General features: G+C 44.8%; 2 long non-coding RNA genes across 5 annotated transcripts; one reads left to right on the forward strand and one right to left on the reverse strand.

Moving 5' to 3' along the window:
- Positions 1-5,813: 5,813 nt before the first annotated feature.
- On the forward strand, positions 5,814-28,760 carry LOC122221637. 2 transcript variants are annotated; one of them, XR_006203343.1, is made up of 4 exons: positions 5,814-5,894; positions 23,558-23,702; positions 27,990-28,067; positions 28,676-28,760. It is a non-coding gene; the product is annotated as an uncharacterized LOC122221637 (long non-coding RNA). The 2 variants fall into 2 exon arrangements; XR_006203344.1 differs by lacking the exon at positions 5,814-5,894 and adding an exon at positions 6,682-6,750.
- Positions 18,844-38,366, reverse strand: LOC122221636. 3 transcript variants are annotated; one of them, XR_006203341.1, is made up of 5 exons: positions 38,211-38,366; positions 37,805-37,941; positions 34,600-34,697; positions 26,671-26,763; positions 18,844-18,882 (listed from the first exon to the last, which is right to left on the reverse strand). It is a non-coding gene; the product is annotated as an uncharacterized LOC122221636 (long non-coding RNA). The 3 variants fall into 3 exon arrangements; XR_006203340.1 differs by lacking the exon at positions 18,844-18,882 and adding an exon at positions 24,823-25,002; XR_006203342.1 differs by lacking the exons at positions 18,844-18,882; positions 37,805-37,941 and adding an exon at positions 24,823-25,002.
- Positions 38,367-72,089: the final 33,723 nt, after the last annotated feature.

Raw genomic sequence — 72,089 nt, forward strand, 5'->3', positions numbered from 1 at the left:
GCAAATGCATCTCTCCCAGCATTTCTCTGTTGACTCCTGGGCATGCATGTACAGCTTCAGCCTTCTCTTCCAAGGTACCTTTTCCCATCTGGGCAACAACCCCTTGTCGGTTTTCTCGCTTTCTCTGGCCCACAGGAAATACTCGCATTTGACCTCAGTCAGTGGGGGTGGAATGACTTTCCAAAGGCATCCTTCTGTTCACTGAGTCACCTGCAGACAGCTTCAGCCACAGGCTCTTGCTCTGTAAATTCCCCAATTTGAGATAGATATCAGACCACTGTGGCTTTCAAGCACCAGGGGACGCATGCCAAGAGCTTTGAGAATTCCCATTAACATTCTTCTCAATAGGTTTGGGTCAGAAAGAAAGAATCCCCTGGTCCTCTGCTGCCAAGGGTAAAAACCATTGCACAGCTCTCTCCAAATTCTAATCACCCCTCTCCTCCTTTCCAACTTTTTATGTCCTGTCTTTCTACCCCTTTTCACACCCTCCAGCGGGTAAGTATTTGAGGTTCCAAAACCAGTTTGCAACTATCTCTTCTGTAAATCCTCTAGCAGCAGACTTTGTGATATGGGAACAGTTGGCCTTCGCTGTCTTAGAACAGCGATGGAGGTGCGAGTCCCATTTTAATATCCTTTCGACAGAAAGAGTTCATAAGCGACAAGCACCTGCTTAGTATAAATACTTTAAGGAAAATAGGCTGGGAACCTCACCGATGGCCATAATTACTCCCAGGGTTCAAGGCTGAAGGAAGACAGATATCCTTGCCTTGGTGTGAGGCCATTTCCTCACCAGCGGAAACGGGCTGCCAGGGGCACTGAAGATGTGATAAATCTGTACAGGAACATTTTCCACCAGCTGCCTGCTAACTTCCCTTAGGGGCCAAGTTCATTATCCTCTTAAAAGCTTGCTTTCTCATGCAGAGGAGCTTGGCAGGCCAGAGAATCTGTGGGTCCTTAGTCTTGGTCTGTGGCTTCCACAAGAACTTATTTCCACGGAACACTGCTCAAGCCCAGGGGCAGCTCCCACTCCCGCACGTGGTCAGCACGTGGCTGTTGTTACTCCTTCTGGGGCCCAGCTGCCTTTCCAGAGGGACCTGAATGTCAGCCGTCCTAGGTTCAAATTTTGGCTCTCCCACTCCCCAGCACTGAGACTTCCAGTGAGTTATGTAATTTCAGCAGACCTCAGTTTTATGCCCTGTAAAATGGAAGTCTTAGCTCCTTGCTTTGAGGCTCTGGTGTGTATGTGATAGGATATTGTGCACAAAGCATAGACCAAGGTGCATGAAACAGAGCAGAGTCTCAGGCACTTTGTTCCTTTTCTTCTAGAGCATGCTATAATCTGTGATTTTTTTTTTTAATGTTTATTTTTGAAGGAGAGAGAGAGAGACAGAGGTTGAGTTGGGGAGGGGCAGAGAAATAGGAAGACACAGAATCTGAAGCAGGCTCCAGGCTCTGAGCTGTCAGCACAGAGCCCGACACAGGGCTCAAACTCACAAACCATGAGATCATGACCTGAGCTGAAGTCAGACGCTTAAACGACTGAGCCACCCAGGTGCACCTATAATCCGTGATTTCTTTTTTTTTTTTTTAATGTTTATTTATTTTTGAGAGAGAGACAGAGTGTGAGCAGGTAAGGAGCAGAGAGAGAAAGACACAGAATCCAAAGCAGGCTCTAGGCTCTGAGCTGGCAGCACAGCGCCTGATATGGGGCTCGAACTCACAAACTGTTAGATCATGACCTGAGCCAAAGTCGAATGCTTAACCGACCGAGCTACCCAGGTGCCCCTATAATCTGTGATTTCTTATATTGCTCTTCATTCCATGGGTCTTAACACCACGTCAGCACCAATACGACACAAAATAAAAACACTGTCCTACACTAGAATAATAGTCTAATAATTTTTACCATCTGCTTTCACAGGGACACAAAATGTAGGTACTGACAGGACATATAGAGGACCAGCCCAACAACCTCTTTATTTCACAAATGAGGACACTCAGGGGACAAGGTAGATGCATGGTTTAGTCCACAGAGCCACTTAATTGAAGATCTGACCCAGAAGCAAGGTCTCCTGCCTAACTTGGGGCTCTGTATCTGATTACCCTATTTCTAGGAGTGGCTGGAAGAGCATGATAAACTACGGATCGAAGAAAGGGGAAGTGTAGGAGGAACTACAACCAGAGTAACAAGCGAGGGTAGGGAAGCCACAGGAAAGACAGAGCCAGAGATGGCAACTTCAAACCACTTATCGTTATTGGGCATGTACTCTCTACCTGCTCAAAGCTACCTGCATTATGGACATTACCATACTTATGCTTACCAGTTCTTTTTTTTTTTAAGTTTTATTTATTTATTTAGAGAGAGAGAGTGCACGAGCAGGAAAGGGCAGAGAGAGAGAGAGGGAGAGAGAATCACAAGCAGGCCTCACAGCAGCACAGAGCCTGTTGCGGGGCTCAATGTCATGAACAGTGAGATTATGATCTGAGCCGAAGCCAGGAGTCAGATGCTTAGAAGACTGAGCCACCCAGATGCCCCCTATGCTTAACAATTCTATAAGATGATTCTTACTATTCTCATTCCAACATGGGAAATCCAAGATTCTTGGAGTTGAGTAAACTTGACCTACATCCTATAGTGAGAAAATAGTGGAGCCAGGTCTGTCTGGCTCCCAGTTTGTAGACATCAGGAGAGTTCAATCTGTCAGCGACATAGTCAAAGCATCCAGAAACGATCTGTCCAGGCAAGTTCATATGCCTGCATGTCCAAGATGAAGCCACAAGGATGGCTCCACAAGATGATGGAGATTTGCTCTGCAGAATGTATTCACTCATTCATTCATTCATTCTCTCTCTTTTTATTTTTCCCCTTCATTGAATAAGCACTAACCCCTGTCCCAGATAATGCTGAGAAACTCCTCCCAGGATTTTTGTGCTGCTGCCCATGTGAACATCCCATCCTCACTCCATTCCATGAAAACCATGGGAATGTCCAAAACATCCAGGTAATAGTTCCAAACCCAAATCCATTATGGACTGAAAAAAAAAAAAAAAAAAAAAAAAAAGGTGCATTGAAATCCTAACCCCCAGTAACTCAAGATATCACCTTAATTGGTGACAAGTTCTTTGCAGATTAGCCAAGCTAAGCTGAGGTCCTTAGAGTGGGTCCTAACCCATTATGAGTGAAGTCCTTATAGAAAGAGGAAATTGGGACACAGACACACACAGAGGGAAGTAATGTGAAGAAGCACAGGGAGAATGCCATGTCAGACAGAGGGTGGGTATGAATCAATTATAAGCCAAGGAACACCAAAGATGGCCAGAAAAACACCAGAAGTAGGAAGAAGCAAGGAAGGGTTTCCTGTAGGTTTCAGAGGGAGCACGGCCCTGCTGATATCTTGATTTCAGACCTCCAGCTTCCAGATCTGTGAAACAATAGTTTTCTATTATGTAAGCCACCAGTGTGAGGCACTTCCTTATGGCAGTCCCCAGCAGGATAATATGGAGGTGCTCCACACACCCTACCCTCAGCCCCTCAAATCCCTCTCTGTCAAGCCTAGAAGCATCTATGCCTATTGCTCAGAGGGCTCCCAGATGCCTTCTGGCAATCAAGCAAGCCCAGCCCTCTATGACTCATCCATGCCTCCATTCTTCTAAATTTCCCAAGTACCATTTCTTTTTTTTTTTTTTAATGTTTATTTATTTTTTGAGAGAGACAGACAGTGCTTGAGCAGGGGAGGGGCAGAGAGAGAGGGAGACACAGAATCAGAAGCATGCTCCAGGTTCTGAGCTGTCAGCACAGAGCCCGACCTGGGGCTGGAACTCACAGACCGTGAGATCATAACCTGAGCTGAATTCGAACGCTTAACCCACAAAGCCACCCAGATGCCCCATTCCAAGTACCATTTCTATGCCAGATACTACCTTGGTTGATGGGGTCACAAACATGGGGGCATAAAATACACACCTCTTATACCAGGGAGCTCATATTTGAGAGGGAGAAGTATGCTCAGAAATTCAGGCAGGTAGCTCAGAGTGCCCTCCACAAAGACGTCGTCAGAGAGGGGATCAGGGAGAGGGCCAGACAGGGCCTGCCTTCTAGGGCTGGGATATGAGGCACCATATCCAAGTCAAACAGAGGCCCAGCCAGCTGAACCGTAGTTCCAGAACCCAAATGAGAGCCAGTGCTTTGGGAAGACAGGACTGGGAAAACTCCTCCTACCTAAGGATTGGTGTGGAAGCCAGGGCAGGAATGGCCCTCTAGTAGGATGACAGACAGCATCACTACTCTAGTGAGAAGCAGACAGGATGTGAGTAGCTTCTCTACCCGCCACACGCCAGGCTGCTCAGAAATCTCACTTGCAGGGGGGATCTTCTCTCCCCAGCGAGCCTGTCCCCATGGTTAAACAAAGGTGCATATTTGCAAGAAACTTGGCAGAGCTATCTCAAATTTGTCAACAATCTTAACAATTTGCATGATGTTACCAATAAAGAGTTGCGACATTGAAAGGAACATTTCTAAGCTCTCAATAATGAAAAGCCAATTTGATCCATCTTGCTGCAGGGAAGACTGAATCATCGTCCTATATGATTTTATGGCCTCTCTCTAAAAATATTACAAAATCATTGTCATGCGAAAAGGAAATTAAAGAATGCACAGCCACAACAGGTAGAGAAGAAAAACATAATGGAGGTGTGCAGGTAGGTAATTAATTAAAAAATAAATAAATACCATGTTCCCTTTCTAGATTGTGTGATATCTAAGCTATTCAGTAGCTTGTTTTGTTTTGTTTTTTTAATTAACACACTGTTTCCAATTTTAGGTCCACAGAAAAATTGAACAGAAAATACACAAAGTTCCCATAAACCCCCTCACGCACATACTCCAGTTGACTTGGCAGCTTTTTTTTACGTTTATTTATTTTGAGAGAGAGAGAGAGAGTGAGTGGGAGAGGGGAAGAGAGAAAGGGAGAGACAGTATCCTGAGCAGCGCACTGTCAGCATGGAGCCCACCACGGGGCACAAACCATGAGATCATGACCTGAGCCAGGATTAAGAGTCAGATGCTTAACCAGACTGAGCCACCCAGGCGCCCAATTTAACAGCGTTTTTTAAAAAAATTTTTTTAATGTTTATTTATTTTTGAGAGAGAGGAGAGAGGGAGAAGGAGAGGGAGAGGGAGAGGGAGAGGGAGAGGGAGAGGGAGAGGGAGAGGGAGAGAGAGAGAGAGAGAAAGCATGAGCAGGGGAGGGGTCTCAGAGAGAGAGGGAGACACAGAATCCAAAGCAGCCTCCAGGCCCAAGCTGTCAGCACAGAGCCCTATGCGGGTCTTGAACTCACAAACTGTGAGATCACGACCTGAGCTGAAGTCGGATGCTTAACCGACTAAGCCACCCAGGCACCCACTCTTTAAAAAAATTTTTTAACGAAAAAATTCATTTTGCACCTAACTTTATGTTTGTAATTTTGTACCCCTCTTCTCAAGAGCACCTCCCACGTCTCACAAGCTTCAAGCCCCACAAAGCCCAGACCAACCTCCCTGGCCGGCCACCCCTTTGGCTGGTTCCATTCTCACTGCACAGGCAGCACACATCACAACCAAGCACCAGCCTACACTGAGAGGGGAACAGCGAGGCAGGAGGCCTGGAACTGGTGCCCCGCTGCCCATGTCCTTCAGACAGCGCTCTGCCACAGGCCTTCAGGCTTCCTCCCCAAGGCCCGGCTGACTCATCTCCACAAGAGAGGTCGTGACTTCACCTGCTCATCTGGCAAAGGGATCATAATGGCAACAGGCCTGTGATCCCCTAGCCACATGCCTGAAATTCACTCACATTCATGAAGCTCTGAAAACGGAAGTTTTTTCAAAACTGGTCAACAGTGGAACCTGATTCAAATGGGTAAGAGACTCTTGGTTATCACTCCTGATACAATTTGGTGTGAAGTTTTATGTATTTTGCTGTTTGATTTCAAGTGCTGCCCCTGACCACACGAAGGCTGTTCTGTCATAAACAGGACGTGTGCCGTGGTTGCTTTTCTTAAGTCTGCAGAACTCAGAATTTCCAGAATACCTCTGGCCCCAGGAGCTTTGATGAGGGTTTATAAACCTGAGCCTATCCCATGGGGTTGCTGTAAGGATGAAAAGTGGTAATGCGTACAAAGAGCCTTGGAGAAGCACAAACCACCAGCCAGATGTAGGCGATGGTGGTGGTTGTAACCGTGACCATCGGCATCATCATCACCCTGAAAGTGGATAAGTAAGAAGAAGGGAAAAGCCTCATTGCATTTCTGAATAACATGTCCACTTGGCCTGAAATCCAAACACACTTCCTGGGCGGGATAAATACTCACACCAACTCCATGCCTATTTGGAGGACCCTAACCCCAAGGCCTCAGAGCTCCTTGATATGCCCCAGTTTTGCTGGAGCCCACTGACCTACAAGTGTAGCGGGAATCTGAGGTCCATTGCTAGGCCATCCCAAAGCTCCCTGGGCCCCCATTCCCCTTCTCTAGAGGATGGGAAATAATAATAATCACAGTCTGTATTATGGGCTGAAATGTGTCCCCCAATCCTCCAAAATTCATATATTGAAATCCAGATCGAGAGGCCAAGATGGCAGAACACATGGAAGTTTTTTGTGTGTCTCGCGTCCCTGAAATGCAGCCAGACCAACACTAAACCATCCTGCACACCTAGAAAACTGATCTGAGGGTTAACACAACAGTCTGCACAACCCGAACCACACAACTCAGCAGGTATGCGGTGCAAAAAGATGAACTTGGGGAGAGAGAAGCCTCGGAAGGCAGGGAGCTGTTTTTGCTTGTGGAGAGAGGACGGAGACGGCGTGGGGCGGGGGGTATAATAGGGGAAAAGCAACCTCCCCCAAAAGCAGCTGGAGAGAACGTGGAAAAGTGGAAACAGCCGCAGAGACTTAACTAAAAAAGGAGAAGGGAGAAAGGAGAGGGGTGGATTCCATTAAGACTGTATAAACGGGGAGCTCAGAGTCTGCAACTCCGCAGCTTGTTACCTGGCGGAGCTCTGGTGGGAAGGGCAGATCCTCAGGAGCAGAGTGGGGTCCGGGAGGTTCTGGGGCCACACGGGGAGAAGCGGTTCCCCTGCTGGAAGGACATTCAGTAGAGGCTGTGCAGCCACCCGGTCCCAGCAGACCCCAGAGAACAACCACATTGGCTGGTGCTGGAACAAGGTCGCTGGGGTGAAGTCCGGTGCCAGGTGTGTGTTGTGATTTCCGCAGTCCCTGAAACGCTGCTGCTACACAAACGCGGGAACTTTTTCTGGGGCGGCTGGCACCCAGCCGCGGTCTCTGGGCATCCACGGCAGCAGGGTCCCACAAACATTCCTGGGGGCGGCCGGCGCCCGGCTGGTGCTCGGGGAGACCCTCCCGCAGAGGGGCGGAGCGGGTCAAAGCCGCGGTCGCTCAGAAGTGAGGGGTCGCGAAACACAGCCACATCGGAGGTAAAACTCAGGAAGGAGGTGCCGCCTGGCAACCTGACGGCTTGGTCACGGAGAGTGTAAAAGCGGGCAGTGCAGGGAAGCCGGGGACAAAGGACATTGCGCGACTGCTGATCCGAGAGAACAGAGTTCCAATAACAGAGACTGGGTAGATGGGTGACGCCATTGCCGTTGCTACCGCGCACGCACATACGTACCTACAAGCACCACAACAATCTACCCCGTAAGCTAAGCAGCGCCATCTAGTGGAGAATGGAGCTGTTACACTAAGCCCCGCCCAACTGGGCCAACCTCACTCTTCAGGAACGCAAGTCTCTCCCCCTCCTTAGTTTATGGACTATAAAGTGCTTCATAGTTTGACTTCTAAGGGAAAACGATGCAATTTCAATCGTATTTCAGTCTGTTCACTGGTCCATCTATTCCATTTTTTTCTTCTTTTTTCATTTGTTTTCTTTTTCTTGAAAACAAAGAGAAAAAAATTATTTTTATTTTCACTTTTTATTAAAAATATTTTTCTTTAATTTTTTTTCTACTATATCTTTCACATTTTGTAAATTTTCCAAATTCTATTTTACTTCCATCATTTCATTTTATTCTATTTCATTGTATCCATTTTTTCAAATTTTCAAATGTTTCTTTTTTACCTCTTTTCTCTAATCTATCAAGCTCCTTTCAACAACCAGACCAAAATACACCTAGGATCTAGCATCATTTATTTGACTTTTTGTGTGTGTTGTTTTAATTTTTTAATTTTAATTTTTTTTTACCTCTTTAATTCCTTTTCTTCCTTCAAAATGACAAAATGAAGTAATTCACCCCAAAAGAAAGAACAAGAAGAAATGACAGCCAGGGACTTAATCAACACAGATACAAGCAAGATGTCTGAAACAGAATTTAGAATTGTAATAATAAGAATACTAACTGGGGTTGAAAATAGATTAGAATCCCTTTCTGCAGAGATAAAAGGAGTAAAAGCTAGTCAGGATGAAATAAAAACTGCTATAACTGAGCTGCAATCTTGAATGAATGCCACGGTGGAAAGAATGAATGAGGCAGAGAAGTGAATCAGCGATATAGAGGACAAACTTATGGAGAATAATGAAGCAGAAAAAGAGGGAGACTAAGGCAAAAGAGCACAATTTAAGAATTAGAAAAATCAGTGACTCATTAAAAAGTAACAACATCAGAATCATAGGGGTCCCATAAGATGAAGAGAGAAAAAAGTGGTAGAAGGGTTGTGTGAGCAAATCAGAGTGGAAAATGTTCCTAACATGGGGAAAGACACACACATCAAAATCTGGGAAGCACAGAGGACTCCCATTTGATTCAACAAAAACTGACCATCAACAAGGCATATCATCAAATTCACAAAATACTCAGACAAGGAAAGAATCATGAAAGTAGCAAGGGAAAAAATGTCCCTAACCTACAAGAGAAGACAGATCAGGTTCACAGCAGTCCTATCCCCAGAAACTTGGCAGGCCAGAAAAGAGTGGCAGGATATATTCAATGTGCTAAATTGGAAAAATATGCAGCTAAGAATTCTTTATCCAGCAAGGCTGTCATTCAAAATAGAAGGAGAGATAAAGAGTTTCCCAGAAAAACAAAAATTAAAGGAATTCATGACCACTAAAAAGCACTGCAAGAAATTTTGAGGGGGACTCTCTGAAGGGGAGAAAAGATGAAAAAAAAAAAAAAAGATCAAAAGCAACAAAGACTAGAAAGGACCAGAGAATACCACCAGAAACTTCAACTCTACAAGCAACATAATGGCAATAAATTCCTTTCAGTACTCACTCTAAATGTCAATGGACTAAATGCTCCAATCAAAACACATAGGGTAACAGAATGGATAAGAAAACAAGATCCATCTATATGCTGTTTACAAGAGACCCACTTTAGACCTAAACACACCTTCAGATTGAAAGTAAGGGGATGGCGAACCATCTATCATGCTAATGGTCGACAAAAGAAAGCCAGAGTAGCCATACTTATATCAGACAATCTAGACTTCAAAATAAAGACTGTAACAAGAGATGAAGAAGTGCATTATATCATAATTAAAGGGTCTATCCAACAAGAAAACCTAACAGTTGTAAACATTTATGCTCTAAATGTGAAAGCACCCAAATATATAAATCAATCAATCACAAACATAAAGAAACTCATCGATAGTAATACCATAATACTAAGAGACTTCAACACCCCACTCACAGCAATGGACAGATCATCCAAACAGAAAATCAACAAGCAAACAATGGCTGTGAATGATGCACTGGACCTAACAGACTTAACTGATATATCCAGAACATTTCATCCTAAAGCAGTGGAATACACATTCTTCTCCAGTGCACATGGAACATTCTCCAGAATAGACCATATACTGGGACACAAATCAGCCCTCAACAAATACAAAAAGATCAAGATCATAGCATGCATATTTTCAGACCACAACACTATGAAACTCAAAATCAACCACAAGAAAATTTGGAAAGATAACAAATACTTGAAGACTAAAGTACATCCTACTAAGGAATAAATGGGCTAATCAAGAAGTTAAAGAGGAAATTAAAAAGTACATGTAAGACAATGAAAGTGATAACACCACAGCCCAAAACCTCTGGGATGCAGCAAAGGTGGTCATAGGAGGGAAACACATAGCAATCCAGGCCTTCCTAAATAAGGAAGAAAGGTTTCAGATACACAACCTAACCTTACACAATAAAGAGCTGGAAAAAGAACAGCAAATAAAACCCAAACCAGCAGAAGACAGGGAATAATAAAGATTAGAGCAGAAATCAATGCTATCGAAACCAAAAACAACATTAGAACAGATCAATGAAACCAGAAGCAGGTTCTTTGAAAGAATTAACAAAATTGATAAACCCCTAGTTTGATCAAAAAGAAAAAGGAAAGGACCCAAATAAATAAAATCAAGAATAAAAGAGAAGAGATCACAACCAACACAGTAGAAATACAAACAATAATACGCGAATATTATGAGAAGTTATACTCCCCAAAAATGGGCAATCTGGAAGAAATGGACAAATTCCTAGAAACATATAAACTACCAAAACTGAAACAGGAAGCAATAGAAAATTTGAACAGACCCATAACCAGTAAAGAAATCAAATTAGTAATCAAAACTCTCCCAAAGAACAAGAGTCCAGAGCCAGATGGCTTTCCAGGGGAATGCTACCAAATATTTAAAGAAGAGTTAACACCTATTCTCCTGAAGGTGTTCCAAAAAATAGAAATGGAAGGAAAACTTCCAAACTCTTTTCATGAAGCCAGCATTACCTTGATTCCAAAACCAGACAAAGACCCCACTAAAAAGGAGAACTCTAGACCAATTTCCCTGATGGACATGGATGCAAAAATCCTCAACAAGATGTTAGCCAACCGGATCCAACTATACATTAAAAAAATTATTCACCACGACCAAGTGGGATTTATACCTGGAATGCAGGGCTGGTTCAATATCAGCAAAACAATGAACATGATTCATCACATCAATAAAAGAAAGGACAAGAACCTTATGATCCTCTCAATGAATGCAGAGAAAGCATTTGACAAAATACAGCGTCCTTTCTTGATAAAAACCCTCAAGAAAGTAGGGATAGAAGAAGCATACCTTGAGATTATAAAAGCCATATATGAAAGACCCAGTGCTAATATCATCCTAAATGGGGAAAAACTGAGAGCTTTCCCCCTAAGGTCAGGAACAAGACAGGGCTTCCACTCTCGCCACTGTTATTCAACATAGTATTGGAAGTCTTAGCCTCGGCAATCAGACAACACAAAGAAATAAAAGGTATCCAAATTGGCCAGGAGGAGGTCAAACTTTCACTCTTCGCAGATGACATGATACTCTATATGGAAAACCCAAAAGATTCCACCAAGAAACTGCTAGAACTGATCCATGAATTCAGCAAAGTTGCAGGATATAAAGTCAATGCAGAGAAATTGGTTGCATTCCTCTACACCAACAATGAAACAACAGAAAGAGAAACCAAGGAATTGATCCCATTTACAATTGCACCAAGAACCATAAAATACCTAGGAATAAATCTAACCAAAGAGGTGAAAAATCTATACACTGAAAACTATAGAAAACTTATGAAAGAAGACACACAAAAAAATGGAAAAAGATTCCATGCTCCTGGATAGGAAGAACAAATATTGTTAAAATGTCAATACTACCCAAAGCAATCTACATATTCAATGCAATCCCTATCAACAACAGCAGCGTTCTTCACAAAGCGAGAACAAACAATCCTAAAATTTGTATGGAACCAAAAAAGACCCCAAATTGCCAAAGCAATCTTGAAAACAAACAAACAAAAGAAAAAGCAGGAGGCATCACAATCCCGGACTTCAAACTGTATTACAAAGCTGTAATCATTAAGACAGTATGGTACTGGGACAAGAACAGACACTCATATCAATGGAACAGAATAAAGAACCCAGAAATGGACCCACAAACGTATGGCCAACTAATCTTTGACAAAGCAGGAAAGAATATCCAGTGGAATAAAGACAGTCTCTTCAGCAAGTGGTGCTGGGAAAACTGGACAGCAACATGTAGAAAAATGAACCTGGACCACTTTATTACACCATACACAAAAATAAAATGGATGAAAGACCTAAATGTAAGGAATCCTCAAGGAGAAAGCAGGCAAAAACCTCTTTGACCTTTGCCGCAGCAACTTCTTACTCAACATGTCTCCAGAGGCAAGGGAAACAAAAGCAAAAATGAACTATTGGGACCTCATCAAGATAAAAAAATTTCTGCACAGCGAAGGAAACAATCAGCAAAACTAAAAGGCAGCCGATAGAATGGGAGAAGATATTTGCAAATGACATATCAGATAAAGGGTTAGTATCCAAAATCTATAAAGAACTTATCAAACTCAACACCCAAGAAACAAATAACCTAGTGAATAAATGGGCAAAAGACATGAATAGACACTTCTGCAAAGAAGACATCCAGGTGGCCAACTGACACATGAAAAAATGCTCAACATGACTCATCATCAGGGAAATACAAATCAAAACCACAACAAGATACCACCTCACACCTGTCAGGATGGCTAACATTAACAACTCAGGCAACAACAGATGTTGGGGAGGATGTGGAGAAAAAGGATATCTTTTGCACTGCTGGTGGGAATGCAAACTGGTGCAGCCACTCTGGAAAACAGTATGGAGGTTCCTCAAAAAATTAAAAATAGAACTACCCTATGACCCAGCAATTGACTACTAGGCATTTATCCAAAGGATACAGGTGTGTTGTTTCGAAGGGACACATGCACCCCCATGTTTATAGCAGCACTATCAACAATAGCCAAAGTATGGAAAAAGCCCAAATGTCCATCGATGGATGAACTGATAAAGAAGATGTGGTGTATATATATAAACAATGGAGTATTACCTGGCACTCAAAAAGAAAGAAATCTTGCCATTTGCAACTACGTGGATGGAACTAGAGGGTATTATGCCAAGTGAAATTAGTCAGAGAAAGACAAATATCATATGACTTCACTCATATGAGGACTTTAAGATACAAAACAGATGAACATAAGGGAAGAGAAGCAAAAATAATATAAAAACAGGGAGGTAGACAAAACCTAAGAGACTGATAAATATGGAAAACAAACAGAGGGTTACTGGAGGGGTTGTGGGAGGGGGGATGGGCTAAATAGGTAAGGGGCATTAAGGAATCTACTCCTGAAATCATTGTTGCACTATTAGCTAACTTGGATGTAAATTAAATAAATTAATTGAAAACAAAAAATAAATCCAAACCTTCATTATCTCAGAATATCGAGTTATTTGGACATAGGAACTTGACAGAGGTGATCGTGTGGAAATAAGGTCATGAGGGTACAATCCAACCCAGTATGACTGGTGTCCTTATAACAAAGGGAAATCTGGACACAGAGACATGCATAGAGGAAGACGACAGCAAGAAACAACGGGAGAACATGGCCATCGATAGGCCAAGAAGAGAGCCCCAGAACAGATCCTTCCCCCACAGTGTTGTAAGGATCCAATCCTGATGACACCTTGGCTTTGGACTTTCAACCCTCAGATACAGACATATCTATTGTCTAAGCCACCTCATCCATGGTACCTTGTTAGGGCAGCTCTGGAAAACTAATGCAGTCTGTACGAAAGTGAGGTCTAATTCTCATAAGTGTTCCTCCAGCATTGCTCTTGCTCCCGTGGTAATGCAGGTCATACGTGCATCATCATGTATACAATCAACTCAGCAAATCCAGAGTCAGATTGATCCTGCTGTTGACAGTGAATTTCGTAGTTCCACATGCTCTCCTGAGAAGTCAACTTTGCGTATGTGCTTCAACTTGTAGCAGAACAAAGGCAGCATTAGGATATCTCTGCTCTGTCTGGTATCCAATTTTGGAGCTACTCTACTAACAAGTCAGTGGGCTTGAATTTCACCTCCTGTCTCTGCCCATCTGTCAAGTCAACCCATTTCCAATGAGTTGCAGGAGTATTTACCGAGCTGCTCTAACCACAGACCATAATAGCTATCACTTATCAAGACCTGCTCTGGGCCAGGCATGGGGCTGTTCACTTAGAGACATCATGGAACTTCAAGTTCACCACAGGACCAGGAATTAGCTCATTTTATTTCCATTTTATAGATGCGGAAGCTCATCTGTACCACTGAGACAGGCACTGGGAACCATGCAAAATCATAGTCTCTGTTCATGGGGATTTAGCAGTCTTGTTGCTGACACAGTTTAAATGTACAAAGCAAGTAGAGAATCACATGACTGGATGCATAGAACAAGCTGTTAAACTGAATATAAATGAATGTCAACCCTAGAACATTAGGAGCTCCTCAAAGTACAGACCACATTATATGTGACTTTGAATCCTCATGGTTGGCACAGTTCTTAGTATTCAGAAGAGGTTTAGGGGAGGGAGGGAAGGAGGGAGGGAGGGAGGGAGGAAGGAAGGAAGGAAGGAAGGAATAGAAGGGAAGGAAAGAAAGCAGGAAGAGAGGAAGGAAGGAGAACAAGAGGAAGAAAGAGAAGAAGGGAAGGAGGGGAAGGAAAGAAAAAAGGGAGGGAGGGAAGGAAGGAAGAGGAAGGAAGGAAGAAAGAAGGAAGGAGGGAGGGAATTGGTTCCCCCAAAACAAGGGCTACTGTTTTCTTTTGGTCTCAAAGAAAAATGATAGGACCCAGAATCATCAGGGCATAGACAGGAGTAGCAAATAGAAATGGGGGAAAGGCACAGGACAGGTGTCAGAAAGAGCAGATCAAGTCTAAACCACTCATGAAGATAGAGTGAAGGACACACAGTCTATTTTAAGGAGCAGGTGGGGAATGCACTCCTGACCTAGAGTCAAAGGTTCTTCTGTCAAAGCCCTCTGCTGGAGTGGACTGATAAAACACATTCTGAAAGCACATTCCCTATCAGAATCTTCAGGGCTGGCAGGACAAAAAGGCAAATGCACCTAGATGTGTCTCCCTGAGCACATTCTATGTGGCATATTCTACATGACACACACCCAGGTCCTAACATCCCTGCTTAGCAGGGAAATGAAAGACACATACACACACACACACACACACACACACACACACACACACGCACACTTTTTTAGAGTAGATCTGATTCATTGGATCTTGATGGGTTGGAATGTCTTTGAGTGGTAGGGAGGTAGGATTGCTCATAACCAGTAAAGGGTCTTAAAAGTCCAGGAAATCCTCAAGCTGGATCTTCTGTCTTTGACTTCGCACAAGCTGACTGCCATGAACTGGAAGAAGTTCACCACCGAAATGATCCAAAAAGAACTCATTCTCTCAGATGTCCCCACTGGTTCTCAGTGCAATTCCAGAGGCCCAGGGACACAACTGACTAGTTCAGCGATAATGCACAGAATAACTTACTAAATCCTCTCAGAAAAGGAAATCAATTTTTTTTAAAGATCAGACCTTTGCCCTGCCAAGAACCACATTGGTGTCTGGAGCTTCCTCCTCCTGGGCCCCAAGGCTCAGCCTACTTGTCAGGGGCTGAACCACGTATCTGAACTTCTGAAAGTCACCCCTACCTTCCTCTGTGACAGAGACATTAGATAAAATTATCTAGATTGATTTATAGAAAAAGCCTAAAAAGTCATCACCTGCCCTTGGCTAGAGAAGAAAGCCTGCCGGCAAAGGGGCATATACTAATTTGCAGCCCTAGACAGGTTCTGCTCTGCCTTTCTGGTCTGCCTGCCTGAGCTCCACTTCCTAGTCTGGGAGTCCAGCCTCTCCAGTTGGAACACACAAAGCTTTTTTATTTCCCCCATTAAGCAAAGATCAAAGAACAGAGACTAAAAATGGCAAGAAATTCCCAGGCAACACATCGATATCAGAGCTCCATGAAGAGGACTTTGGCAGGGCCTGTACTCTTGTTCCAGGGTTCAGACCTGCCATTGGCCCAGTGGATTTGATTCCTGGACCAAGTAATAGGTTCTGCTGATCCAAACGTCCCCACGCTCATCCTCAGGAATTGTCACCCACCAGGACATTTAGTCTCTATTCCTAATTTCAAAAGTGGCTCCATGCTGCCTATCCCAGCTCGGACAGATGACCGTACTGTCAGTAAGTGTGCATTCCACCTATTCTGGACGAGCCAAGACAGAGGTCCTTCCCCTCACCCTGCAGGGTGCATAGTGATAGATTCCCAAAGAGCACATTGCTCGAGGTACACATTGTTGGGGTTTGAGTCTAAATAGGTAAGGGTTGGGCTGACCCAGTTATGTCCTTTACCTGAGACCAAATTTGCTAAGGAAGACGTTTTCCGCATGTCAGGGAACATGCCCCAAGTGGCCAGGTGCCCACCTGGTTGAGGCAAGCAGTCTGCCAGGCACAGGCTTGCTGGGATAAGGAGTATGTGACAATTAGCTGCTTCCAACTGGGATGCCAAAGGATTCAGCTGTTCCCCCATGTGATGCTGGAATGTCCCTTGTGAAACAAAACAACAGAACCACACCACCACACAGCCAACAAATAAATGCCAAGTGAATAAATGACCCATCAGCTTAAGTAAGACAGCACTCCATGTTTCCCTGCTAATTGTTCAAGGTCAAGACATGCTGCCCCATTTCATTGAAAATTTAGCAGAATGCATCAGCAAAGTGAGCCCTACCTAAGACATGAAGTTCCTGTCTTGCATGGTCACTAAGGTCTAGTTGACCCTATGTTCTCTCTGCATGCTGCAGACCAGCCCTCCCTTCTGCAGGTCAAGCCCCACTCCCTGCCCTAATACCGGAAACAAACCCGCTTTACATAGAACAGGTGTGCCGGCTCTGTACCCAGTTGGTTAGGCTGAACTACATTTCCCAGAATTCCCTTCATCTGTGTGTTTCTTGTTAGCATCGGCCCCAAGAAAGATTCTCCAGGAGTTGGGATTCTGTAACACTTGTGTTTCGTAGCTATTTTGCAGTACTTATGTTGTTGCTGATCTGCTGACTTGGCCTCTTTAGCTGGTCTTATAGTTGCTCTCTTCTTCCCCCTGGATTTCTCTTCCTTTTCTCTGACCCTTGGGCCAGGTATGTGTATGTTCAGTTCCATGAAGAAACACTCTGGCCCCTGTAGGATACCCTCATCATCAAGGTCAGAGACAACAAGAACAGATGCAGGGTTCAGTTGGTCTTTCTGGGATTCCAGCTTATGCATATGGAGGTCCAGTGGGCTTGTGATTTCTTTCCTTTCTGACCACCTACCTGCGGGCTTCAAGCTCTAGCATTAGACTAATTAGCAGCATGTGGGGGCTGCTTAGCCTATGCCTGCAAATACACAAGTCAGTTCCTTGTAGAAAATAAATTATATATTTATTCTGATTCTTTGGGTGAATCCCGTTCAATGCAACAAGTAAGGGATTTTAGAGACACAATCCTTAAAGAAGGGATCTGGAGTGGACCACACCAGATATAAAAGCACCCAGCACAGATTATGGTATATAGTAAGAGCTCAGTAAACATCAGCCAAGTTTGAATGGACAGAGTTTTTGTGAAGATGAAGGACATAATGCTTGTTAAAATGCGTCAAGCTCTATGAAATACAACCCAAATGTCCATTTTCATTATTTCTACACCTAGTGATATTATTTATACCATCAGTAATATGGACAAAGAATGTCAATGAATCTGAGGAGACAAGACCTAATTATTTCAGATCAGGAACATATCGTTTGGGATGCTTGCTTCGGTACTAAATAACACCTTATATCAACCCCACCTGAGTGCTCTCCTCTGCCTGTGCGGCTCAGTCAGAGCCCTTCCCCCAAAACCTTCCAGGACAATCTCAGCATGGGCAGGTGATGCACGGGTTACCTCTTTCCTACTTCCCCCATCCAGTGGGACTTGAAAGGAAGTTATGTTTCCAGGACTAGGATCTAATGACCAGATCCTACTATTGGTCTCCTACCAACATGAGCCAAATAATCTTGTTTTCCAAACACACTTGATACCTATTGTCCTAGAAGAGTCATAGAACCAGTCGTACACATTCTTGCTTCTCTCCAACATGGGTAATAAATCCACCATCTCTGTTTCAGTTCCTTCTGTTTTATTCTCTGCCTTCTATCCTACTGCCTCCAAATACTAATTGGCTGAGGTGCAGGGACCATCCTCCCCAACTCACAAGACCCGGTGTTTTGCTACCTTCTTAAGCTGAATCTCCTGGAATGACTGGTATTTCCCACCAGGCTCCAAAGGATTCCACTGCTGACTTTGCGGCCACAGGGTAAAATGACCTGGCATAGACCACTTCTAGAATTAGGAATGGGAGTGCTCTGCCCCTTTAAAGTTGTAGCTTGTCCATTTGGGTGCCCTCTCCCACCCAATCCAGCCCAAGAGGCCACGTTAGTCCTCCCTTGCAACCTCCCCCTCCCTTCAGCCCTGACTAGCAAATGGAGCCCTAATGCCTTAGAGGCCAAGTTTCCCTTAATATCTTAATTCTAAAGATACCTGAGGTAGCCCCAGGGAAGTATCTATGCTTTAGGAGAAACATTCAGTAATTGTATCCTGATTCAAACAAACCAACCACAAAGGACACCTTTAAAACAATCAGAGAAATTTTAACATGAGCAGAGTAGTAGATGATATTAAGGAAACCACGGTTAACTGCTTTGGGTGTGATAATCACAAGGCGGTTTTTAAAAAGTCCTTAACAGAGATTTATACTGAACTATTTACAGGTGAAATGATATGGGATTTGTCTTAAAAATAATGCAAAATAAATAAATAGGAGAAAGGTAAAACAAGATGAGGAAAATGATAATAATTGGTGAATTGGGATTGGAGGGGGAGGTCCATAAATCTGTTCTCTCTACATTTTGTATTGAGCAAAACTTACCGTGATAAAGTTTCGTTTGTTCGTTCATTTGTTTTTAACCTGTGAAAAACATACAGAGACTTTTTACCTACAGGTAAATTCAACCCTATCAAAGCTAGTGAGGATCCCAACTCTAGTCAGCAAATGGGAGCTCAACACAGACTAAGAAAATCTAGGTATTCTCCACCTGGAGAAAGATGGCACCAGGAGAGAATGAACACAAAGTCGTGGCATTCTCTTTTAAAGCTTACTCTTCCTGAGAGCTGCAATTCATTGACCAACTTTTAGTGGCTACGTCCAATACTCTCAGACTCTAAGTGGAAGTAAGGGCTAGAAATAAGAATGCATAAAGCTGTTTGGAATTTTTTCATATAAATTTACTTTTATTATGCCTCAAAATATATGTGTAATATCGTAAATGTATTTAAAGTGAAAGAGTAGTTACTGTTGGAGGAAGCAATAAAACATGCGATCAAGTTCAAATCGCACTCAAACGTTAATAAACATATAGGCAACAAAAACTACTATCCACATTAGATTCGACTATTAATATGAAATAGAACCGCCATCTGCACTGTCAAACACAAAATATTTCACTCTTTCAGATTATATTGTTACCCAATAAAAATACTGGTACATTTTGAGCCCTAATGGAGTTTTCAAGGGGTCTAAGCCAAAGTTAAGATTTCCAAGGGGAAAATAATTCTGAAAATGTTCACGTTGCCTCTTTTAATAAATAGCTAACTTCAACTTCCTTACACAGTATTGGAAACTCGCCATACACAGTGGGTTGTATATATGTGTGTAAATCCTCATCTCTCTTCCTGTGAGATAGCAATCCCATTAAGGTACCATCAGACCCTCCTGCCCAATGGTCAACGAGTCATTTAATCAACAAACAGGTATTGAATTGCTTCAATGCTCCAGCCACTTCCAGAAGTGAGGGCTTTAAGGAAATGGGTTTATTCATGGATACCATAATGGAAGCTAACATTTGAAGAGCGTTTTTGCAGTTTACAAAGTACAAACAGAACTCTCTTGCTATTCAAGTAGGTCTGTGTCCTGATTTGAAAAGGAAGGACAATATTACTATCCAGCTAAAGAACAGTGTTGGGTTTTTTCAGGTTTTTTTTTTTTTTTTTTTTGGTTTGGGGTTTACGTTTGGATTTTTTGGTTTTGTTTTTAGGGGTTTGGTTTGGCTTTGCTTTGCTTTTATCCAGAAAAAAAAATTGTGGGGCAACCACTCTGCAACAGGGCATTGTTTCTGCTGAAAGCACAGACAGTTGCTATGATGATCCAGTGAACTGTGACAGCACCCAGCTCCCAGCTTGGCAGAGTACAAGCTCCTTAAACATCTATTCCTTTCCCATTCGTTTATTTCATTGGATCTTTCCAGAGACCTCTCAGCCCACTTTCCCAGCCCGCCTCCTTGGCAGTGATTCAGTCTCCTTCCTGCCACTAGGGCCTCAGGCCTTGAAGGCCGGTCCACACTGGGAGCATCCAATGTCAGCACAGCATCAGTTGAGCCTGGCCCAGCCCAGCCAGCGAGACCCCGATGGAACTGTGGCCCTGGGGCACTAGAGACAGGGGAACCAGTCAGATCAGCTGATTTGAATCAGACAGACTAAAACTTTTAACAGCAGCTACTGCTGTGGAATTCTGGGGAACCGCTTGAATAAGCAACACTTTGTGTTTTCTTATTCCTGGCAAGGCTGCCCCACAAAGAGGGGTCCCCTCAAAGCCTATGTGGGGGGACCATGAGGGGCTCTGAATGGCTAGGCAGTTTCTCCCTTTGGAAACCAGGCTTCCCACCCCTCGCCAGCCCCTTTTTTCCCTCATCACATTGTCTTCCTTCTCACTTCTGACCAAGGAACCCCATTAATTTTCTGTGATGTACATTCCAAATGACATCACTTCAGTTCTTTGAATTTCAAAGAGCTGGATTAATGAACCACAAACTTCAAGCAAATTGGCTGCGTAATCCATCACATCTGACCGCAGTTTTGCCAGTGCCTTGAATTTCAAAGAATGGCAGAAATTTCCCAGGCTGCTTTTGAAAAGGAACACAGAAGCCTCAGACAGCAGCCGACGCTGCGTTCATCCTTTCTAGAACCGTTATGTGTCTTCTGTGCTGGAAATTAAACAGTCCCATTCTCCATCTGGTATTTTATTGATATAAATTTAACCTGTTCAAATGTTATATTAAATTCCAATCTTTTCCAGAATAATCTACATTTAATTCCTCATTCCACCAATCTATTGAAAATATCCCTCTTGGCAGCCTTTCAGAGAAGCTATATGAATTGCAAACTCTCTTAGATTTTGTTGAAGTATTAAGAACACTACTTATCCACATATTCAACTGAGGCCCTTCTATTCCATTCCATTTCCCCCAAACTCCTTTCATATAATGTCAGAGCCACAAAAACCAGGAGCAGTGACTGGGCACAGCCATTCACCTTTCCTTCTGCAGTGAAAATGGCATTAACATTCGCCAGTGAAAAAATATATATCAAACTAATTACCTCCTTTTCTTCCAGGGTAAAAGACAATCTAACACTATTCTTTTGGACATAATGCCATTTATGTCACATAAGAGGGGTTTTGTGTGCTCAAAAAAGATGGTGTTTAATACGTGTGAATCAAAACCCAGGTTAGCTAATTAACTGATGTCTGAGAAAGAAATGAAGAATCAATATGCTGTGAAATTGTTGAAGGCACAGGAGAAATGTCATGCCAGGTGAGACTAGTTCATGTGGTCCAGACTTTTCTCTGCTGGTGAAACAAAAGTTTTTTTCCAAAAGCTCAATAGAATAAAACCTGGGTTACCAGAATGGTCAGGAAATGAATAATTGCTGGATAGCTAAGTTTTCCAGAGTTGAAGGCAAGTTCTTTAAGCAGCAAAAGTTTTTCTTTATCTTAACCATGTCCATATTTAAAATCATTCACTCATTCGGAGTCCACGCTAGGAGAACCAGAAGTTACTTACCAAAGGCTTGAGGCCTTGACCAGTTGGGCAGGGTTATTTGTCCCTCCATCAGTTGCCCCAGATTGTATAGGATGTGCCTGACCGTGACTCCTAACTTGGATTCTCTATTTTCTGACTCTCAGGTGGGCCCCAGAAGATTGAGTCTCAGACAGGTAACATGATGCTAGGTGACTTTCAAGGTTTCATTTCTTTTTATTTTTTTAAGATTTTATTTTTAAGTAATGTCTACATCCAACGTAGGGCTCAAACTCAGAACCCTGAGATCAAGAGTCGCATGCTTTACTAACTGAGCCAGCCAGGTGCCCCCAAAGTGTCATTTCTAATGATGAAGCATTTACCTTCCCCAAATCCCTAACCTTCAATAAGAATTGGTTAAGACAGTCATCATGCAGAATTTATCCAGTCTAAGGGCTCCCATCAGGTTCGTTTTTCGCAGGAAGAGAGAAATACACACATCATTTCTTCGATAATCACTGCCACTTGTAGGATGTGATGGTGATCCAATCTTGAGTTACAGAGGAGGAAGGATAAAAAATTAGATTCTTGAGTAGAGCTTGCTGGCTCTGGCAGTCAATTGTCTCACTGAAAATTCTAGAAAACCACAGAAATACTCCAGGCTGATGGACAGAATAGGCAACATCAATGCCATTGAAAATTTACCACATAACACTTCAAGATAAGCCAATCCATTAATTTAACTACTGCTGTAACATCTCTGTGTTTCTGGTTTGTAAAATTTTGGAGAGTCCAACTCCTAAACATTTAAATCTGTACTTCGATGTATATAAATTTTCTAGAAACTTGAAGCTGTATAACGTGATTACAAACTTTTCATTTTTCCCGTTTTGTGTGAAAGTCAGTAGATTTCAAAAATGTACCATGTGGTGTCTTACCTGTTTGACCAAGAGATGCAGGGCCTCAATTATCCTGCTTTCTGTCTCATGAACGCATAGGCTCACCCAGTATCAGATCGTGGGGCAATAGGACAATGTTCTTAGGGATTTCCTTTCAGCTGGATGACTGTAGGAACATTTCTTAATGTTTTTTATCCATAAAATACAGAACAAGAGAGTACTTCCATCCTAAGGTTGATGTGAAAATAAATTAGATACTGTACGTAAACAGGCAGGCATGAGGTATCCTCCAACAGGAAGAGGAAGTTTCTCGGCCTTTCTGTCAGTGTATCCCGGACTCTGTGTCTTCTCTCATTCTTGTTTTCGCTTTTCATTTTTCCTCCATTTTCTTCAGATGACAGCCATCCCTCTCCCTGTTTCCAGACCACCCGCTCCCTCTAATTTTGTTTTCGTATTTCCTGTGGAGTACCAAAATAAAATGAAGCTTCTTAGAGTTGTGTGTAAAGCAAGAAAACATAGGCCCTGAATTGGGGCCTTGCTCTGCCCTAAAATCCTTCCTAAAAGGGAGTATGTGACAGTTATGTCAGGCATTCGGAAGCCTATGGTCATTACCCAGCAGCAGTGTCCTAGATGGCCACGATTTGCAAGAGTCTGATTTCTGATGTGTGGGAAAGGACCATTCTGTATCATTTCCTCAAAACATTCGTCACCTTATGAGTTTTGTCTACGAATCAGGACCTGGAATAAATGCATACTTAAGAAACATAGAATTCTTTCTAAATATTGTAGGTTAAAGAAAGTGCACAATTTTGCCTATGAACTATTTTTCAAAAAGAAAAAAAAAAGACCTGAATCTGGTTTAGTCTCTTGACCTAACTTTTTTTCTTTACAGGGGAGGAAAAACTATCATACACTGAAGGAGATATAAAAGCTGAATCAACTAAATATAGTGTGGACATTGTCTGAAATGTAATTTGAAGAATCTAAAGAACAGAATGGCATTTTGAGACAATCATGGAACATTAAACATGAAAGAGGTATTCTATGATAATAAGAAATGATTGTGACTTTGTTGTGATAATGATATTGTAGTTGTATATACTTTTTTAAATCATTCTCTATTGCAGATATATACAGATGTATTCACAGGTGAATGATATGATATTTGGAAATTTTTTTATAGTATCTCAGCCAAAAAGAAACTCTCTCTCCCTCTCTCTCCCTTTCTCTCTCTCTCTTCTCCCACCCTGTGTGTGTGTGTGTATGTGTGTGTGTGTATGTGTGTGAGGGAAATCAATAAATGAAAACAGCAGAATATCGATAAGTATTGAATCTGGAAAACAAGACCTTGGAGTTTATGATACTATTCTCTTTACCTTTTGTAGGTTTGAAAAGTTTCCAAATGTGTCTTTAAATTTATAGGCTGTTCTGTTTGGAATGTCACTCTAGCTGACACAATGAAAGCACCACGATCCGTGGGATCGGAGGCTAACTGAACACTCAGTGCATCCAGCCAACCATCAGCACTCATTGAGCACCAACTGTGCACCAACTCTGCCCAGCCAGGCAGCTCTGAGAGGTCAAGCTCATTAGCAAATGTAGCCTTTGACACTTGAATGCATTTCTTCTCACCTAATCAAGTCTGCAAAATCATGGTCACAAGGGGATTCTCATTTGGGATGAGCACAATTTGAGAGACAATTCAATGTGTCATTTTCGACCCTGTATCAGATCTCAAGTATTTTTAATTAATATAGAAATGCACAAATGTGGCCTCAATTATTATGAACCAAGTTAATGGAAATTTATACAATGAAACAGCTCACCTGTCTCAATCTTCTTTGGCCTCAGTGCCTTTGGTCTTTCAAATTGTTAAGCACTGCTAAGGCTATTTCTGGAATCCCTCATTACTTCCAAAGAGTCTGGATTCTTTAATACTTTGAGTCTAGCAAAAACAGCATGTACCTGGGAATCAGGAGATAGGAACTCATGCCCCAGACCCCGCCGGCGATGAAATGTGTGACTTGAAAGACTGACTTTTCTCATCCGAGTCTCAGTCTCCCCATGTAGAAAGTAAGGCTAATTGTATCTGCCACACATTTTATAAAGAATATACAATTATACCTGCCCTTATATTACAGGGATTACACAAAAATGTATAAGACATGTGAAAAATAATGCTTAATATTTATGAAGCTGGAACAGACACCTCAAGACACCCGTGACCTCGGTTCAAGACTTGCTACTCTTCTCAGAGCAAAAGTATGTCCTGACAGAAATCTTCATCTGGGCCTTCCTGCTCATTTTGGGTGCTGGAGTCCAGGCACTCTTGAACCTCTAAAAACACAACGAGGTGAGGATACGGTGGCAGGATGTCATAGAGGACATCACTTCAAGTGATGCATGGATGACGACCTTAATCCCTGTTAACCCCAGAGGTGGCTAAAGGGCATTTCCCAGCTACATGCTTCAACTTGTCCACTGGTGACAGTGGCTCACTGCAGTTCTGTAACTCAGTGAGGAGACCACCCCCTTCATCAGGACATATCAGAATCCTCACAGGGGTTTCTTCTTATGAGTTCCCCTTGATAGCACTTCTGCAGAACTTCCTTTGCTCTGTGACACTAATAAAGCTCCTGCTAACAGGACAAAACCTGCCCCTCACATCCCTCCCCAAGTATATGATAGCAATGCATTCCAGCAACAGACGTAAACATTCATACCATGACCATTCTCCATGGACAAGCAAACCAGCGATCCTGATGAAAGGGGGTGGGGGGGTAGGGGGAAATGCATGTCTTATCCAATGGGGTCATTACAACCTTGAAAGTGGCACCTAGGAGAACTGAAGCGTTGTTGAGAATGAATAGAACACTGTACGAAGATGAATGGCACCTGTTCCACAGCCTTGAACTAATACAGTGGCCAGAAGCCACCTCTGATAACGTCCCTGGAAAACTCAGCCTTCAGAGCCAATCCCTAACAGTACATATGTAGGCAGGTGGCCTCAGACCTTCAAGAGGATGGGTCTAGAATTAGTGTCAGGGCCTTGGAGCCCACATCTGTCAGTGACACCAGTCTTGAGTCTGCTCTCGTTTGCCCACACACATGGTACCCTCTGCTCCCGCAACCCCTGGCCCCACACAGCCCTCTAGCTTCACCACCCCCTTCTCCAGCACGCCTGAGGGAGCACAGCCACTGTGACCTAAGAATATTCCTTTCCCTTCCACGACTCTGAATCTCCATTTCTAATAAACAGGAGCAAATTTCTACCTGGTTGGCCTGCCCCTTACCATTCTCATCCTGAATTAGAACTTAGAACATCACAAAACTGGAGGGGTCTCCAAGAGACCAAATGATCCACTCGTGTCCCTGGGTTCCTTTCCACTCAGATCCTGAGCAAAGATATCGCCACCCCCACCTCAAATGTTAATAATTCCATTTGGGTTCTGGTTCCTCCAAATGGTCCTGTGTTGCTTCCCCACCCCCACCCTGGATTTTGGGTACACACTGAGCTGGGCTGAAAATACTTTGGTGACAGCTGCAGGCATTTGGAGAATGCCAGGTTCCACACAGCAACATGGGGCGATGCACGGACCCTGCAAACAGAGCCCATCTGATGTGCTTGGAAGGAAAGGCCAGCAATCGCATGGCACATGCTGGCCTCCTGCGGGGAGCGGGACAGAACCGTGCTGTCAGAGAGCAAGATCAGAGCAAGAGACGGCCTTCTGCTTGGAGCAGCCTGGGGTCAACTTCTGCCCAGACACCCAAATACTCACCACCCAGAGGAGGTCCACAGTGAGATTTTGATCCTCAGGCAGGTGGCTAATGGGAGGTTTATCTGAAGTTCATAGGGAAAGATCTCCTCCCCACCCATCCTCCAGTACAACCATTATCACAACACTGGGGATGGTGAATGAAACACCTACCGTCATTCCCTCCAGTGGCCCATGGCAAGTGACGGACAGCTAACAAGCTCACAGACTTCACTCCAAAGTTACTTACCCTCCGTGCCTGACAGCAGCATCTCCACTCCTGAGCCTCTGGACGGCCATTCCCAAAGTCACCATGAGTTGGAAGGATGCAGACAGCACCTGGCTGGGAGGCAGAGAGCCCTGGGTGACTGAGACAGTGCAGACAGCCACTCTAAGAGGTCACCCAATCCCAAATCTCACGAGTCTCTGGGTGTCACAGAAGTGTCTGCATAGTGGCGGGCACAGAGGTATGACCCAGGAAGGACAATTTCACCAACTTTCGATGAGCTCTAGGATAAATTCCATAACATCTAATCAGTGTTAACACTTTAGTGTTCCAAAAAGATTATTGGCAAGGATTTTGTTTGGTTGTCCTGGAGAAAACTAAAGAAATAGAAGTGGGGTCCACGGCCAAAGGACTTCCCATTTGGCTGGCCGGGAGGGGGGCGGGGGGAAGGACTCAGGATTAGGTGAAAACTGAATGCAAACTAACAATTCTGTAAGGTCGCTGGAAGGTCAGTAAAGACCAGATTAGAAAAAGCTGCATAAAGAAGAGAAGGCTCGAGCTGGGCCTTATTCAAAGCAAACATTTATTTAGTTATTACTGTGCACCAGGCCATACAATAAATCCCTCACCAGGCTTTGAGACAGGTCCAATCATTAACTCCATTTTACAGACATTTAGAAACATTGCCATCAAGGTTCAGGCAGGCTACCCTGAAATTAGGCATCAGCTGCTCTGATTTCAATGCCAGTTTTTCTAACCACAGCTAATGCTAATTATTATTCAGCCTCCCATAATGTTACCATCCTCCATGGAGCAGAGAGAGACAGGCAAAGGAGACAGAGGCCACGCTAAATCAACACTCAAAGGAGGGACGCCTGGGTGGCTCAGTCAGTTAAGCATCCAACCCTTGGTTTCGACTCAGGTCATGATCTCCTGGTTCGTGAGTTCAAGCCCCACATCGGGCTCGCTGCTGATAGCACAGATTCTGCCTCTCTCCCTCTCTGCCCTTCCCCTGCTCATGCTGTCTCTGTCTCTCTCAAAATAAATAAATAAACTCTAAAAAAAAAAGAGTTAAAGGTAGAAGCAGAGAGAGACACACAAAGAGATGTGGTCCCATCCTCTCTCAAAAGCAAATTTCCTCCCTAACTGCAGTAACTTTCCAATTTTTTCCCTTGTGCTCCTCTGCACTTCCAAAATTTCTCCAGTGAATACATAAATGTGTGTAATAAATAGCAATCAGTATTGTATTAAAACTGTAGGGGGGGGGCATAGTTGGGGAGCTTTGAAGCAGAGGAATCGGAGTTCATGATATTCTGCTAATTGCATCGTTTCATGTTACCCAGGAGGAGACTGAGACATTGAAATTGTAAGCCACTTGCTCAGGGACCCAGGGAGAAGGAGCCAAGGGGGCGAGAAACTAGGTATGTGCCTTGGTGGACGCTGTGTCATCACACTGTGTTCTGCTCATGTTTTCCAACACAGGAAGCACAGGGCACCAGGGACAGTTTAGGAAGATTGGCGGACAGGCAGGGTGGAAGGCACAGAAGAACTGAGGGCAGCTGACAGGAGAGATGCTACCAGAGAAGCGGTGGCCAGACTCCTGGACACTGAGTAGCAAGGAGCAGCAGAGACCATGTTAGACCATAACGAGGGAAACAGTTAAAGCCTCAGAAATTTATGTTCTGGAAGAGAAGACAGTAGTGCAGCTGTTGGCCTTCCCGATTGGTCTATGACCCAGATGTTGGCCAGTGCTGAACTCCAAGATCATGAAACCCAAAAGCGGAAAGAATCACCTGTTCCCCACCCCCCTCCTGTTCTGCCTCCACTGCCACAGCTCAGCAACGCTAAATTGGCAATTCTCAACCTTTTCCCTTCAGCAATGCACCTGACATTTGTTATTTACATATATAATATGCTCCTCAGATTTTGATGAAAACACATAAAAATTTTTGGTGGGAGTAAAATGCTGCACAATATTTTATTTTGCAGGTATTAATAGTAAAATGCTGGATAATATTTTATTTTGCAGGTACTAACAGAAGGATAGTCCTGTGGTTCCCGGTGTGCTATCTGTACATGTGATCATTTTTCTCCTACTCACGAAAACACACCAGAATGCAAGTTGGTGAATTTTTGTAAAGAGATCATCTTGAATCTGCTTCCATTCATTAAAAAATTTATCAGCATTGATTCTTTCCCTATTGCTATAACAAAATACTTGTGAGACCTGTTCCAAGACAACATGTCTCTGGATAGGCAATCCCACCTCTTGCTGGGGGGGGGGGGGGATTCCTTAACTCCCTAGCTATACTCTGACCTCCCAACCACTAGGGGCACAGATGCTCAGACCCCTTCCTGACCTGGACACCATCTTGACCTCAGTGACTTTCTGACTTCCTACCTATTGAAAAACAGGTCCCTGACACCATCTTCCTTTCCCACCCCCAACCTTCTGGCTCCATGGATCCACTTCCCTGGTCAAAATCACTGGCTTTGTTCAATCAACTCATTTGACCTAACTGGTTCTCCACTGCTCTACACATTCCACCTTGGACAGGGATTATGTGGGGTCATATTGATTTCCCAATATCTGCCATGACATAGTTATTAATAAAATGGTGAAAGGCACAGGAACAGAAAAGCTAGGGCTACAACATGGCTAAGAGGACAGAAAGTTACAGAAGGTAAACGCTAGTGCTCACAAAGGAATACACACCTAGACATTTCACCTTCTCAAGGGTCATCGCCATGTATCACACTCATGTGTTTCCCATTAACAACTTACCATCTCACCCCTGGTCTGCCATGTTTTTCTGTCCTACACAGCTGTGCTCACAGTTTACTTCCCTGGCAGAAATAGCATAATAACGCAACTCCCTTTGTCCAAACACCGCTCAACTACTTTCCCAAGCTTAACCCCAACCAACAGACCAATCTGTTTGCCCCCCACCAGGCCCCGTCTCATTGAGAAGCACCACAGAATGAAATGGGATCCCACGTAAGACGTTCTGTTTTCCAGGAAAATGATGACTTTGGGACTTGGATTGATCTTCAAGTAGAGATGTTTCATAAGGAAATCGGAACTATACACCCAGGAGGTATTTATGAAGTCCCTGCCTTTATTAATGTGATATATACTTTATTCTGGTAGACAAGACAAACCTGGTGTAATCTCACCAAAACTTTACAAGACCTGTTGATGCACTGACCACATTACCCTAATTGAACTGACCAGAATGGATATATTTCTGGGAGCAAGAGAACAGAATATACGAATTGAGGAAGAGTTTGGGAGGGGGGGATTCTAATGGCTACTTCTTCTGTTGTCTGAGCACATTTTCCTATTACACAGGTAGAAATTTCCTGGCATAATCATTATTGTCATTTCCTTCAACCACTGAATTAATACTTCAGAGTTCCACCTTCCACAGTCTTCAAAAGAGGAAGCCATGTGTGCCCAGCCCCTGAATTATATGATTTGTAGCTCGAAATCAGTCTTGCTTCCTTTTCGTCTATTGATTTTTATGTCTAAGCAGATTTTTCAGACAATCTTTAACTTGATTCTGAATCACGGCATCCGAGAGACCCAAGCAGGTGATGAAGGAGAAAAGAGTCACACACCGGATTAGAACGCTTTCTGGTTGCATTCTTCCCGGCTAGCAATAGCCCATGTCCACTCTGAAGGAAAATTAATGTTTATCTTGGCCTAGGGAATGAGCTGATATAAACAGAAAAGCATTTTTTAATGAGAGAAGCATCATCTCTTGCAAAGTGTCCCCCAAATCACCACAACTTAAGGTGTTTGTTTCACTGTGAGACAAACGTAAAGGGAATTGGCAAGGAAGTTGGGTCATTGATTAGACCTCAGAAATGAAAGCATCACTGTCATATTACAGATAAGTAAAGTGGGTGTGTAGAGGGAAGGCAGGATGTTTATGTGGGTCAAGGACCCATGATTATGTGACATTCTCTGCACCACCACCCCCCCCGCCACCAGGTGGCATCACTTATTCATGCCTCGTTATCTCAGCATTTATTAAGTACCTGTTATGCACCAGGCCCTAGAAACCAGGATGTGGTTTCTACCAAGAAGTTTCTGGACTAATGGGGAGAGGAACAAATCTGCCAGCCCTGTTAGGACGATGGAGTTTTGCCCAGCAGACCCCAGCAAGGAGCCCAGTTGGCAGGCTGCTCTGATGACCTCTGAGAGACCCAACTGCTGAGCTGATAATGACTAGAGAGAAGGAATGGGCTCAAGAAATGTTGAGCAGGTAAAACCAGCAGAGCTGCTGGTGGATGGGATGCATGCGGTAGCACAGGTGGGTTCTGAGTGCCCCCAAGATTTTTCTTTTTGTGTCTTTTTTTTTGACATTTGTTCATTTTTGAGAGACAGAGAGCAAGCAGAGGTGGGGCAGAGAGAGAGAGAGAGAGAGGGAGACACAGAATCGGAAGCAGGCTCCAGGATCTGAGCCATCAGCACAGAGCCTAACGCGGGCCTCGAACCCACAAGCCGTGAGATCATGACCTGAGCTGTAGTCAGACACTTAACCAACTGAGCCACCGAGGTGTCCCAAATATTCTTTGTGTCTTGAGTGATAAATTGCTGGAATAAGAAATGGAATGTGGTGACGAAAGGTGCAAGTTCCAGAATGCAAGTTAGAATGGAAAAAGCAAGAGAGAGCCACACACAAATGCTCTGCTATCAGATGGAAGGAGCAGTTCACTTCCAGCTGGGGACGCCGGGAAGGCTTCCTGACAGATGTGATGTCGGAATGGGGTAGGATATGAGGAGGTGAAAACAGGGGAGGAAGGCATTCTGGCTAAGGGCCCAACACAGGCAAAGCAGACAAGGGTCTGGGGGAATGGAGGGTAACCCAATGTGGCTGAAACAGAGAGTAGGGGGGATGGGATAGTGGGAAGTGTGGCTGGATAGGTGGCCCACTTCCTGCACAGGGCCTGGGATACCGGAGAAAGGGTTATGGAGTCCCTGAAGGCAGAGGGAGAGGGCAAAGGTTATTGAGTAGGAGGGTGATGAGATCAAAGCAGAACTCTAGAAGATACTTTCCCAATTTACTCAGACTTCTATCATCTTCCTGCACCTGATCCAAGAACAGAGGAGGCAATTCCACTGCTTGGGAGACTTGAAAATGAACAGAAATGAAATTAAATAAAACCCCTTCCACATTCCTCTGGCTGGCCTCTCTCCAGGAAGGGCAGATGGAAAGAGGTGGCCATGGCTAATTCTTGCCCTTTGACCCTGAACGGTGATCAAGCTGCCCCTTGGAGCTTCCTAGGTGGGTCTCTGATCAACTGATGAGGAGTTCTCAATGGCCAGAAAAAATGTCCACCCCTGAGGAAAGGGAGCGCTTTCTGGAGAAACTAGGGTGACAAGCTGGCCTTCTGGAGTCTTCTTGCAAAAGGGTTGGAGGAGGAGAGAAGGAATGAGACTGAGGAATGCATTGCCTTGCTCCTGGCAAACCCGACTCTGTGTCGGGCAGGAGCTGACCAGACTGCAGGTGCCCAGGGAGCCAAGCACCCCTTCTCCACTGCCCACAGCAGCCTCAGGGCACTGAATTGGGCCCAGCCAGTTGACTGCTGGGTTTGTGCAAGTGAGAGACAGGCTACTGAAGGTAGAAAATGAGTACAGGCATGAGAAAAGCCCCAGGAATCCTACAGAGCCAAGTGCAGTAAGAGCTACAGGCACAAACCTTGGAGCCAGAGTCCCTGGTGTTCCGGCTCAGGCCACACTTGCACATCCAAAGTCTGGTGCCCTCGAGCCCCCGGGCCACCTGGAATGTGCCTCCTCTGAGGACGAGGGCCACTCGGGCTTATCCCTGGACTCATTCTTTGTGCCAGAACCAAGAACAGGACCTATTTTTTAACACAGTAGGAGACAGACAGACTTGGGTGACTCAGTCAGTGAGCAGGAGGGAGGGGGCGGGAGTATGAGAGCCTCAAACAAAGTATGTGGATGGATTGATGTCCATTAATAATGGGTAACTTTAATGAACCGTGTCCCTATAAAATATTCCACTCTACACCTAGCTACATGTCTATGTTTGTGTGCATATGTGTGCGTCATATACAAAATGATTAAACTATACCATCTCTTACCTTTCTTGTTCAAATTGTAGTTGCTGCTGTGAAGTGGTTTGTTTATTGGGCCTTACATTTTTTTACAGGAGTAGTTGCTTAGAACCTTGCCACAGAGATCTGGGGTTTGCACCACCCCACTGCATCTACTCCCTGTATTCTGGCAACTGTGACCCAATTTCCTTTTATGAAAATCAACTTGCCCTAATTTGCTCGGTAGAACTGTAAACCAGAGCGACATTCTTTCCCCTAGCTGAAGGGTTAGGCACATCATCAAAGCCAGACAAATTAAACTCTCTCTCTCTCTCTCCCTCTCTCTCTCTCTCTTCCTCCTACTCTCTTTTGGGACTTTGTGTCTTGAGCAGTGATACATGGAAAGAAATAAATTATCAGAGCTTTGTTATAAATAACAGCTACTTCATTATTTTCACACAAAATAACACATAATCACACACAAAAAAATAACAATTCTACATCACTCCTGAATCAGAAGAGTATGTAGACAGTCAAACCTAGGAGGGAGGAGATGGGGGTTGCATACAGTAACTCAGATCTTTACCATGGAGAGAGCTAAGGGCTGGGCAGTACGGCCACCCTCTTCCCTTCTCCCACCCTCCTGCTGCCTTAAAGCTTTTGATATGAACCAACAAAGGTTTGGTCACTGATTAGGGGAAAGACAGAAGAAAAATTAGCTATAATACTTGCCTTTTATACTTCCCTATACATCAGGCACTGTGTATATATTATATAATTTAAGGCAATAAATTCACCATATTGGTGCCATTATGTCTATTTCATTGGGAAATAAGGCACAGGAGACAGCAGTGCTGTCTTTCCCTAGTTGGATTCTGAAATGTGTAGATATCACAAAAACGATTCTGTCTGTGGCCATAATTGTTTGGCTAATGCAGATCCCTGGGCTTATCACATATCATATAGGGGGTGATTTGCAGACACACTGAGCTAAGAAGCACATATTCATAAAAACCAAACATACAGAGTGTGAAATGACTAAATAATAGCACCAGGTATAATACGAAATTAACTACCCAGTCCCCAAAGATTAATATCAAAGGCAACTTTGTCTATCGGGCTGAATTTTGAACGTAGGAATCACATGGATATCCTTCCATCAGGTGTAGCTGGACAAAATAACTGCTGGGCATGGGGGTCATACACAGGCTGGCCCTCAGATGTGCCACCGAGCCTTTTACCAGCTGCTGATCTCAGAGTCCTGGGTTGGGGAGTAGGAGGGGAAAGGGAAGGAGGCCATATTTGGGGGCTGGGCCTGAGAGAATGACCTGGAAATGCCAGGCCTGTTTCCTTAAGAGATAAGAGATCTGAAGTACATGGGGTCCCCGAATGGATTCATCCATGCAGAAGTGTCTAGATTCCTACTGCTTCACTAACTCTGACTATCCAGCCTTCCGTGAGCACCTGTAAGCTCCAACTAACCGCCTAAGTTAGCTGGACTGTTCCTGTTGCTTACAACCAGACGCCTGCCTCCCAGAGGCCCTGAAGAAGAACAAGGTAAACAAACTTCCAGGCTATATAAAAAAAAAAAACATGCCAGTCACATTTGGGGTGTACCACAGTCTTCAGGCGGTGGGACAGGTAAGCCTCTAGAACATCCTTCTTTCAACCAGGAACCACTTAGTGGGTACCCATTAGTGCTGATCCCAAGACAACCATCTTCAAAGAGAATAGAAAATCATTTTATCCTGTGCTATCTACCCTGTTCTCAAACCGGTCCTTGGGTTTACAGTGTCCTTGGGGGGGGGGGGGGGGGGATGGTGGGCACAGGTTATGTTTCAGTCAGCTTTGCTGTGAGTCAGTATTAAATTATTCCCTAAAACTTACTAAGTATCGCAAAATGTTGTCTTAATAGTTCTCATCCTCTTGCCACAGGGTTTTGGAACATGTTCTCTTGGAGGCTGAGTTGAGCAGACACAGACTACCTAAGGGACAGGCATGAGAAGCACAGAATTGAAGTAATTTCTAGTTTAAAAAAAAAAAAAGTAATACACTTTTGAGCATTTGTGTCTAGCCCCAATAAATGGAGTACAGTGAAAAGGTCCCAGTTTTTAATGATTGTCATAATATTGGCATCTGTTTCTTGAATGCCTGCTTGCTATCAACCTGTAAAACTATTTTAGGTTCTTTTCATTTATTGTAGCATAGATGTAGCATGTAATCCTCACTGGTGAAGAAACAACTCAGAGTGGCTGAGACGTGTCCAGTGCCTCCCAGCTGTAGACAAGGAGAAGCAAGAAACTGAAGTCAGGTCTTTCCAAACCCAAAGCCTAAGTCTTTCCCCAGCTTCCCTTGATAATGAATCTAATAATAAGTGACTCTGAGATATGTGACATCCCAAAGGGAGTTTAATCCAACCCTCTCTTTAAAAAAAAAAAAATGCTTATTTTTTAGAGAGAGAGACAGAGAGAGCACACAAGAGTGAGGGGGGTGGGGCAGAGAGAGAGAGGAAGACAGAGGATACTAAGCGGGCTCTGTGCTAACAGCAGAGAGCCGGATGTGGGGCTCAAATTCACAAACTGTGAGACCAGGACCTGAGCCAAAGTCGTGGGCTTAACTGACTGAGCCACCCAGGCGCCCCCCAATCCTCTCTTTTTCTAAATGAGAACACTGAGGCCCAGGGCAGCGGGCTGGTTCTTGACTAGCGTCAGAATGGGGACTAGAACTCTGGGTCTCCTGAATCCCAAACCATTTCTCCTCCCTCCTCCCATCCTACAAGAAACCGTCCCTGAGTCCGTCCTGCTGCAGATGAAATCGATGAGCTTTTTTTCACTGCAATATTTCATGCAAATATTAAATCTCATATGAGGCATACATGAACTCCCATCCCTCCCTCCTTCCCCCCAGTGTTTCCATCTTTTCAATGCATCCACATCCTGAACGACCTCCCAGATCCTCCTGCCCTTGCCCCAGAGCCGTGGCCGGTGAAGGCTGTGGCGGGTGCATATTGAAGCATGGAGTCGTTCAGGAGTGGCCAGGAACAGCAGGGGAGCCAGGAGAGAGCCAAGTGCGGCTGGTCTGAAGAGCAGAACATCAGCTGGCACTTCAGAAGGCCACTGTCAGCACGGTGAGGGCAGAGCAGGCCCCAAGGAGTGAGAGTGGCCACACGTCTCCAGCCGCCACCAAGAGCCAGAACCTGACAAGGCTTAACTGTCCCTACAAGCACTGCGGTTGGAACAGGTGTTCCAGCAGCTGACGAGGCAGCTCAGCTCCCAGCAGGAACATGGGGTGGGGCTGACTCCTCAGGGAATTGCAGAAGCTCAAGGAAGAAGAGACAGCCAGACCCTCGCAAAGCAGTTGCAAGTAGCAGCCTGGGATAAAGGTACTTAATCCCAGTGGGATGGAAACTCCTGACCTTCAGCCAGTCAGACAAAGGCTAAAGGCTGCACGGTGTAGGGCCACGCGACCCAAAGAGTGGTCCTCAGAGGAAGCATCAGCATCATCCAACATGCACATTCTCGGGCCCCACCCCAGACCTACTGAATCAGAATCTGCATTTTCGCAAGATCCCCGGATGACTTCATGCACATTAAAGTTCTAGAAAAGCTAGCGTAGGATGACAGTTCTCAAAGTGTGGTTCCAACACCACAAGTATCAGCTTCCCCTGAGAACTTGTTAGAAATGCAAGTTGGCAGTCGCCTGTTTCCTGGACCTCTGCAGATGGGACTTGGCAAACGGTTTTAAAGAACCATCCAGGTGGTTCTGAAGCACAGTGAAGTTTGAGTGGCACCGATTTAGGGTACTGCTTATGCATTTTGGAAGGCGGTAGTTTGGAGGCATCTCAGAAAAGGCGTTCTGATTACAGCTTGGAAGGAGGATCCAGAACATTGGCTCTGGACAGCAGCATCTGTCGCTGTTCAACATCTTAGCATAGTTATCCACAGAGACCAGTTCCAGAATCTAGGCTCCTCCCCAGCCCTGGGAGTCCCAAGCTTTAGACCTGAGCTGGTCAGTAATGATCATTCCATATTAGTGTACCCTACTTAGGTAAGCTGGACCCCAGATGAAAAAAAGAAAAGCAGAGGTGTATCATCCATGTGGCAGCTCTCTGCCCTTCTTAAGGACCAGGACTGATCAGCCAGAACTTCATTCCTTGACCCGTGGAAATCCTAGGATCCTCCCCGAAGATTCCTGGGTGTTCCTGCAAAGTTTCTGATCTCAGGGTTTCTTCCAGGTTCGGGTTCCTATAGATCAGGTCAGCAGTCAGATAACCTCATTCACCCTCGCATGCACCCTGTGGGTAGGGATCCATCCCACTGGTGGTTTCATGTTGAAAGGAAAGGAAAGGAAAGGAAAGGAAAGGAAAGGAAAGGAAAGGAAAGGAAAGGAGAAAGAAGGAAGGAAGGAAGGAAGGAAGGAAGGAAGGAAGGAAGGAAGAAGGAAGAAGGAGGAAATAAGGAAGGAAGGAAAGAAAGAAGAAGGAAGAAAGAGAGAAGGAAAGGGAGGGAGGGAGGAAGGAAGAAAAGAAGAGGAAATAAAGGAAAGGAAATAAAAGGAAAGAAAGGAAAAGAAAAGAAAAAAGAAAGGAAGGAAGGAATAAACAAGGAAAGGGAGGGAGGGAGGAAGGAAGGAAAGAAAGAAGAGGAAAGAAAGAAGAAGGAAGAAAGAAAGGGAGAAAGAAACGAAGAAGGAAAGAGAGAAGGAAAGGGAGGGAGGGAGGAATGAAGGAAAGAAGAGGAAAGAAAGGAAGGAAGGAAGAAAGGGAGAAAGAAAGGAAGAAAGAGAAGGAAAGGGAGGGAAGGAGGGAAGAAAGAATGAAAGAAAGAAGAGGAAAGGAAAGAAAGGAAAGGAAAGGAAAGGAAAGGAAAGGAAAGGAAAGGAAAGGAAAGGAAAGGAAAACCTGCCATAGGATTTTAGAGGTGGCAGACTTTCCAAAGTTACTGTGGAAAGGGACTATGTCACAAAAACATAAATCATTTGTAATTGAGTAACATCACCCCATTCTTAAAAGCAAGACCCTACCATAGTGTTCTGACATTCTCCTCCCCTTCTCACCTCCCTCCCTTTTTTCTGCCGCCCCTTCATCACCCACCTGCTGCTTATTTATAATGCACAGATCTTGTTTCTTGACTCTCACTAATGTCTGCCTGCAACATCTCCTCTTCTAAACCAAGCAAGATATTTTTCTAAATAAAACATTTTCTTTCCTCATGGTAACTCCAATGTCAACTAAAACAGACAGAAAAGACAGAGAAATCGGATGCAGTTCTGCTCCACTGGAGCACGCAGTCCTCCTCCTTTCCACTCCACCCTTTCAAGAGTCTTGATCATGCCTCCTTGTCCCATTTTCTTAACCTAACTCTGAGATCTCTTCTTTCATTTATAATAATTTGGGTTATTTTCTCTCCTTCCTTCATCGGAGACCAAAACCTCCTTCCTGGGACTTCTGTGTTGTATAAGGCTAGCCATTACCCACAACACAGCCCGGAATTATATACCTCTTATTTGTGGGTCCTTTCCAAGGCAGCTGGTAGCTTCATACGAAAGCTGGAATCTGGCTGTCATTACTGTAAAGGCTGGTGTCCCTTCCGATATCTGGGGACTTACGGATCCCAGAAGGAGCTCTATAACTCTTCCCGCCCCCAACCCCACCATAGCTCTCTCTCTCACTCTCCTTCCCTTGACTGTCACAATAGTACTGTAAATGATGTCACCAATTTGGCTCCTCGCCACCCACCACCCCACCCCACTACCCCCAGGTCCTCTGGTTCCTACTGATAGAGTCAGCCTCGTGCCCACAAATCTTCAATGGCTCCCACTTGCCTATACAACAACACCAACCTCCCCCGCCCCCCCTCTCAAATTCCCACTAAAATAAGAAAGGAGTAGTGGAAGGAAAATGGAATCCTTGGAAGCTGGGCAGAGAAGAGACAGCACTGCCCTCTCGTCATGGAGGGAGGAACAGGGCAGAGTTGGTGCCCATGCCATACAGTAGGACATGCAGTGCAAGCCATAAAGCTAACCCAAGGGAGAAGCGTGAGAAACATCTGGGGCCACCTTGTCACCCACGGAAGGTTGGCTGTGGCTTCGCATTGAGGATGCACTTATTATGCAAAAAGCTGGAATAAGAAAAAAGGTAGAGATAGATTTTGGACATGGGGCATGTAGAAAAATAAACCAGTTCGAAGGCCAGTTTGCAAAGAGAATACATGCTAAGAAATGTTTCTGTTTTGTAATGTTATACTCCCCTAAGATAAAGGGCCGTGTGAATGCCTGCGTTGGGATCTTATTTCCAAAATAATCTCTGTTCAGTTCGCTTCTCCTGAATATGGTGTAAAGGTTTTATTTATCGAGTGTTTTGTGCAGTCTTTTGTTTGGTCATACACCTGTGGCCCGTGCTTCAGGATCCATGCTGCCTGAGATAGAAAGCTCTGGAATCCACCATATGGGTTAAATCACTGTGTGTGGCCCCCTGATGGCCCATGGGCTATACAGCATCGTTTTGATTTTGCTGATAAAGGGCTGGGAGCAGCTGAGGGAAACATCTCAGGGGCTGGGAAGACGCTAGTTAAGAACATCCCTTGGCCACCTACAGCAGAAAATCACGATTTTCCTGTATTCAAAGGCCAAAGCTAACTCCAGGGAAGCATTCAGAAGAGGAGTTGAATATTAAAAAGCATAGATGAGGTGGAGACAAAGCCACAGCCATTTGGCCCGCAGGAGAGGCATCAGGGCTGTGGTCATTTCAGTGATGGAATGGAGGGAAAGCTTGTCCAGGCAGGCTGGTGAGGAGGAAAGAGCAAGCGTGGACCAAGTTTGGATTCAGAAAGACTAGGATTTGAATGCTCACTCTTGTTACTCACCAGATTATTGGCTAGTATCTCAATTTAAGGCTTAGCTTCCTCATCTGAGAAATGGGGATCAAAGCGCCCAGCCCCTAAGACTTCACGGAAGGATAGACATAAAGGTGTCAAATATCTGATCTGTGCTCAGAAAGTGCTATTTCCTTTCACCCTTCCCTCCTGCCTTCTCATTTCCATCCCTCCCTCCAATAACCTAGCCCTAGAAATGAGATGAAATCTCATGTGTCCTCCCCCAGAAGGACATCACACACAAACTCTGACAAAGATGTGAGTGCTTGCAAATAATCCTAAAGGAACTCTCTCCAGGGTGTAAAGAAATCCCTAGAAGGCCAGTGTCATCCCCAGCTTCTGAGGGATTGTGACAAGCAGCGGTGGGGAATCAGGACTCAAAGATGATTGACGTTCATCTAACATTTTCAAAGTTGCAAGGAAATTTTCCCAAAACCACATGTTATCTCATCCCAAAACAGGCATCTTGCTCCTCTGTGAAATGATGGGATCACCACCATCCCTTCATAAGAAACATGTCATCCACTTAACTGCCTCAGAAATACTGCAGGATGTTAACAGACAGGGACAGATGAGAGGACCGGTGATTTGCAGATCTAGTTGGGATGCCGGAGGGCTGTTCAAAAATTTGACAATGACTGTAGTGGTTCACGCTAGAAGTCACCAAGCAGGGCCCTTCGTGAGGTACCTCCATCCCCTGACTTCCAGATGCTTCTATCCCACAGGTCTGTGCTGTGATTGGAGCCTGAGCCTCGGTTCCCTTTTCCATGGCACCTATGCTGGAAACAGCCTTCTGGTGACCCCCTTGAGGGCAGAGAAACACCTTCCCTGATAGGAAAGCATGATGTCTGTGTCTAGCAAACACGGGCCCCCACAGGGTGCCTTGAAGGACTCCCGGTGACTCAGAGAGGAGAATGTCACCTCCTGAATCACCAGGGCTGCTCTGGCCAGCTGGTTCAGCTGCTCTTCAAAATCTCCTCCTCAGATCTTGACAAGCTCTTCAGTGACAACACAACCAGGGGCCACTGGGAGATGTTTTGTCTGTCTTTACTCCCACTTTGCTACCTATACACAGCATGACCCACACGACAGTCTTGGGTCAGTGAAATGATGGGGGAATTTGGCAGCTAACCTAAAAGGAAACATTTCTTTATGTTGGACATAATCAATTTTGATTAAGAAATCCATCCAGAGAGACTCCTGGGAGACTCAGTTGGTTAAGCATCCCCGACTCTTGATTTCAGATCAGGTCATGATCTCACAGTTCGTGAGTTCAAGCCTCACATCAGGTTCCACGCTGGCAGTGGGGAGCTTGCTTGGGCTTTTCTCTCTCTCTCTCTCTCTCTCTCTCTCTCTCCCTCTCTCTCTCTCTGCCCCTCCCCTTCTTGCTCTCACTCTCTCTCTCTAAAATAAACTTGAAAGAAAGAAAGAAAGAAAGAAAGAAAAGAAAAGAAAAGAAAAAAAAAAAAAAAGAAATCCATCCAGAGCAGGCTTGAAATCACCATACCAGGATTCTCTAGCAAACAGAGGCATTCTGGCAAAAAAAAAAAAAAGTTCTGTACAGAAGATCCTTCCTGCATCAGAGGCCCCTGGTCTATTTGCCTTCTTGCCTGATTGCTCTAGACAGAGCAGGGCGGGAACAAGGATCTAACACAGCCCAGCTGATTCAAGTCTGGACAACACCAGGATGTGGGAGTTACAGACAGCCAGAATCACTGCATGAGAAAAACCACAGACAAACTGGAATTTACTTCAGTAAAAGAGATCCTTGCTTGTTTTAACTTTCAGCCAGACTTGTGGTTTTTATTCACTGAGTCCCAGGAAACACCAGGCAGAGGGAACACGGTTATGCCAGAAAGAAAACATGGTTTGGAACCATGGTCTGGCCTCCCTCGACCTCAGTTTCCTCATCAGGAAAATGGGAGTAATACCAGATCTAGCACATAGGTTTGCTGTGAGATTAAACATGTTGTGTAGGGGCGCCCAGGTGGCTCAGTCAGTTAAGCATCCCCAACTGTCGATTTCGGCTCAGGTCATGATCTCATGGTTTGTGAGATTGAGCCCCACATTGGACTCTGGGCTGACAGTGCAGAGCCTGCTTGGGATTCTCTTTCTCTCCCTCTCTCTCTCTCTGCCTCTGCCCTACTGGTTTTCTCTCTCTCTCTCTCTCTCTCTCTCAAAATAAATGAACTTTTAAAAAAGCATATTGTGTAGATTGCATTCCTGGCCTCAGTTTTCATCTCTCCTGCACACTTTGCCCTGTGACTTTGGAGCTGTCCCCTCCCTCCCCACCACCTCTTTCCCATCCTTTAACTTTGGGTTTGGCCCCATCCTTTGCTTTGACCGATTGAACAAGGTGGCCATGACATGTACCAGTTCCTAGCATAAATCATAAGAGGCCTTGCATTTTTCCCTTTGTTCTCTTGTGCCTCTGCCATAGGCAAGAGAAGAGCTTGCCATGGCTAAATGACTCATCCCAGGAGGGTGAGACACATGAGGCAGAGCCCCACCCCCCACCAGTGACTAGCACCTGAAACAGAGCTATCCTGGCAAAGGTGTAGACCTACAATAAGAAGAAATACCCAACCAAATCCAGTTCTGCTCAGTTTGGATCAGCCAAACTGCACAAATTTGAGCAATTCTAAATGCTTGAGGTTTCTCAAGCTACTGGATTTTGGAATGGTTTGTTACACAGCATCACCATTGCAACAGCTAACCAATACAACATACCTTTATACACACACACGTGCACGCATGCATGAGGTTATCTCTCACAGAACTCAGTGTATAGTGATGCCCAATACATACTAATGTCCTTCCCTCTCCCCACTACATTCCAAGTTCTATGATACATTCTGGAAATACAGAGATAAATGAGACCCTCGGGAAATGTTCAGGATGGTGGAATAAGAACCATAATGTATCAGTTCAAGTCCTAGATCCCTCACAGAAAATTAATGGAAGCTGTAGAAAGGAAAAGCAATGAGCGACTGCCTTCTCTTCCCCAATTTTGCACTAAAATATGATTAAATAGATGCTCTCCTCAAACAGAGATGTCTTTTCTGTTTCCTGGGACCACATCCCTCTGACACTTTCATGAGTCTGGAAAGAAAGACTCCTTCAAGATGGGAAGAGTTTTGAGGGCTGTATCTGTTCTTTGCCTTATATTAGGTTTCTGTTCGAGACCTCAGCAGCCAGCGTGGTTTTGGTGGGGTCAGAGAATGTCGCAAATCTAGCTAACTTGAGCTCGAAGCTGAAGCCCTTCACGGGAGATAAAAGGACTTTTTTCTTTATCAGTGTTGAAGAAAGTAGTTCAAAAGTGGACCTATTTTTGTGAAGACAATGGTATACTCTCTGTAGCTGCCTACCCTCATGAAAAGAAACAGTTCTTGATGGGGACTTTGCCGTGGAAGAATCAAATCCACTAGGAGGCAAAGCGTGCAGATATTAGTGATTTTATCACCAGCCATGTAATGCCTGTCATTGAATCCAGTAATGGTACAGCCCAATAATACCCTTCGTGTTCTTAAATCTCTCCTGTCAGGGGAGCTTTAAGGATGGTTTCTATTCTTTACCCTTTTGAAATGACCATTCAACGATTTGCTATGAGAGAAGCCTCAGCCTGACAGAGAATTATTGGCTTTTTACTTGTCAGCTCAGAGAAAACGTCTATGTGATGCCACTGGCAGCCGAAGCAGCTGGCAGACAAAAGGGCACCGAGATGTGGAGCTCGGAGTCCAGAGGGAATGGTGTTATCCAGAATTCACTCATGCCTCTGCTCCAGCGAGGGCTGGTCTCCTCTGGCCGAGGGACCTGGTTTAGGAGAAAAGACTAGAAGATGTGTTTGCGTGACCAGACCCCATTGTGGGGAAATTGGAGCCCTGAGCAGCATTTCCCTCTGACTCTGATGAACAGAGGACTCCCTCCCTTCCAGCTGGATGGCTCCAGAGTCATCCTGAGACTATGGGTTACAAAGCACTGTCACCTAACGTGAGCTCATGTGAACCTTACCTCTTACAGTGCCCTAGTGTGACTCCTCACATTATGCCTTAAACCACATGACATAGACTGGTTTTTGACTCACAAAAAAATGCAGTTTCAAGAAAAGTGTTAATTTTATGAGTCAGGTTTATTATACACAGTAAAATTCAAATCTATATACATACACACACACGCACACTTCTATAAATTTTGGCAAATGCTCTGGCAAATGTAACCACCACCACAATCAAGATCTAGAACACTGCCACAACCCCAAAAAGTTCCTTCGTGCCTGCTTTGAATCAATTCCCATCCCCCATGCCCAGCCCTGGCAACCATCCCTATGGATTTGCCTTCTCTAGAATGCCCTAGGAATGGAATCCTACAGCAGATGGCCTTTTGACCTTCTTTCATCTAGCATCATACATGTGAGATTCAGCCATGTTGTTGTATGTTTGTTTTAGTAGCTATTCCTATTTTTTCACGTTTATTTATTTATTTTGAGAGAGAGTGTGCCCAAACACATGTACACTCAAGTGCAGGAGAGGCAGAGAGAAAGAAGGAGAGAGAGAATCCCAAGCAGACTCCCCTTAGTCAGCACAGAGCCTATCGCAGGGCTCAAACCCACAAACCAAGAGATCACTACCTGAGCTGAAATCAAGAGTCCGACGCTTAACCAATTCAGCCACCCAGGTGCCCCTTTGTTCCTGTTTATTGATGAGCAAAATTCCACTGTTTGGATTCACCACATTTTTTTTTAATCCATTCCAGTGGATAGACAATTGGGGTGTTTCCATTTGGAGATGGTTATTAATAAAACCTTGCATACAGGTTTTTGTGTGGGTGAATATTTTCATTTCCCTTGGGTAAATACCTCTGTGTGGGATTGCTGGGTTGTAAAATAAATGTATTTAACTTTATAAAAAAACTGCCAAATGATTTTCCAGCAGAGTGGTTGTTCTACTTCCCTTTCCCAACAGCAGCATTTGAGAGACCAGCTCCACATTGCTGCCGAAGTCGGTATTGCCAGATGGGCGGCTCCTCTGATGGGATGGTATCTGATTTACCTCTCCCTGATGACTGCTAATGCGGAGTATCTTTTCATGTGCTTACTTTTTTTTTTAATGTTTATTTTTGATTGAGAGAGAGAGAGAGAGAGAGAGCGCGCATGAGCAGGGGAGGGGCAGAAAGAGGGAGACATAGAATCCGAAGCAGGCTCCAGGCTCTGAGCTGTCAGCACAGAGCCTGACACAGGGCTCGAACTCAGGAACCGCGAGATCATGACCTGAGCCGAAGTCAGGCACTTAACCGACTGAGCCACCCAGGTGACCATCATGTGCTTACTTCCTATCCATACATCCTCTTTGATGAAGTGCCCACTCAAGTCTTTTGCCCATTTTTTTTTTAATTGGGTTATTTGCTTCCTTATTACTGAAATGTGAAAGTTCTTTATTCCAGCTCTTTGTTCAGAAAGTTGATATCTAATACCGGGGTCCTCGACCTTTATCAGATAGGTGTTTTGCAAATATTTTCTCCAAGGCCGCCTTGCATTTTCATTTCCTCATACAGTGTCTTTTAAGAGCCTAAGTTTTTGATTTTGATGAAGTCCAATGTTCATTTTCTCCCTTTCATAGCTCATGTTTTTTGCATCCTCTAGAAGAAATATTTGCCTAACCCAAGGTCACAAACATTTTCTCTTCTGTTTTCTTCTAGAAGTTTTATAGTGTTAGGCTATGATCCATTTTGAGTTAAATTTTGCATAGGGGGGTGCAAAACTTCAAGGCTGGCTTTTGTTTGTTTTATAAAGATTTTGTTTGTTTCACATAGAGATATTAATCGTTCTTACATGACTTGCTTAAAAGATCATCCTTTCTCCATCAAACTGCGTTGACATCTTTGTTGAAGCCAGTTGACCATACATGTGCAGTCTATTTCTGGACTCTATTCTATCCCATTGACCTATATGTCCATCCTTTTTCCAATACTATATGGTCTTGATGACTGGGGATTTATAGTCTGACTCAAAATCAGGTAGTGGGAATCCTCCAACTTTGTTTTGGGTTGTTTTGTTTGTTTTTTTCCACAATTGTTTTGGTTATTCTAGTCCATTTGCTTTCGCCTGTGTGTCTTAGAACCAGCTTGTCAATATCTATAACTATGTCTGATGAGGGGGTGACTTACCCAAGGTCACGCAAATGTGCCTTACCAGCTCAGTCTCCCATCGTGTTTATAGATCCAAGTGCACAATGTGGCCATGGGCTCTACACAGAACAATGAGGGAGAACATCATTATGGCAAAGAGCTGAGGCAGGTCCTGTGAGGCTTGCCAAAGTTCGGAAACTCTGGCTCTCGATACATTGGAAAGAAAACCAACCCCGTGTCCGGTCACTTAGCCCTGCCTTGCCTTATCAGCAAAGGGAGGATAATTGGATAGCGTCTGGAACAAATCACAGCGCCACAAACCCAGTGTCTGGGAGAGCCAAGAGGGAGCCCTAGCATCTCACAGAGCCTTGGTTCCCAGCTTTAGTAAGCCCTGTCCTGTGGATAAGTCCAGTCAAGCAAGCTTCTGCCTTAGTTTCCTAACTAGCCTCCACTGTCAGCTGGTGATCAGACCCCCTGCCTTACCCACGGCAGGGTCCTCCACTGTTTTCTCCATCCTGTCATTGACCGGGGCTCCCAAACAGTGAATGCTCAGAACAGAGTCCTGTTCCCTGTGTCTGTGTCTGTCCCTGTGACTGGCCCCGTGCTCTGGGCTGCTCCTCTTATTTCTATCCCCTTCCCAAACCATCCCCAGCTTTAGGCTTCCTCTTGGCACTGCTTCTAGAAAGTATCCCTTCCAGTTACCTAATATCCCACAGCTGGGGGGCAGACTGGGATGGCCGTTGAGGATTCCAAAGCCGGATTTGGGACCAGACAGAACTGTGTTTGAATCCCAGGTCTGTATTTTGGGGCAAAATACTCCATTTTCTGAGCCTCAGTTCCTCCGTGTGTAAATTGCCCCCACATGGCTTCCAGGAGAATGCAAAGAACATCAGGCACTTGAAGTGTTTGGCACAGTTTGTGGCACATACCTGGTAGGAGTCAGCAGGTGGCTGACTGTGGCTCCTTCACCCCAAACCCCCAGGCAGGACTGCTCTCACAGCTCCAGCACCGTGTCCCAGACCCCAGACTGCAGTGCCTCCTCCTGCCAGCTGGGGGTGGGGGGTGGGGGTGGGGGTGGGGAGGGAGAGAACAACCTCGAAAAGATTCAGCTGCAGAAAATCCTCCTTTGTGAGAACAGTGAGTCTCTCCCCCGTAGGTCCCTCGTGCTGACTGGATTGAAGGGAAATGGGCATTTATTTTTCATGATCCAGAAGAAGAAAAAAAAAAAAAAAAAAAACCCTTTAGCACTTAGAGAAAGGAACTCGAGCCTAATATCCGACTCTATGGATGGTCTTATTCGCTTGTAATGGTGAATGGCCAGTGGGAGAGCTCGTCTCTGTCACGGGAGGACCTTAATGAGAGCTTTAATTTGCTCATTTTCTGGCTTACAGCAGAGTCAAATGAGAAGCTATCTTTCATGCCACTGGCTCACGAACGGAGAAGCCTGACACTGTTTTCCGACGGTGCCGCCGGACGGTGCAGGTCTGCCCGGCCCTCCAGGCTCTCCCTGCCACCAGACGTAGGCACTAATGAGGCGGAAGCCTGAGCTTGGGGTGGAAGCTGAGGCCTGGCGTGCCGCGCCGCACCGCGCATGTGCAGGAATCACGCCTGCCCTCTGGTGCTTCCCCACTGAGCACTAACCACAGATGATAGGTGTGAGTCCTCTAACCACACAAGGGCAGGTGTATGTCCTCTTGCCCAGAGAGCCAGCACAGGTGTCCTCCGGGCCTTGCCGGGGGGTGGTCCTTGGAAGGCCTGGAACACTAGGAACAAAACTGAACCCAGAGACACAGCAGAAGTCTCAAACAGCATACACAGCGTGAAGGAGAGCACAGCCCCAGGCCCTCGGGCACACCAAGTGGCACACAGAGCAACACCCGGGGAGGTGGGACACGTTCGCGGACATAGATCTGGACCCACTCCCTTCCTGTCCACCCTGCTTCCCGCCCTTCACCCGTGTCTGTCTACTCCCCTTCTCTCCATCCCTCTATTGTTCCCCATCCTATATTTCCTAATTTATTTTCCAAACGCTGAGTGGCCTCCCCCCTTCTCACAGCAAACTGCACCTAGCACATCTTTTTTTTTTTTTACATTTATTCATTTTTGAGAGACAGAGTGTGAGTGGGGGAGGAGCAGAGAGAGAGGGAGACACAGAAACTGAAGCAGGCTCCAGGCCCTGAGCCATCAGCACAGAACCGACATGGGGCTCAAACTCACAGACCACGAGATCACGACCTAAGGGACCGCCATACAGCAGCAATGCCCCGTGAGCAGCCTGGCTGAGGTTCCAAACAAGTGCCTGAGAAGGGCTGATGTCACCACCAGAAGAGTGCAGAACAATCCCAGCTCTTGTCCAGGAATGGCAAACACCTCAAGGGTATGCCTCAGCGCCCCTCCCAGCCCCCCCCACCCCCACCACCAAAACTTCACCTGTGACGGGCATGTCATTCCTTCCTGCTGTGCCAAGGGCAGTGGAGTTCAGCCCACATCCCAGATCAGAGACGGGTAAGAGCATCAGTTGGCCCTGGAGTGTCCCAGTTTCAAAACCAAAAGTCCCAAATCCCAGGAATCCCCTCAGTCCCAGGTACACCAGGACAGCTGGTCACCTGACTAGACAACACCAAGTCCAAGGGGAGGTCCGTGCAGAAACTCCCACCACCGAACCAGCGGATGGCAAAGGTAGTAGGAAGCTGGAGGCAGGGCCGGAAGCCCCTCAGACTGCTCTCAAAACCGAACAGTCACTTCTTACATCAAGAACCCGCACGAGGCAGGATAGACTAGCTGGGGTTAAAAATAGCCCCCAGATCTCAGTGTCCTAAGGTATTGTTTATTTGTTGCTTATATGACAAATTAACGTGGGCTGGCAGAGAGGCTCTGCTCCACATTCAGCCGTGTGGGCCCTTCAGTGGATAGCTTTGTGACCCCTTAGGCCAGAATCCCCCCCCAACCACCAGGTCCTCTGAGCTCAATCACAGACACAGGAGGAGAGAGGCAAAGAGTGCCCGGAAATGGGCTTCATGACCAGCTGGAACAAAATCTCATAGCTGGATCAGACTTCAGGGAGGCAGGAAAATACAGCCGTGTGCCATAGTAGCACAGGAAATAAGTTGTTTGTTGAATACCTAACTCACGTTTGCCTGCAGAACTCACAAGTCAGAGGGTTGAAATGCCCTCTTATCCGACACTCCCTTTATACACCTACAACATGAGAATCCTGTTGTGGCAGAAGAATAAAGGACCAGAAGCCAGTGATTCCACTCGTGGGTATAAACCCAAGAGAAATGAAGGCACGTGCTCTCCCTAAAACGTGCACATGAACGTTCACAGCAGCATTACTCACAATAGCCCTGAGCATCCATCAGTAGAGAACGGATAAACAGAATGTGATGTATCCACATCACAGACTATCATTCAGCCTGAAGAAGGAAGGAAACTAACACATGCTACAGTGTGGATGAGTCTCGAACACATCATGCTAGGTGAAAGGGACCAGACACAAAATGGCAACCACGACACGGTTCCACTTAGATCACGTGTCCAGAATAGGGAAACCCACAGAGACGTGGCTGGGGAATGGAGAGTGGCTGGGTTTCCGTTTGTGAAATTAGGTAGTGGTGGTGGTTGTGCCACCTTTGAATGACTAAAAACCATTGAACTTTATACACTTTCAAAGGGTGGATTTGGGGGCGTCTGGGTGGCTCAGTTGGTTAAGCGTCCCAACTTTGGCTCAGGTCATGATCTTGCAGTTTGTGGGTTCGAGCCCCATGTGGGGCTCTGTGCGGGCGGCTCAGAGCCTGGAGCCTGCTTCGGATTCTGTGTCTCCCTCTCTCTCTGTCCCTCCCCCTCTGGTACTCTGTCTCTCTCTCTCTGTCTCTCAAAAATAAATAAACATTAAAAGAAATTAAAAAGAGAAGGGTTAAGGAAAGAAGGAAGGAAGGGCTGACAGTCTGACACTCTGTACCCACCCACACCCTCCCACACCTGCACAGACCTCCCTGCCACCCCCATCGGCATCCTCCATAGGTCCCTCTCACCCCTGGGTTGAGACAGGTGGTTGGTGGATAGCAAGGGGACACAGGCAGTCATCGCAGTGACGTGTGACAGGTCCATGCCTGGCTTCTGCTTCTCGTCTCCAGTACAGCAGGTGGGCAGGGGTGCCAGGCACTGGCAGGGGCTGCAGTGCTGAAGAGCACCAGATGCATTGACTGAGCTGGCATTATTGACCTTCATCTCTGCAGGGCACTCCCAGGGCACTGGGCTTCTAACTGAACCACAGAGCTTCTGGAAACAGTAACCTAAAGGCTTTCTCTGCCATCTGGTCTTTTAATGACCCTTCAACTCAAAGTGCCAAGACTTCCAGAGAAGGATTTCAGGTAAAAAAAAAAAAAAAAAAAAAAAAAAAAAAAAAGGAGTTTTTCTTGCTGGGACAGCTATAGAAAGAAAGTTCTGAAGACACAGAGAATCTGAGATTTCTATATATTTTTTAATGGTTATTTATTTTGAGAGAGAGCATGCAAGCAGGGAAGGAGCAAAGAGGGGGGGGAGAGAGAGGGAGGGAGGGAGGGAGGGAGAGAGAGAGAGAGAGAGAGAGAGAGAGAGAGAGAATGAATCCCAAGCAGACTCCACACTGTCAGCAGAGAGCCCATCATGGGGCTCGAACCCACGAACTGTGTAATCATAACCTGAGCTGAAATCAAGGGTTGGGCACTTAACCGACTGAGCCACCCAGGCATCCCAGTGAGACATATATTTCAGGAGAATTGCCCCTGAAGTAGAACAGCCCCTTAATTTTGGAGAGCGTGTTGTACAGTTGGCTGAGTTTGGTCACTTTGCCATCGCAATGTTCCTCACAGCAACTGTGTGAGATGGGTATCATTGATCCCATTTTACAGATGGGGTGAGTGAGGCACAAAGGGAAGACGTTTGTCCAGGGTCACCTGCTCACAAAGAGTAGAATGTAATCTCAGACAACACTGGAGTCAAGGCAGTCTAAACGTGACTGGGGTTCAAACCTTTTATGGTACAAGGAAGAGAAATGAAGCCCAGGGGGGCTAAGTGTCTGCTGTGAGGTCACACAGCTCAGACTCAGAACTTGTGTCTTCTGCCTCCTAGGACACTGTTCCAAATGCTGCCACCCACAGCATTTTAAGGGAAAATCTGTGTCACAAGCACACAAATGAGAGAGCTCTATAGTCACCCCCGGTGAGACACCTCCCCTTCCTCAGAGGGGAATCAGCCACCCTCTCCTCTGTCTGCCCAGAGCACCCAGCACTTGCCCGATGGGACTCCAGTTGTCTTTTTATATGTGAGTCACCAAACCAGAAGCCACCTGTGGGCAGAGGCCATATCTTTATTTTTCCGTCTCAGAATCGAAAACAATGCAGAATCAAAATCATTCATTCATTCATTCATTCATTCACCAACATTTACTGAGCACTTACTATGTGCCAGGTTTTATTCTGGAGTGCCAACCCAGTGGTGAGCAATCCAACCCAGGCGTTGGCCTTCATGGAGCCTGTGGCCTGTGGGAAGGGACAGACGATAAACTCGAAGTGAAAGAATAAGGAAGCAGATCCTTTCAGGTGGTGATCACCGCTTCACAGACGAAAAGAACAAGAAAAGTGGGATAGGGATGGAAACGTGGCACCTGAAGAGAAGCCTGAAGGATTGGAAGGAGCCAGCCATGCCAGAGCATTAAGGGCAGAGGAAACCGTAAGTGCACAGTTTGGTGTCTGGAAAACACAGAAAGAAGGCCTGGTAGGTGGAGCACAGTGAGCAGGGGAGACTGGTACCAAATGATGTCAGAAGGGAGGCAGGGGCCAGATGCTGCAGGATATAAAAGCCATGCCAGGAGGTGTGCAATTTACTCTGGGCGTGGTGGGAAGCGACAGGTAGAGTTTAGGCAAAGGAATGTCCTGATTCTATTGGCACTGTGAGAACAGCCCCTGACAGCTGTGGGGAGAGAACGGCCTGTGGAAAGTCAGTCCACCATCCAGGATGGCCATAGTCACAGAAAGAGGGCTCTGCATAAGGTGTGGTGCCTTAGCCAGGTGCTCCAGCTCAGCACCACCAAGATGGTGACTGTGTGACATCACGGGTCACCTGAGCTGACTCAACAGGAAGGACAGCAGACGACTCAGGTAGAATTCCTGCCAAGATACTGAACTTCAGTCCAATCACACAGAACCAATGACGATAAATCCAGAGGGCTGGGCATGCTACAAGACCAGGGAACTGGGCTGTTAAGAAATGTGAAGTCTTAAAAGAAAACCCTCCCCCAAAAAGAGGGTGGGGGGATAAAAAGACACAACCGCTGGGGCGCCTGGGTGGCTCAGTCGGTTAAGCGGCCGACTTCGGCTCAGGTCATGATCTCGTGGTCCGTGAGTTCGAGCCCCGCGTCGGTCTCTGTGCTGACAGCTCAGAGCCTGGAGCCTGTTTCAGATTCTGTGTCTCCCTCTCTCTGACCCTCCCCCGTTCATGCTCTGTCTCTCTCTGTCTCAAAAATAAATAAACGTTAAAAAAAAATTAAAAAAAAAAAAAGACACAACCGCTAAATGCAGTATGTGATTCCCAAATGGACCATGGAGGAGGGATTGGAAATCCCTATAAAGTACATCACTGGGACTATGGTGGCAATTTAGATATGGATTGAGTGCACATAATATTAATGCATCAACGTTAAGCTTCTAGAGTGTGATAATGATGTTGTGCTTATGTGGAAAAAGGTCTTCATTGTCGCTGATGTTGAATGACTGAGGGCTGAAGCATCAGGATGTCTGCAGCTTACTGTCAAGCATTTCTTCCCCAAAAGGGGAGAAAGACAGAGACACAATAAATGTGGCTAAATGATAACAACCGATGGGTCCGAGAGAAAGGCAAGAAGGTGTATTCATCTTCCAGCTTGCCTACAGGTTGGATTTTTCAGGATAAAAAGTTGGGACGATGGGAAATATGTAAACAATTTGATTAATCCATTGATTAAACAAACAGGATTCAGGGAGCCCCTTTCCCTGAGAGCTTTATGAGCAGTTGGCTCACACTGATTCGGACGGGTGCAGCTCTGGAAGGAAGGGAGGCAGGATTTGGATGAATGATCCTTCGTGGTCTCCCTCCAGATTGCAGATTTTTTTTTTTTTTAATTTGGAAATTCCAGAAGCAGCATGGACCATATATGCCATGCTCTAGTGGCTACTGCCATCTTGTGGATCTCTTCTCTGAGTCTCAGTGAGGGTGGAAGCCAGACATTCAGGGTCACCGGATGCTAATGAGCTACCCTCCACCGCCTGATGGCTAACACACTGGAGGTTAAAGGTTTAAGTGCTTGTGTTAGCCTCCTCCATAGTGAGTAATGGAGAAACACAGCTTCCGTCCTCCCGCCGGGCTCCCTGGACGCACAGCGTCTTTTGCCTTTAAAATTACCAGGCCTGGGGCGCCTGGGTGGCTCAGTCGGTTGAGCGTCCGACTTTGGCTCAGGTCATGATCTCACAGCCTGTGGGTTCAAGCCCCGCATCAGGCTCTGTGCTGACAGCTTGGAGCCTGGAGCCTGCTTTGGATTCTGTGTCTCCCTCTTTCTCTGACCCTCCCCTGTTCATGCTCTCTCTCTGTCTCAAAAATAAATAAATGTTAAAAAAAGTTTTTTTTAATAAAAAATAAAAATAAAAATAAAAATAAAAATAAAATTACCAGGCCTAACAGAACTTTCCATTGATTCATTCTACAAAACTGGAGTCAGGGAACCATTTAGGGGCATTTTACAAATAAATAAATGTTAAAAAAAAATTTTTAATAAAAATAAAAATAAAAATAAAAATAAAAATAAAATTACCAGGCCTAACAGAACTTTCCATTGATTCATTCTACAAAACTGGAGTCAGGGAGCCATTTAGGGGCATTTTACTGTCATTTGCACACAATATTGACTTGTTGGCATTGTATTCTTAGTCACAAGGCTACTAAAAACAAGACCAGGGGTTTTTGATAGTGCCTTTTCAAAACTCGAATTCACAGACAAAACTTAAAAGCAGGTCTGGGAAGGCAATAAGGAAGGAGAAGGGGGTAGACTGCCTTGCCAGAATGCTAAAAGCAGCTGGGAATAAAAGTGGATTTGGGGGGTCGGTGGGGTACTAGATTCTGGATTTTCCTTGCATGCAGGATAGGTGTGGTGCAAGCCCTGAGAATTTCAAGGGTGGGCTTACGTGGGTGAGCATTTTGGCTTTGCAGGGCTGTTTCCCTCTTGGGGCAGCTTGGATACACCACCTTCCTGAACGTTCCTCATCAGCATGGTAATGATAACACATAGGGTTGTTTTAAGGATTAAGGATGTTTTCAGGCAGTGCTTCTCAGACTTGACCAAGCACCCGAAGACCTGTGAGTTAAAACACAGATTGCTGGGCCCCAACCCCATAGTTTCTGATTCACTGGGTCTCAGGTGGCCTGAGAATGTGCATTTCTTTCTTTCTTTCTTTTTTTTTTTTTACTCTATCTAAATTCTAGTTAGTTAACATACAGTGCAATATTGGTTTCAGGAGTAGAATTCAGTGATTCACTTACATGCAACACCCAGTGCTCATCACAAGCGCCTCCCTTAATCCCCATCACCCATGTAGCCCATCCCCTACCCCCATCCCTCCATCAACCCTCAGCTTACTCTTCATTATTGGGAGTCTCTTGTGGTTTGTTTCTCTCTCTTATCTTCCCACCTCCCCTTCCCATATGTTCACCTGTTTTTGTTTCTTAAATTCCACGTATGAGTAAAATCATATCATATTTGTCTTTCTCTGACTGACTTACTTCGCTTAGCATAATACATTCTAGTTCCATCCATGTCATTGCAACTGCCGAGATTTCATTCTTTTTGATTGCCGAGTAATATTTCACTGTACATATACACTACATCTTCTTCTTTTTAATGTTTATTTATTTTCAAGAGAGAGGGAGAGAGCAAAAGCAGGGGAGGCCAAAGGGAAAAGGGAACAGAGGATCTGAGGCAGGCTCTGTGCTGACAGCCCGATGCAGGGTTCAAACTCACAAACTGTGAGATGATGACCTGAGCTGAAGTCAGACACTGAACCAAATGAACCACCCAGGTGCCCTACACCACATGGTTTTTATCTATTCATCAGTTGATAGACACTTGGGCTCTTCCCATAGATTGGCTACTGTTGCTAAGGCTGCTATAAACATTGGGAAGCATGTACCCCTCTGAATCTGTATTTTTGTATCCTTTGGGTAAATACCTAATAGTGCAATTGCTGGATCGCAGGGTGGTTCTATTTTTAGTGTTTTGAGGAAACTCCACTCCGTTCTCCAGAGAGGCTGCACCAGTTTGCATTCCCACCAACAGTGCAAGAGGGGTCCCCTTTCTGAGAATGTGCGTTTCTAACAACCCCCCAGGTAATGCTGATGCTGCTGGTCTTGGTCATCCCTTGAAAACCATTGTTTTAAGGATTAAACTCCACAAACATCAGGTAAGCACCTAGCAGGGAGCTGACAGCCCATAAATGTCCACCTGTCATCTCCCCCGATTCCATCCCACACACCCCCTGCACCGACCTTAGAGTTGACACAAGCATTTCCGAGACTGAAGTTATCTCCAAGAGCATGCAGCCAAGTCCTTCCTAAAGACACTTTGTAGCCCATAGTGGGGTGGACCCCCAAAAATGCTTGTCCACATGGAATCTCAGAAAGCGACCTTGTTTGGAAACAGGGTCCTTGCCAATGTGGTGTAGGTGAGGATCAAGATGAGACAATAGCGGATTAGAGTAAGTCTCAAATCCAGTGAGGGTGTCCTCAGGAGAGAAGGAGATACACAGAAAGACACACATTGGAGGGGCACCTTGGTGGCTCAGTCAGTTAAGCGTCTGACTCTTGATTTTGGTTCAGGTCACAATCTCAGGATTCATGAGATCAGGCCCCATGTCGGGCTTCATGCTGACAGTGTGGAGCCTGCTTCGAATTCCCTCTCTCACCTTCCTTCCCCTGCTCACACTCCCTTTGTCTCTCAAAATAAATAAACATTTAAAAAAAGACACTCAGTGGCAAGACAGCCATGTGAAGACAGAAGCAAAGACTGGAATGATGCCACCATAAAGCAAGGAAGGAAACATTTGGCCATCTCTGTGGTCTTTGGAGGCCAGTCAATCAGCAAGAATCAAAGGAAACTGTAGGGTTCTAGCAGGATCAATTGCTAAGGGTCCTTCCAGGAGATTTTAATAAAGAGAAAGGGTCTCAAATTATCCAAGAACTTCCCCATCGTCTACATGATCCCTCTTCTTCACCTTGACCTCCAGCTCCTTCCCTTGGGCTCATTCTGGATGGACATCTTTTGGATCCATTTGTTGGTTTTGCATAAGCTCACCCTTCACATGTGTGGTGTCACACACATGGTCAAGAATCCAAATGAGGGCCCACGTACCACAGATCTAAATACCTAAAAGTTAGAAATCAAGCCAAAAAGCAATCAAATGACCTTCACATTTACCTGCAAGGCCAGGTTTGACTTTCAAATTCTTGGACTTATTAGTAATGTTTTCTGGAATATGGCAGCCTAGGGAGAACCCGTGTACCTCAGTCCCTTAGCTATTAGCACCCAGCCCACTCCTGCTCTTAACAGCCTAGCTCTGCCCTACACCTCGAAGGGCCTTACACACTTGCACTGAATGGATACCCCAGCCCACATGTCCAAGTTCCATCTATACCATCTACCACCTGTCACCCCTAGATCACCCCACAGGCCTAGGGTACCCACACTGGAAGTATAGTTGGCCCTCGGGAATTGGGCCCAGGGTAGAGATGCACATTGGCCCGGAAAGTAGCCTCTGGCCACCAGATGAGTGATATCAGGCACAGAGTGGTGTGGCACAGGTGTGGATGGACACAGTTCCTTAGCCCAACCTTGTGGGGCCCCACCCCAAGCAGGACCTGAGAAGGGCCTTTTAAAGCACAGGGCCTGGAGTAGGGGCTCCTGTTGCCCGGGTTTAAGGGCAGCACTAATTTTGCCTACCCAACATCCACGGCCCATCTTTGGGGAACAGCACCTCAATTTCCCTTCGGGGAACCACTCTCCACTGCTCCAGTCCACGTGGTTCACTTGGGTCTCAGTCTTGCCACTAGGGGCTGTGCCCCACACAGGGGCATGTGGCTGAAGGAGTGAGTGAGGCTGAAAGCCAGCTTCAGCCCAAGCATGTGCGTCTTCAGGCCAATGGATCAGTCCCCTTGCTATTCACCTGCCCTGAAAGGTCATCCCCGTTGCCTCTCCAGGACCCAAGCCTGATCTATCCCTGGCCACAGGCACCAAAATGACCTCCAGGAAACATATCTGATGGAGGAGACCATTTCATCGGCAGCAAATGTGAAGAAGACCTAAAGATCCAGTTCTTTCAAGGCCCAGTGAAACAACAGAGTGGTGATGCTGCCCCCCAAAAAAACAAAACAAAACGACAAAAACAAAAACAAAAACCAAACAAAAAATTTAAGCTAAAGCTGCCTTCCACCACATTTATAGAAGTGGAGCACTCAGATCAAAGGAAGATACAGATGCAGTAGGTTGGCACTGATCAGATCACACTGGAAAACTTTTTTAATAAATCAACTCTATGAAAGACTAAAAACAGACAATAATCCAATGCAGCCTCTAAATGCAGTTCATGAGAAAATTCTATTTGTTCTTTAAAGATTTAACATAAAGTTCTCAACCTTAGTTGCACGTTAGATTCAACCGGGGAGCTTTTAAAAATGTTAGTGCCAGAAGCAACCCCCTGAGATTCTGACTTAATTGGTCTGGGGTGGGGCCCAGGTAACAGTATTTTTTTAAACGCTCCCTTGGTGATCATAATCTGCAGCCAGGAATAAAAATCACGGGTCTAATATTAGGCAAACACTTCAGGAAATGTGCATGTTCACTAAATAGTACAGACGTCACCTAAACCAGTAGTTCCCACAGCAGGAGGATCATCAGAAACATCTGAGACATTTTTTAAAATTTGGATCCCTAATACAAATCAAAACCACAATGAGATACCACTTTACACCTGCCAGAATGGCTAAGATTAACAACCTGGGAAACTATAGATGTTAATGAGGATGCAGAGAAAGCAGAACCCTTTTGCACTGTTGGTGGGAATGCAAATTGGTGCAGCCACTATGGAAAACAGTATGGAGGTTCCTCACAAAATTAAAAATAGGGCTACCCTACAACCCGGTAATTACACTACTAGGTATTTACCCAAAGGATACAAAATGCTGATTTGAAGAGGCACATGCTCCCCAATGTTTATAGCAGTGCTATCAACAAGCCCAATCATGGAAAGATCCCAAATGTCCATTGACTGACGAATGGATAAAGATGATGTGATATATACATACAATGGAATATTACTCAAATGGAATATTACCATCAAAAAAAACAAAATCTTTCTATTTGTAACAATGTGGATGGAACTAGAGTGTGTTACGCTAAATGAAATAAGTCACAGAAAGGTAAATATATGGCTTCATTCATATGTGGAATTTAAGAAACAAAACATATGAACATAGGGGAAGGGAAGGAAAAATAAAAAGAGGGAGGGAGACAAACTGTAAGAGACTCTTAAATCAGAGAACAAAATGAGGGTTGCTGGAGGGGTGTTGGGTGAGGGAATGGGCTAAATGGGTGATGGGCATTAAGGAGGGTACTTGTTGGGCTGAGCCCTGGGTGTTATATGTAAGTGATGAATCACTGAATTCTACTCTTTAAACCATTATTACACTATATATTAACTAACTTGGATTTAAATAAATTTACAAATAAATAAACATTCAGATCCCTGACCTGACCCTTAATCAACTAAAACAGAATCTTCTTTGTTGAAGCCTAGAACTCAGCATTTTTTCCCAGATGCCTGCTTGATTTCAAAAATCAGCCAGCAACCTACAATAATGTTCTTCTGTTCGGGATGTATATTAGCCTCATCTAGGATTCAACCCAGGTATACAGAATCAGTTTGGGGCTGAGAATCAGTATTTTAGAAATTCCCATTCCCTGTGATTCTGCTGTGTACCCAACCTGTATCTCTAACCTGGGGAAGAACAATTAAAATAATAGACATATTTGGTGCACCTGAGTGGCTTAGTCAGTAGAGCATCCGACTTCGACTCAGGTCATGATCTCACAGCTTGTTAGTTTGAGCCCCGTGTCAGGCTCTGTGCTGACAGCTCAGAGGCTGGAGCCTGCTTCAGATTCTGTGTCTCCCTCACTGTCTGTCCCTCCTCCACTCACACTCTATCTGTCTCTCTCAAAGTAATAAACATTAAAATAATAATAATAAACATATTTTAATGGCTACTGTGTTAGTTATCCACTGCCACATAATAAATTATTCCAGTCTTTAAAAAATGTTATCTCACACTTTCCGTGGGTCAGGAATCCAAGTATGAGTTAGCTGGATCCTCTGGGTCTGGGTCTCTCCCAAGCTGCAGCGAAGGTGTCAGCTGGGACTGCAGTCATCTCTGGTCTTGGCCATGGGGTGGACCTGGGTCCAAGCTCACTCAAGTGATTTCTGATAGGATTCATCGCTCTCATGTTATTGGGTTGAGGTCCTCAGTTCCTCACTGGCTGTTGCCTAGAGACCCTCCTCTGTTCCCCGCCACATGGACCTCTCTATAGGGCAGCTTACAACATGGTAGCTGGCTTCATCAGGACAAGCCTGAGAGAAAATGCTAACCTGATGGAAGTCATAGTCTTTTGTGACCTAGTCACAGAAGGGGCATCCCATCACTTGTGTGGTATTCTATTTATTAAAAGCAAGTCACTAAAACAAGAAATACCACCACACACCTATTAGAACAGCCAACATCCAGCACGCTGACAACACCAGCACTGGCCAGGATGTGGATCAACGGTAGCTCTCATTCATTGTTGGTGGGAATACAAAATGGTGCATCCACAATGGAAGACAATTTGATGGTTCCTTACAAAACTAAACATACTCTTACCATATGATCCACCGATCATGCTTTCTGGTAGTTATCCAAAGCAGTTAAAAATGTATGTCCACATAAAAACCTGAATGTGGATATTTATGGCAGATTTATTCATAATTGCCAAACTTAGAAGCAACCAAGATGTCTGTCAGTAGGTGAATTGGTAAAAAACAAACAAACAAGCAAAAAACTTGGGATACATCCACACAATGGAAATATTATTTGGCACCAAAAAGAAATGGGCTATCAAGCCATGCAAAAACATGGAGGAAACGTAAATGCCTATTATCAAGCAGTCGATCTGAAAGGCTACCTACGGTAGATTCCAATTATATGGCATTCTGGAAAAAAGCTAAAGTATGGAGATAATAAAAAGATCACTGGTTGCCAAAGGTTAGGGGAGAGGGAGGGATGAATGGATGGAACACAGGCAATTTTATTTTCCAAATTTGTATTTAAATTCTAGTTAGTTAACATACAGTGTAATATTGGTTTCTGGCATAGAATTCAATGATTCATCACTTACATACAACATCCAGTGCTCATCACAACAAATATCCCCTTTAATACCCATCACCCATCTAGCCCATCCACCACCCACCTCCCTCCACCAACTCTCAATTTGTTCTCTATTGTTAAGAGTCTCTTATGATTTGCTTCCCTCTTTCTTTTTTTTCCCCTTCCCACATGTTCATCTGTTTTGTTTCCCAAATTCTACATGTGAGTGAAATCATATGGTATTTGTCTTTCTCTGATGGACTTATTTCATTAGCACAATACACTCTAGCTCCGTGCACATCATTGCAAATGGCAAGATTTCACTTTTTCGATGGCTAATATTCCATTGAATATATATACCACATTGTCTTTATCCATTCATCAATAGATGGACATTTGGGCTCTTTCCATAGTTTGGCTATTTTGATAATGCTGCTATAAACACTGGGGTGCATGTACCCCTCTGAATCTGTATTTTTGTATCCTTTAGGTAAATACCTAGTAGTGCAATTGCTGGATCACAGGGTAGTTCTATTTTTAGCTTTTTGAGGAAACTCCATACTGGTTTCCAGAGTGGCTGCACCAGTTTGCATTCCCACCAGCAGTGCAAGAGGGTTGGCTCCCTTTTCTCTGCATCCTTGCCAACATCTATTGTTTCCTGGAACACAGGGGATTTTTAGGACAGTGAAAATACTCTGTATGATACTATAATGGTTCATAAATATCATTATACATTTGTTTAAATCCATAGAATTTCAAACACCAAGAGTAAAACCTAATGTAAACTATGGACTTGGGGTGATTATGATGTGTCAATGTAGGTTCATCAGTTGTAGCAAATGTACTACCTTGGTGGGGGATGTTGAGAGTGGGGAGTCCTGTGCATGTGTAAGGGCAGGGAACCTAACGAAATCTCTATAGCTTCCCCTCAGTTTTCCTGTGAACTCGAAACTGCTCTAAAAAATTGTCTTTAAAAAAATGTTTTTAATTGGGGTGCCTGGGTGTCTCAGTTGGTTAAGTGTCTGACTTCAGCTCAGGTCATGATCTAACAGTTTGTGAGTTTAAGCCCTACATCGGGCTCTGTGCTGACAGCTCAGAGCCTGGAGCCTGCTTCAGATTCTGTGTCTTCCTCTCTCTCTGCCCCTCCCCCACTCATGTTCTCTCTCTCTCTCTCTCTCTCTCTCTCTCTGTCTCTCAAAAATAAACATTAAAAAATTTAAAAAAAAAATTTAAGTAATCATTAGCCTAGGCCATACTCAAGGAGAGGGGCTCTTACATTGGTGTGAATATCAAGAGGTGAGAATCACTGGGGACCATCTTAGAAGGTGGCCTGCCACAGACACCATATTTTCAGTACTCACTTGACACCTGTCTACAAATGCTGCACACACTAATTCACATAGTCCTTAGAACAGCCTTGTGAAAAATGCAAAATGCAAAAAATTAAAAACAGAACTACCATATGATCCAGCAATCTCACCTCTGGGTATATATGCAAAGGGAATGAAATCAGATCTCAAAGAGATAATCTGCATACCCATGCTCTTTGCAGCCTTATTCACGATAGCCAAGATATGGAAACCACCTAAGTGTCAGACAATGGATGAATGGATAAAGAAGATGTGATAGATATACACACATAGATACAGATACACACAATGAAATATTATTCAACCACGAGAAAGAAGGAAATCTCGGATAGACCTTGCAGGCATTATGCTAAGTGAAATAAGTCAGACAGAGAAAAACAAATACTATATGATCTCACTTATATGCAGAATCTAAAAAAGTGGAACTCACAAAAACAGGAGGTAGAATGGTGGTTACAAGGGCCTGGGAGGTGGTGGAAAATACAGAGATGTTGGTCAAAGGGCACAACTATCAGTCAGAAGATGAATAAGTTATGGGGATCTAACATACAGCATGGTGATTATGGTGAATAATACTATATTAGGTACTTGAAAGTTACTAAGACAGTTGATATTCAATGTTCTCAACACACACACACACACACACACAAATGGTAATTATGTGATATAATGGAGATGTTAAGTAATGTAGGTAATGGTGGTAATCACACTGCAATATATAAGCACATCAAACCTTAAATTTACACAGTGTTGTATGTCAATTATATCTCGATACACCTGAAAATATTTGCAGTTAAAAAAAAGAAAAAGGGGTGCCTGGGTTGCTCAGTCAGTTAAGCGTCCAGCTTCGACTCAGGTCATGATCTCACAGTTCGTGAGTTCAAGCTCTGCATCGGGTTCTGTGCTGACAGCTCAGAGCCTGGAGCCTGCTTCAGATTCTACGTGTCTCTCTCTCTGCCCCTCCCGCCCCCATTCTCTCTCCATCTCTCTCCCTCTCTTTTTCTCTCTCTCTCTCTCTCAAAAATAAATAAACATTTTAAAACAATTTTTTTAAAGAAAAAAATGAAGAGACTAAAGCTGATGGGGAAAAGGGGGAAATAATGTCCTTGAAACCATGAGGCTGGTAGATACAGAGCTACTCTGACCCCCCACCATTGTCATTGATTCCTCAGCAAGAGACTTGTCCCTATAAATCCTGCTTCTGCCTATTTGTGAGCAGAATGCTTCCTATGACCAGCTGTTAGAAAGAGCACTGGACTGCAGCCCAGTTGCCAGGATCGGGGAAAAAGACAAGGACACACCTCACTTAGCTGGGCCCTGATCGGGAGGTGGCCAATGCAGAAGCCTGTAGCTCCTGGCTGGGCACAACTCTTGTGATTCCAAAGGGGATTTTGAACTTTCTATCTTGTCCTGCCCCTGCCCAGCAGAGCCCTGAAATACATTTCCGATCAGCATGAAGAATATCCACAGGCTGACCCAATCTCGCAAGCATTTCCTCGCCATCTTGAATACGCTGGACTAATAAGCCATCTTTCATTTGCCATCCCTTGGCATGAATTTTGCATTATGCCAAATTCCATTCAGTTCAAGCTAACATCGTTCCCTCGAAGACAATACTTTCCACTCATGGGCATGCGTGTGTTCCCAGGAGGTGTCCCCAAGGGTCGAGGGGCTCCTGGCGCATCTTGAGAGTGCTTTTATGAACACTTGGGCCTTCAGTGCTTTGGGGTTAAATTGGAAGATGAAACTGCTCTTGGATTTATGCTATTAATAAAGCAGGCTTCTTTGTCTTTGCATTAGGGAAAATGACTAGACTTTCAACTGAGTGTCTAGTGTGGTTTGGCACTGTGGACCACGGTGCACCCAGAGGAAGGGTTGAAAGTGGCCTCGTGAATGGGGGAAACGCCACACACACTATGTTCTCACGGCTGTGGGCCCCACTGGGGTTCAGTGCCCTCTACCTGTGTCTAAAGTTGGCCCCATGGGTCTAAAGGAGGCCTTTGTGAGGTTTCTCGTGCAGGGAACCTAAGCCCAGAGCTCAAAGCATGGGGCTGCCCACCTGGGGGTCCCCATGTTTATCATGAGTGCCTGGGAAGGGGAAGCTCCTGGATACATTGACAGGCACACCTGGATGACTATTCACTCCATGGACCGTCCCTGACCCCATGGGTCCCACGACACAATGGCAGCACCCTGAGATACGGGCGCACAGTGTGTGCCAGGGCACCAGAGCCTGATGTGGATGTGGGATGGACCCGGGATCCTGCATCCCTAGCACACTGCAGAGGATGTCACTGGTGCTGGTCCGTGGACCACACTTTGAGTAACAAGCCAGCTCAGAAGCCACGGAATGGTGAAGTGTCACTCCTGTAGGTGCCAGGGACACAGGGATGAGGCAAGGCACCACTAGGGTGGTCCAAAGTACCCACTCACTGCCCTCCTGTCCTGAGTGTGCACTTCTGAGCAGGCAGTGAACCTGCGAGACAGCAGCACAGAAGAAGGGGTCGAGAGGCTCACATTCTCGTCCCGGTTCCTCCATCAACCAGCTCTGAGATTCCAGATAGGTCTCCTGGTCAAATGAGCCAGCTGCCACAGCGGGCCATGTGACATCTAAGAGAAAATGAGATCTGAGAGCATTCTGAAAGTCACAAACCAGTATATAAGCACAAGGTCAAAGAACCATGACCATAAGTTCAAGGTCTAGGGCAATGTGCTCTGCCCCAGCATCCTCACCAGGCCTCATTCTCATTAGCAGGTGTATGGTCCCCTAGGGCGTCAGGGACCATCAGTGATCCAGAGAAGCCCCATACAGTCTTCTCAGTGCCCCCTTGTGTACACAGCCTGTTGCCCCCATCAGCATGCTTATCCCTGAAGCAAGAGGCTCTCCAAATGATGCTGGATCATCTCTGGAGCCTTCAAGCCCCAGCTGCTACCTTTGACTGTTCTTTTAAGCCTTCAGTACCTAAAGAGGTTGTGGGGAAAGTGTGTCCTTTTCAAACTGAGGGCAGTGAGGTGAATACGAGTTAGTACTATCTCCATTTGACAGATAAGGAAACAGACGGAGAGAGCATAAAGGTGGGGAGTGGGTCAGGACGGAGGGCCCTGCTGTGGAGTGAGGAATAGGCATGGCACATCCAGGAATGACTAGGCACCGAGCAGCCCCTGGGCCTCACTTTCAGTCTCCACACCACTGCCCCCGCCGCCATCACCTCATCATCAGCAAACACACACTGAGACCCTGCTCCAGACCTAGTGTTTGGGAGGTGGGGAGCAGAGATGGTCAAGAATCAAAGAAAACTTACACATCCCTTCTCTCCAGCAACGTAAAGCCAAATAGAGGGATAAGTTATACCAAAAACAAAAACCACAATCAAGGCAGAATACGCGAAATGCCAAGCGAGATTTCCAGATGCTAAGTGCTAAGAGATTCCCAGGCTCCGATGTAGGAAGGTGTTTCTGACCTGGGGTTGCAATGGGGTAACCATAACAGCTGGAGCAGCTGTGATCAGGGTTGTTATCCTGCAGCAACTGTGGTTTGTCAAAGGCCACATGAGTAGCAGAGCACTGGGGGCCTGAGTCCAGCAACACTGATCCCCCAGAGGCCAACTGAAACCCATCCCTGAATATTGGAGATGCAGCCAAGATGCGGCCACCATCTTGATGCACATGGAGTTCTGGCACCCTGTGAAAACATATCTGAACGTGTCTCACATTTAGGGGTTCAGACATGTACAGAAGGTTTGCTGGGCTGAGGATCCCCCTTGGTGAGGCCCGACCTTGAGGCTCAAAGGAAGAATCAGCCCAGGTGCGTGGCTGAGAGCAAGGCCGGGAAGCTGGAGTAGACAGTCCACAAACAGCAAGAGGCTGGCCAGACCATCACTGTCTCCACCTGCACCCTCAGGGACTGACAGTCTGGAGAAGAGGGCTGGGCTCTAAGGAAAGAACTTAGCCACTAGGGCTATGTGCACGCGTGCACACACACACACACTGCCAGGAACTCTGGGAAAGAACTGGCAGTAAGAAACACATGCTCTTTCTCCATCCATTAGGGAGTGTGCTTCAGGAGGAAGGAGGGTTGGACAGAAGCCCAGAGATCAGGAGGCAGAGGTCAGGTAAACGGCCCCTGCCAACCCCCTCTGCCCAAGCCTAGGTCACACCTGCCACCTATCCACCAGAGGAAGATACCGTTACCTTCATTCTTTTTTTTTTTTTAATGTTTATTTATTTTTGAGAGACAGAGAGCAAGCTGGGGAGGGGCAGAGAGAGAGGGAGACACAGAATCCGAAGCAGGCTCCAGGCTCTGAGCTGTCAGCACAGAGCCCACCGTGGGGCTCGAACCCACGAACCACGAGATCATGACCTGAGCCGAAGTCGGACGCTCAACCAGCGGAGCCACCAAGGCTCCCCCTGTTACCTTCATTCTCACTAATGAGAAAATTCGGTGATCAGACAGACTGTCAGTTACCCAGGGCCACTGATTTCACCAGTGGCAAAGACAAAGCCCATGCTGTCGGTGGCTCCAGATCTACCCCAAGGGCAGCAGACAGCACAGGAACTAGCATTCAGAAGTAAATACTAATAAAGAAAATAAATTACATTATTAGAACCCTAATAAGGAAAAAAAAAGTATAGCTTACACACGCCTCAGGTTGGAATATGTAGCAAACCAGAGTCAAATTACCTTCATGCAGATCAACTAGGGCATCCTAAAAATTGCAAACTTAAGGTGTTCAGAGAAGGTCTAATGCAAAGCTGTTCCCAACCTGGGTCTTGTGTCTACATTTTTTTGTTATGTACTAACTCTGCTCTGTCGGAAGCTAAATGGCCCATAGAAGAGGTATTTAAATTCTCATCCCAAAGCAGGGAAGGGGGCAAGCCTCCCTGACAGCCAAATAGAGAGAGAGAGAGCTCTTATTTTCCTAATGAGAATATATTATAAAAAAAAAAAAAAAGTTTGGGGTCAATTTGAATATGCAAACTTTCTAGGAATGTGGAAGGAAGAGTCAAATGTCTACTTATAAATATTTCATTTATTCACTTCAGTGCTAAATGTTTTACAGTGGCATAACTTTTTACATCATGTATTATTATAATAAGTCTGAAGCTGGGCCATGGTAGCCTCATGGCCCCACATGCATCTGCCAATCACAGCTTTTTTTTTTATAGCCTCTTATACTTGGGGCTGATGGTGCCTTTCTTAAATCTTGACTTTCTAACTGAAGGAAATGCAAGGTATAAGTGTGAAAAATGCAAAACTTAAGAGACAGTTATGGAATTTGCCAGACAATTCTTCCTGGTTTTGTTTTTCTTAATTTTACACAATCAGAAATTTTGAGAAAAATTATGTACAAAACCTCATATTGTCAGAGACACCACTCCAGAATGATATCTCAACAATTCTTGGAAAACTTTAGTGTTGCAACAGTATTGTTTCTTGGGAATTGCTTTTATTTTTAATTATCTCATTGTTTGAAAATAATAAAATTGTAGAACTTCTGATCTTTCATTACTGTGAAGAAGGTTTTCAAAACGATTTTTTGGGGGGTGCCTGCTGGGTGCCTTTCTATTCACTGGAGCATGTGACTCTTGGTCTCAGAGTTGTGGGTTCAGGCCCTGCCCTGGGTGTAGAGATTACTTACAAGTAAAATCCTAAAAAAAAAAAAAAAAAAAAAAAGGAAGAAAGAAAGAAAGAAAAAAGAATTTTTGTTTTCAAGTGTGGAACTTGTGGTAGAAACACAGATCTCTATAACTACTTTCCAGACTGGAAGAGTTTATTGGCTTAATGTGGCCAACTAAACTAAACTCAAGTAAACTAAACTCTAACAAGAAAACTAAAGAGAGTGGTACATCAGAAGCAACCTACTCATCCGTCAACAGATGAGTGGATAAAGAAGATGTGGTATATACACACTCTGGAATATTACACAGCCATAAAAAAGGATGGGATCTTGCCATTTGCAATGACACAGATGGACCTAGAGGGTGTCATGCTCAGTGAAAGAAGTCAGACTAAGAAAGACAAATACCATATGATTTCACTCATCTGTGGAATCTACAAAACAAAACAAATGAATAAAATGAAAAAAAAACAAAAAGCAGAATCAGACCTATAAATACAGAGAACAATCTGATGGTTGCCAGAGGGAAGGGGTTGTGGGGGAATGGGCAAAATGGGTGAAGGGGAGAGAGGCACACAGGCTTCCATTCCAGTCATGGAATGAGTAAGTCATGGGAATAAAAGGAACAGCATAGGGAATACAATCAATGATATTATATATTAGTGTTGTATGGTAATGGGGGTAGTTACACTTGTGAACATAGCACAATGCACAGAAATGTGGAATCACTATGTTGTATACCTGAAACGAATGTAATGTTGTGTGTTACCTAAACTCAAATTAAAAAATTGTTTAGGGGGTCCTGGGTGGCTCAGTCAGTTAAGCATCAACTCTGGATCTCAGCTCAGGTCATGATCAGGTTCATGAGTTCCAGCTCTGCATCAGGCTCTGTGCTGACAGTTCGGAGCCTTCTTGAGATTTCTTTCTTTCTCTCTCTCTCTCTCCCCCCTTTCTGTCTCTCAAAACAAATAAATAAACTTTTTTTTTAAGTTTACTGGGGTGCCTGGGTGGCTCAGTTGGTTAAGCATCCTACTTCAGCTCAGGTCATGATGGCACAGCTTGTGAGTTTGAGCCCTGTGTTGGGCTCTGTGCTGACAGCTAAGAGCCTGGAGCCTGCTTTGGATCCTGTCTCCGTCTCTCCCTGCCCCTCCCCCACTTGTTCAGTCTCTCTCTCTCTCTCTCTCTCTCACTCAAAAATAAATAAACAGGGGGGGAGAGCCAAGATGGCGGAACAGCATAGAAGTTTTTTGTATGTCTCGCATCCATAAAATACAGCCAGACCAACACTAAACCATCCTGCACACCTAGAAAACTGACCTGAGGGTTAACACAACAATCTTCACAACCTGAACCAAAGAATTCAGCAGGTACACGGCACAGAGAGGAGAACTTGGGGAGAGAGAAGCCAGCGGTGGGCAGGGAGCCGCTTCTGCAGGCAGAGAGAGGACGGAGATGGGGGGGGGGGGGGGTGGATATGGGAAAAGCATCCCTCCCCAAAAGCAGCTGGAGACAAAGTGGAAAATTGGAAATAGCCAAATGGACTAAACTAAAAAGGGAGAAAGGAGAAAGGAGAGGGTCTAAATTCCATTAAGACTGTAAACAAGGGGAACGCAAAGGCTGCAACTCCGCAGCTCGATACCTGGCGGTGCTCTGGTGGGAAGGGTGAATCCCCAGGAGCAGAGTGGGGTCCGGGAGGTTCTCGGGCCACACGGGGAAAAGCGGTTCCACTGCTGGAAGGAAATTCGGTAGAGACTGTTGAAGCCACCCGGTCCCAGCAGACCCCAGAAAACGGCCACATTCGCTGGTGCTGGGGCAAGGTCATTAAGGGTGGAGCCTGGTGCCAGGCGTGTGTTGTGATTCTCCATAATCCCTGAGACGGTGCTGCTACACTATCTCTCGAACTTTTTCTGGGGCGGGCTGGCACCTGGCCGCAGTCTCGGGGCACCGGCAGCAGCAGGGTCCGGCAGGCGTTCCTGGGTGCAGCCGACACTCGGCCATTGCTCGGTGAGACCCTCCCGCAGAGGGGCGGACCGGGTCAAAGCCGCAGTCCTTCAGAAGTAAGGAGCCGGGGAAAACAGCCGTGTCTGAGACAAAACTCGGGAGAGAGGTACGGCCTGGGGCCTGGTCACGGAGAGGGAAAAAGCGGGGAGTGGAGGAGAGCTGAAGACAGAGGAGGAGTGCACGATTGCTGAACGGAGAGAACAGACTGGGTGACTGGGTGGAGGCATCTTCACTGTCCCTGCGCATGCGCATATGCACCTACTAGTGCGGCAATAATCCACCCCAGTAGGCTAGCAGCGCCATCTAGTGGAGAGTGGAGCCATTACACTTAGCCCCGCCCAACCGGGCCAACTTCGCTCTGCAGGAACACAAGTCTCACCACCTGCTTAGTTTGTGGACTATAAAACACTACATAGTCTGACTTCTAGGGGAAAATGAAGTAATTTCAGTCGTATTTCAATCTGTTAGCAGGTCCATCTACTCAATTTTATTTTTTTTCTCTTTTTTACTTCTTTTTTCTTGAATAAAGAAAGAAAAATTCATTTTTATTTTCAATTTTTATTAAAATATTTTCCTTTAATTTTTCACTATATTTTTTACTTTTATGCAAATTTTTTCAAATTCCATTTTACTTCCATCATTTTATTTTACTTTATTACAGTGTATTCACTTTTTCAAATTTTCAAATGATTTCCTTCCCCACCCCTTTTTTCTCTAATCTATCAAACTACTTTCAACACCCAGACCAAAACAAACCTAGGATCTAGCATCATTTATTCAATTTTGTGGGTGGTTTTTTTAATTTTTAATTTTAATATTTGTTTAATTTTAATTGTTTTTAATTTTAATTTTTCTACCTCATTAATTCCTTTTCTCCCTTCAAAATGATGAAATGAAGGAATTCACCCCAAAAGAAAGAGCACGAATAAACGACAGCCAGGGATTTAAACAACACAGATACAAGTAAGACGTCTGAACCAGAATTTAGAATCACAATAATAAGAATACTAGCTGGAGTCGAAAATAGACTAGAATCCCTTTCTGTGGAGATAAAAGAAGTAAAAACTAGTCTGAATGAAATAAAAAATGCTAGAACGGAGCTGCAACCACGGATGGATGCCATGGCAGCAAGGATGCATGAGGCAGAACAGAGAATCAGCGATGTAGAGGACAAACTTATAAAGAATAACAAAGCAGAAAAAAAAAGGGAGATTAAGGCAAAAGAGCATGATTTAAGAATTAGAGAAATCAGTGACTCCTTAAAAAGGAACATCAGAATCATAGGGGTCCAAGAAGAGGAAGAGAGAGAGATAGGGTTAGAAAGGTTATGTGAGCAAATCATGGTGGAAAACTTTCCTAACCTGGGGAAAGATACAGACATCAAAACCTGGGAAGCACAGAGGACTCCCATTAGACTCAAAAAAAAAAATAAAAAACCAACCATCAACAAGGCACATCATAGTCAAATTCACAAAATATTCACACAAGGAGAGAATCATGAAAGCAGCAAGGGAAAAAAAGTCCCTAACCTACAAGAGAAGACGGATCAGGTTTGCAGCAGACCTATCACAGAAACGTGGAAGGCCAGAAAGGAGTGGCAGTATATATTCAATGTGCTGAATCAGAAAAATATGTAGCCAAGAACTCTTTATCCACCAAGGCTATCATTCAAAATAGAAGGAGAGATAAAAAGTTTCCCAGACAAACAAAAATTACAGGAGTTTGTGACCACTTAACCAGCCCTGCAAGAAATTTTAAGGGGGACTCTCTGAGGGGAGAAAAGATGAAAAAAAAAAAAAAAAACACCCAAACCAACAAATAAAGACCAAAAGCAACAAAGACTAGAAAGGACCAGAGAACACCTCCAGAAACTCCAACTCTACAAGCAACATAATGGCAATACATTCCCATCTTTCAGTACTCACTCTGAACATCAGTGGACTCAATGCTCCAATTAAAAGACATAGGGTAACAGAATGGATAAGAAAACAAGATCCATCTATATGCTGTTTGCAAAAGACCCACTTTAGACCTAAACACACCTTCAGATTGAAAGTAAGGGGATGGAGAACCATCTATCATGCTAATGGTCAACAAGAGAAAGCCGGAGTAGCCGTACTTATATCAGACAATCTAGACTTTAGAATAAAGACTGTAACAAGAGATGCAGAAGAGCATTATATCATAATTAAGGGGTCTATCCACCAAGAAAACCTAACGATTGTAAACATTTATGCACCAAATGTGCAGGAACCCAAATATATAAATCAATCAATCACAAACATAAAGAAACTCCTTGATAATAATACCATAATAGTAGGAGATTTCAACACCCCACTCACAGCAATGGACAGATCATCTAATCAAAAAATCAACAAGGAAACAATGGCTGTGAATGACATACTAGACCAGATAGACTTAACAGATATATTCAGAACATTTCATCCTAAAGCAGCAGAATACACATTCTTCTCCAGTGCACTTGGAATGATCTCCAGAATAGACCACATACTGGGACACAAATCAGCCCTCAGCAAGTACAAAAAGATCGATCATACCATGCATATTTTCAGTCCACAACACTATGAAACTCTAAATCAACCACAAGAAAAAATTTGGAAAGTTAACAAATACTTGGAGACTGAAGAACATCCTACTAAAGACTGAATGGGCTAACTAAGCAGTTAAAGAGGAAACTAAAACGTATGTGGAAGCCGATGAATATGATAACACCACAACCCAAAACCTCTGGGATGCAGCAAAGGTGGTCATAAAAGGAAAGTAGCAATCCAGGCCTTGCTAAAGAAGGAAGAAAGGTCTCAGATACACAACCTAACCTTATTCCTTAAAGAGCTGGAAAAAGAACAGCAAATAAAACCCCAAACCAGTAGAAGACAGGAAATAATAAAGATTAGACTGGAAATTAATGCTATCGA

This window comes from Panthera leo, chromosome B3, assembly GCF_018350215.1.
Source record: "Panthera leo isolate Ple1 chromosome B3, P.leo_Ple1_pat1.1, whole genome shotgun sequence".
In the NCBI taxonomy this organism is placed as follows: Eukaryota; Metazoa; Chordata; class Mammalia; order Carnivora; family Felidae; genus Panthera; species Panthera leo.